The sequence below is a fragment of the Manis pentadactyla genome, chromosome 15, assembly GCF_030020395.1.
Source record: "Manis pentadactyla isolate mManPen7 chromosome 15, mManPen7.hap1, whole genome shotgun sequence".
Lineage (NCBI taxonomy): Eukaryota > Metazoa > Chordata > Mammalia > Pholidota > Manidae > Manis > Manis pentadactyla.
Window position 1 is genome coordinate 69,113,355 of NC_080033.1, and position 69,506 is coordinate 69,182,860.

Consider the following 69,506-nt stretch of genomic DNA (forward strand, 5'->3'; position numbering starts at 1 on the left):
CTCTCTCAAAGGAGCATAGCATATATATCTCTCTCTCCAAGTATTCTAGCATCTCTCCCTTTTTCTCTCTCTCTGTCTAAGAAGTCTAGCATCTCTCTCTCTCAAAGGGGAATAGCAACTCTCTGTCTCTCTATCTCTGCACTTTCTCTGAAAGGAGCCTAGAATCTCTCTCTCTTTCTCAAAGGAGAATAGAATCCCTCTCGCTCGCTCGCTCTCTCGAAGGAGCCTTGCATGTATCTCTCTCACTGTCTTGTTCACAGGAGCCTAGCATCTCTCTCTCTCTTCTCTCCCTCAGTCTCTCTCAAAGGAGCCCAGCATATGTCTGTCTATGTATCTCTATTTCTCTCATAGGAGCCTAGAATCTTTATCTCTCCATCTCTCTCTCTCAAAAGAGCCTCGCTGCTCTCTCTCTCTCCCTCTCTTTCTCTCTCTCTCACTCTCTCTCCAAGGAGCATATCGTCTATATTTCTCTCTCTCTCTCTCTCTCTCAAACGAGCCTATGATCCCTCTCTCTCTGTCCTCTCTCTCTTAAAGTAGAATAGCATACATCTCTCTTTGTATCTCTCCACTTTCTATCAAAGGATCCCAGCATCTCTCTCTTACTCGCTCTCTCCCTCTCCCTCTCTCCCTCTCTCTCTCTCTCTCAAAGGAGCATAGCATTTCTCTCTCTCTCCAAATATTCTAGCATCTCTCTCTTTTTCTCTCTCTCTGTCTAAGAAGTCTAGCATCTCTCTCTCTCTCAAAGGGGAATAGCAACTCTCTGTCGCTTCATCTCTCCACTTTCTCACAAAGGAGCCTAGAATCCCACTCTCTTTCTCAAAGGATACTAGAATCACTCTCGCTCTCTCTCTCTCTCTCACAAAGGAGCCTTGCATGTATCTCTCTCACTCTCTCGTTCACGGGAGCCTAGCCTCTCTCTCTCTCTCTTTTCTCTCCCTCAGTCTCTCTCAAGGAGCCTAGCATATCTCTCTCTGTCTCTTTCTTTCTCTTTCTCTCAAAAAGCTTAGCAGATCTCTCTCTCTAAAACGTCCCAAGCATCTCTCTCTTTGTCGCTGACTCTCTGTCTCTCTCTCTTTCTCTCTTTCTCTCTCCCTCTCCCTCAATCTCTCTCTAGAAGGAGCATATGTTCTCTCCCTCTCTATCTCTCTCTCTCAAAGAGCCTAGGATTGCTCTCTATCTCTGTCTGACTCTCTCTCCCTCAAAGGAGCCTAGCATCTCCATTTATCTGTATATCTCTCTTTCGCTCAAAGGAGCCTAGAATCTCTCTCTCTGCCTCCCTCTCTCTCTCTCTCTCATTTGAGCCTAGCATCTCCCTCTCTCTCGGTCTCTCTCAGACTCTCTCTGTCTCTGAAAGAATCCTAGAATATATCTCTCTGTCTCACTCAAAGGATTCCAGGATCTCTCTCTTTCCCTCTCTAAGAATCCTAGCATCACTTACTCTCGCTCTCAAAGAGCCTACCACCCCTCCCTCTCTGACAAAGTCGCCTAGCATCTATCTCTCTCTTTCTCTCAAAGGAGATTACCATCTCTCTCTTTCTCAGAGGAGCTAAGCATCTCTCTCTCTATGTCTCTCTCTCTCTCTGACCTGGGAGCATATATTCTCTCTCTCCCTCTCTCTCTCTCAAAGAATCCTCTGATCCCTCTCTCACTGTCTCTCTTTCTCTAAAAGGAACCCAGCATCTCTCTGTCTAACTCTCCTCTTTCTCTCAAAGGAGCCAAGCATATATCTTTCTCTCTCAAAGGAGCCTAGCATCTCTCTCTCTCTCTCTTTCGCTCAAAGGAGATTACATCTCTCTCTTTCTCAAAGGAGCTAAGCATATCACTCTATAGGTCTCTTTCTCACCTAGGAGCATATATTCTCTCTCTCCCTCTCTCTCTCTCAAAGGAGCCTCTGATCCCTCTCTCACTGTCTCTCTTTCTCTAAAAGGAACGCAGCATCTCTCTGCCTCTCTAGCTCTCCTCTTTCTCTCAAAGGTGCCTAGCATATCACTTTATCTCTCAAAGGAGCCTACAGTCTCTCTTTCAGAAAGGAGCCTCAGAGCTCTCTCTCTGTCTCTCTCAAAGGAGACAAGCATCTATCTCTCTCTCTCTCAAAGCAATCGAAGATCTCTCTTTCCCTGTCTCTCTCTAAGTAGTTTACAAACACTCTCTCTCTCTAAAAGGACACAAGCATCTCTCTCTCTCCCTCTCACTCTCTCTCTCTCTCTCTTTGTCTCTTTCTATCGCTTTCTCTCTCCCTCTCTCTCTCCAAGGAACATATATTCTCTCCCTCAATCTCTCTCTCTCTCAAAGAGCCTAGGATCCCTCTCTCTCTGTCTTTCTCTCCCTCAAAGGTGCCTAGCTTCTCCCTGTCTCTGTATCTCTCTCTTTCGCTCAAAGGAGCCTTGAATCTCTCTTTTACTGCCTCTCTCTGTCTCAAATGAGTCTAGAATCTCTCTCTATCTCTGTCTCTCTATCTCTTAATCTCTCTCAAAGAATCCTAGAATATCTCTTTCTCTCTCACTCAAAGGACTCTAGCATCTCTCTCTTTCTCTCTCTGAGATACCTAGCATCACTCACTCCCACTCTCAGAGGAGCCTACCATCCCGCTCTCTCTGACAAAGTAGCGTAGCATCTCCCTCTCTCTTTCTCTCAAAGAGATAAGCGTCTCTCTCTTCCTCAAAAGAGCCAAGCATCTGTCTATGTCTCTCTCTCTCTCTCCCAGGAGCATATATACTCTCTCTCTCTCTCAAAGGAGCCTCGGATCCCTCTCTCTCTGTCTCTCTTTCTCTCAAAGGAGCCAAGAATCTCTCTGTCTCTCTCGCTCTACTCTTTCTCTTAAACGACCCTAGCATATCTCTTTCTCTCTCAAAGGAGCCTAGTATCTCCCTCTCTCACAAAGGAGCCTCACAGCTATCTCTCTCTCTCAAAGGAGACAAGCATTTCTGTCTCCCTCTCTATCTCTCCCTCTCTATCTCCAAGGAGCATATATTCTCTCCCTGACGCTCTCTCTCAAAGAGCCAAGGATCCCTCTCTCTCTCTGTCTGACTCTCTCTACCTCAAAGGAGCCTAGCATCTCCATGTCTCTGTATATCTCTCTTTCGCTCAAAGGAGCCTAGAATCTCTCTCTCTCCCTCCCTATCTCTGTCCTATTGAGCCTAGCATCTCTCTCTATCTCTGTCTCTCTCAGTCTCTTTCTCTCTCTCAAAGAATCCTAGAATATATCTCTCTGTCTCACTCAAAGGATTCTAGCATCTCACTCCCTCTCTCTCTTAAAATCCTAGCATTACTCTCTCTCTCAAAGAGCCTACCATCCCTCCCTCTCTGACAAAGTAGCCTAGCATCTATCTCTCTCTTTCTCTCAAAGGCGATTACCATCTCTCTCTTTCTCAAAGGAGATAAGCATCTGTCTCTCTCTCTCTCTCTCTCTCTCTCACCTAGGAGCATATATTCTCTCTCTCCCTCTCTCTCTCTCAAAGGAGCTTCTGATCCCTCTCTCACTGTCTCTCTTTCTCTAAAAGGAACCCAGCATCTCTCTGTCTCTCTAGCTCTCCTCTTTCTCTGAAAGGAGCCTAGCATATCTCTTTCTCTCTCAAAGGAGCCTAGTATCTCTCCCTCTCAGAAAGGAGCAACAGAGTTCTCTCCCTCTGTCTCTCTCAGAGGAGACAAGCATCTATCTATCTCTCTCTCTCTCAAAGGAATCTAGCATCTCTCTCTTTCTCTGTCGCTCTCTAAGAAGCTTAGAAACTCTCTCTCTCACTCAAAGGAGCCCAGCATATCTCTGTCTATCTCTATTTCCCTCATAGGAGCCTAGAATCTTTATCTCTACATCTCTCTCTCTCAAAGGAGCCTCTCAGCTCTCTCTCTCTCCCTCTCTCTCTCTCTCTCTCTCTCTCCAAGGAGCATATCGTCTATATTTCTCTCTCTCTCTCAATCTAGCCTATGATCCCTCTCTCTCTGTCCTCTCTCTCTTACAGTTGAATAGCATACATCTCTCTTTGTATCTCTCCACTTTCTATCAAAGGATCCCAGTATCTTGCTCTCACTCGCTCTCTCCCTCTCTCTCTCTCTCTTTCTCTCTCTCAAAGGAGCATAGCATATATATCTCTCTCTCCAAGTATTCTAGCATCTCTCCCTTTTTCTCTCTCTCTGTCTAAGAAGTCTAGCATCTCTCTCTCTCAAAGGGGAATAGCAACTCTCTGTCTCTCTATCTCTGCACTTTCTCTGAAAGGAGCCTAGAATCTCTCTCTCTTTCTCAAAGGAGAATAGAATCCCTCTCGCTCGCTCGCTCTCTCGAAGGAGCCTTGCATGTATCTCTCTCACTGTCTTGTTCACAGGAGCCTAGCATCTCTCTCTCTCTTCTCTCCCTCAGTCTCTCTCAAAGGAGCCCAGCATATGTCTGTCTATGTATCTCTATTTCTCTCATAGGAGCCTAGAATCTTTATCTCTCCATCTCTCTCTCTCAAAAGAGCCTCGCTGCTCTCTCTCTCTCCCTCTCTTTCTCTCTCTCTCACTCTCTCTCCAAGGAGCATATCGTCTATATTTCTCTCTCTCTCTCTCTCTCAAACGAGCCTATGATCCCTCTCTCTCTGTCCTCTCTCTCTTAAAGTAGAATAGCATACATCTCTCTTTGTATCTCTCCACTTTCTATCAAAGGATCCCAGCATCTCTCTCTTACTCGCTCTCTCCCTCTCCCTCTCTCCCTCTCTCTCTCTCTCTCAAAGGAGCATAGCATTTCTCTCTCTCTCCAAATATTCTAGCATCTCTCTCTTTTTCTCTCTCTCTGTCTAAGAAGTCTAGCATCTCTCTCTCTCTCAAAGGGGAATAGCAACTCTCTGTCGCTTCATCTCTCCACTTTCTCACAAAGGAGCCTAGAATCCCACTCTCTTTCTCAAAGGATACTAGAATCACTCTCGCTCTCTCTCTCTCTCTCACAAAGGAGCCTTGCATGTATCTCTCTCACTCTCTCGTTCACGGGAGCCTAGCCTCTCTCTCTCTCTCTTTTCTCTCCCTCAGTCTCTCTCAAGGAGCCTAGCATATCTCTCTCTGTCTCTTTCTTTCTCTTTCTCTCAAAAAGCTTAGCAGATCTCTCTCTCTAAAACGTCCCAAGCATCTCTCTCTTTGTCGCTGACTCTCTGTCTCTCTCTCTTTCTCTCTTTCTCTCTCCCTCTCCCTCAATCTCTCTCTAGAAGGAGCATATGTTCTCTCCCTCTCTATCTCTCTCTCTCAAAGAGCCTAGGATTGCTCTCTATCTCTGTCTGACTCTCTCTCCCTCAAAGGAGCCTAGCATCTCCATTTATCTGTATATCTCTCTTTCGCTCAAAGGAGCCTAGAATCTCTCTCTCTTCCTCCCTCTCTCTCTCTCTCATTTGAGCCTAGCATCTCCCTCTCTCTCGGTCTCTCTCAGACTCTCTCTGTCTCTGAAAGAATCCTAGAATATATCTCTCTGTCTCACTCAAAGGATTCCAGGATCTCTCTCTTTCCCTCTCTAAGAATCCTAGCATCACTTACTCTCGCTCTCAAAGAGCCTACCACCCCTCCCTCTCTGACAAAGTCGCCTAGCATCTATCTCTCTCTTTCTCTCAAAGGAGATTACCATCTCTCTCTTTCTCAGAGGAGCTAAGCATCTCTCTCTCTATGTCTCTCTCTCTCTGACCTGGGAGCATATATTCTCTCTCTCCCTCTCTCTCTCTCAAAGAATCCTCTGATCCCTCTCTCACTGTCTCTCTTTCTCTAAAAGGAACCCAGCATCTCTCTGTCTAACTCTCCTCTTTCTCTCAAAGGAGCCAAGCATATATCTTTCTCTCTCAAAGGAGCCTAGCATCTCTCTCTCTCTCTTTCGCTCAAAGGAGATTACATCTCTCTCTTTCTCAAAGGAGCTAAGCATATCACTCTATAGGTCTCTTTCTCACCTAGGAGCATATATTCTCTCTCTCCCTCTCTCTCTCTCAAAGGAGCCTCTGATCCCTCTCTCACTGTCTCTCTTTCTCTAAAAGGAACGCAGCATCTCTCTGCCTCTCTAGCTCTCCTCTTTCTCTCAAAGGTGACTAGCATATCACTTTATCTCTCAAAGGAGCCTACAGTCTCTCTTTCAGAAAGGAGCCTCAGAGCTCTCTCTCTGTCTCTCTCAAAGGAGACAAGCATCTATCTCTCTCTCTCTCAAAGCAATCGAAGATCTCTCTCTTTCCCTGTCTCTCTCTAAGTAGTTTACAAACACTCTCTCTCTCTAAAAGGACACAAGCATCTCTCTCTCTCCCTCTCACTCTCTCTCTCTCTCTCTTTGTCTCTTTCTATCGCTTTCTCTCTCCCTCTCTCTCTCCAGGGAACATATATTCTCTCCCTCAATCTCTCTCTCTCTCAAAGAGCCTAGGATCCCTCTCTCTCTGTCTTTCTCTCCCTCAAAGGTGCCTAGCTTCTCCCTGTCTCTGTATCTCTCTCTTTCGCTCAAAGGAGCCTTGAATCTCTCTTTTACTGCCTCTCTCTGTCTCAAATGAGTCTAGAATCTCTCTCTATCTCTGTCTCTCTATCTCTTAATCTCTCTCAAAGAATCCTAGAATATCTCTTTCTCTCTCACTCAAAGGACTCTAGCATCTCTCTCTTTCTCTCTCTGAGATACCTAGCATCACTCACTCCCACTCTCAGAGGAGCCTACCATCCCGCTCTCTCTGACAAAGTAGCGTAGCATCTCCCTCTCTCTTTCTCTCAAAGAGATAAGCGTCTCTCTCTTCCTCAAAAGAGCCAAGCATCTGTCTATGTCTCTCTCTCTCTCTCCCAGGAGCATATATACTCTCTCTCTCTCTCAAAGGAGCCTCGGATCCCTCTCTCTCTGTCTCTCTTTCTCTCAAAGGAGCCAAGAATCTCTCTGTCTCTCTCGCTCTACTCTTTCTCTTAAACGACCCTAGCATATCTCTTTCTCTCTCAAAGGAGCCTAGTATCTCCCTCTCTCACAAAGGAGCCTCACAGCTATCTCTCTCTCTCTCAAAGGAGACAAGCATTTCTGTCTCCCTCTCTATCTCTCCCTCTCTATCTCCAAGGAGCATATATTCTCTCCCTGACGCTCTCTCTCAAAGAGCCAAGGATCCCTCTCTCTCTCTGTCTGACTCTCTCTACCTCAAAGGAGCCTAGCATCTCCATGTCTCTGTATATCTCTCTTTCGCTCAAAGGAGCCTAGAATCTCTCTCTCTCCCTCCCTATCTCTGTCCTATTGAGCCTAGCATCTCTCTCTATCTCTGTCTCTCTCAGTCTCTTTCTCTCTCTCAAAGAATCCTAGAATATATCTCTCTGTCTCACTCAAAGGATTCTAGCATCTCACTCCCTCTCTCTCTTAAAATCCTAGCATTACTCTCTCTCTCAAAGAGCCTACCATCCCTCCCTCTCTGACAAAGTAGCCTAGCATCTATCTCTCTCTTTCTCTCAAAGGCGATTACCATCTCTCTCTTTCTCAAAGGAGATAAGCATCTGTCTCTCTCTCTCTCTCTCTCTCTCTCACCTAGGAGCATATATTCTCTCTCTCCCTCTCTCTCTCTCAAAGGAGCTTCTGATCCCTCTCTCACTGTCTCTCTTTCTCTAAAAGGAACCCAGCATCTCTCTGTCTCTCTAGCTCTCCTCTTTCTCTGAAAGGAGCCTAGCATATCTCTTTCTCTCTCAAAGGAGCCTAGTATCTCTCCCTCTCAGAAAGGAGCAACAGAGTTCTCTCCCTCTGTCTCTCTCAGAGGAGACAAGCATCTATCTATCTCTCTCTCTCTCAAAGGAATCTAGCATCTCTCTCTTTCTCTGTCGCTCTCTAAGAAGCTTAGAAACTCTCTCTCTCACTCAAAGGAGCCCAGCATATCTCTGTCTATCTCTATTTCCCTCATAGGAGCCTAGAATCTTTATCTCTACATCTCTCTCTCTCAAAGGAGCCTCTCAGCTCTCTCTCTCTCCCTCTCTCTCTCTCTCTCTCTCTCTCCAAGGAGCATATCGTCTATATTTCTCTCTCTCTCTCAATCTAGCCTATGATCCCTCTCTCTCTGTCCTCTCTCTCTTACAGTTGAATAGCATACATCTCTCTTTGTATCTCTCCACTTTCTATCAAAGGATCCCAGTATCTTGCTCTCACTCGCTCTCTCCCTCTCTCTCTCTCTCTTTCTCTCTCTCAAAGGAGCATAGCATATATATCTCTCTCTCCAAGTATTCTAGCATCTCTCCCTTTTTCTCTCTCTCTGTCTAAGAAGTCTAGCATCTCTCTCTCTCAAAGGGGAATAGCAACTCTCTGTCTCTCTATCTCTGCACTTTCTCTGAAAGGAGCCTAGAATCTCTCTCTCTTTCTCAAAGGAGAATAGAATCCCTCTCGCTCGCTCGCTCTCTCGAAGGAGCCTTGCATGTATCTCTCTCACTGTCTTGTTCACAGGAGCCTAGCATCTCTCTCTCTCTTCTCTCCCTCAGTCTCTCTCAAAGGAGCCCAGCATATGTCTGTCTATGTATCTCTATTTCTCTCATAGGAGCCTAGAATCTTTATCTCTCCATCTCTCTCTCTCAAAAGAGCCTCGCTGCTCTCTCTCTCTCCCTCTCTTTCTCTCTCTCTCACTCTCTCTCCAAGGAGCATATCGTCTATATTTCTCTCTCTCTCTCTCTCTCAAACGAGCCTATGATCCCTCTCTCTCTGTCCTCTCTCTCTTAAAGTAGAATAGCATACATCTCTCTTTGTATCTCTCCACTTTCTATCAAAGGATCCCAGCATCTCTCTCTTACTCGCTCTCTCCCTCTCCCTCTCTCCCTCTCTCTCTCTCTCTCAAAGGAGCATAGCATTTCTCTCTCTCTCCAAATATTCTAGCATCTCTCTCTTTTTCTCTCTCTCTGTCTAAGAAGTCTAGCATCTCTCTCTCTCTCAAAGGGGAATAGCAACTCTCTGTCGCTTCATCTCTCCACTTTCTCACAAAGGAGCCTAGAATCCCACTCTCTTTCTCAAAGGATACTAGAATCACTCTCGCTCTCTCTCTCTCTCTCACAAAGGAGCCTTGCATGTATCTCTCCCACTCTCTCGTTCACGGGAGCCTAGCCTCTCTCTCTCTCTCTTTTCTCTCCCTCAGTCTCTCTCAAGGAGCCTAGCATATCTCTCTCTGTCTCTTTCTTTCTCTTTCTCTCAAAAAGCTTAGCAGATCTCTCTCTCTAAAACGTCCCAAGCATCTCTCTCTTTGTCGCTGACTCTCTGTCTCTCTCTCTTTCTCTCTTTCTCTCTCCCTCTCCCTCAATCTCTCTCTAGAAGGAGCATATGTTCTCTCCCTCTCTATCTCTCTCTCTCAAAGAGCCTAGGATTGCTCTCTATCTCTGTCTGACTCTCTCTCCCTCAAAGGAGCCTAGCATCTCCATTTATCTGTATATCTCTCTTTCGCTCAAAGGAGCCTAGAATCTCTCTCTCTGCCTCCCTCTCTCTCTCTCTCTCATTTGAGCCTAGCATCTCCCTCTCTCTCGGTCTCTCTCAGACTCTCTCTGTCTCTGAAAGAATCCTAGAATATATCTCTCTGTCTCACTCAAAGGATTCCAGGATCTCTCTCTTTCCCTCTCTAAGAATCCTAGCATCACTTACTCTCGCTCTCAAAGAGCCTACCACCCCTCCCTCTCTGACAAAGTCGCCTAGCATCTATCTCTCTCTTTCTCTCAAAGGAGATTACCATCTCTCTCTTTCTCAGAGGAGCTAAGCATCTCTCTCTCTATGTCTCTCTCTCTCTCTGACCTGGGAGCATATATTCTCTCTCTCCCTCTCTCTCTCTCAAAGAATCCTCTGATCCCTCTCTCACTGTCTCTCTTTCTCTAAAAGGAACCCAGCATCTCTCTGTCTAACTCTCCTCTTTCTCTCAAAGGAGCCAAGCATATATCTTTCTCTCTCAAAGGAGCCTAGCATCTCTCTCTCTCTCTCTTTCGCTCAAAGGAGATTACATCTCTCTCTTTCTCAAAGGAGCTAAGCATATCACTCTATAGGTCTCTTTCTCACCTAGGAGCATATATTCTCTCTCTCCCTCTCTCTCTCTCAAAGGAGCCTCTGATCCCTCTCTCACTGTCTCTCTTTCTCTAAAAGGAACGCAGCATCTCTCTGCCTCTCTAGCTCTCCTCTTTCTCTCAAAGGTGCCTAGCATATCACTTTATCTCTCAAAGGAGCCTACAGTCTCTCTTTCAGAAAGGAGCCTCAGAGCTCTCTCTCTGTCTCTCTCAAAGGAGACAAGCATCTATCTCTCTCTCTCTCAAAGCAATCGAAGATCTCTCTTTCCCTGTCTCTCTCTAAGTAGTTTACAAACACTCTCTCTCTCTAAAAGGACACAAGCATCTCTCTCTCTCCCTCTCACTCTCTCTCTCTCTCTCTTTGTCTCTTTCTATCGCTTTCTCTCTCCCTCTCTCTCTCCAAGGAACATATATTCTCTCCCTCAATCTCTCTCTCTCTCAAAGAGCCTAGGATCCCTCTCTCTCTGTCTTTCTCTCCCTCAAAGGTGCCTAGCTTCTCCCTGTCTCTGTATCTCTCTCTTTCGCTCAAAGGAGCCTTGAATCTCTCTTTTACTGCCTCTCTCTGTCTCAAATGAGTCTAGAATCTCTCTCTATCTCTGTCTCTCTATCTCTTAATCTCTCTCAAAGAATCCTAGAATATCTCTTTCTCTCTCACTCAAAGGACTCTAGCATCTCTCTCTTTCTCTCTCTGAGATACCTAGCATCACTCACTCCCACTCTCAGAGGAGCCTACCATCCCGCTCTCTCTGACAAAGTAGCGTAGCATCTCCCTCTCTCTTTCTCTCAAAGAGATAAGCGTCTCTCTCTTCCTCAAAAGAGCCAAGCATCTGTCTATGTCTCTCTCTCTCTCTCCCAGGAGCATATATACTCTCTCTCTCTCTCAAAGGAGCCTCGGATCCCTCTCTCTCTGTCTCTCTTTCTCTCAAAGGAGCCAAGAATCTCTCTGTCTCTCTCGCTCTACTCTTTCTCTTAAACGACCCTAGCATATCTCTTTCTCTCTCAAAGGAGCCTAGTATCTCCCTCTCTCACAAAGGAGCCTCACAGCTATCTCTCTCTCTCTCAAAGGAGACAAGCATTTCTGTCTCCCTCTCTATCTCTCCCTCTCTATCTCCAAGGAGCATATATTCTCTCCCTGACGCTCTCTCTCAAAGAGCCAAGGATCCCTCTCTCTCTCTGTCTGACTCTCTCTACCTCAAAGGAGCCTAGCATCTCCATGTCTCTGTATATCTCTCTTTCGCTCAAAGGAGCCTAGAATCTCTCTCTCTCCCTCCCTATCTCTGTCCTATTGAGCCTAGCATCTCTCTCTATCTCTGTCTCTCTCAGTCTCTTTCTCTCTCTCAAAGAATCCTAGAATATATCTCTCTGTCTCACTCAAAGGATTCTAGCATCTCACTCCCTCTCTCTCTTAAAATCCTAGCATTACTCTCTCTCTCAAAGAGCCTACCATCCCTCCCTCTCTGACAAAGTAGCCTAGCATCTATCTCTCTCTTTCTCTCAAAGGCGATTACCATCTCTCTCTTTCTCAAAGGAGATAAGCATCTGTCTCTCTCTCTCTCTCTCTCTCTCTCTCACCTAGGAGCATATATTCTCTCTCTCCCTCTCTCTCTCTCAAAGGAGCTTCTGATCCCTCTCTCACTGTCTCTCTTTCTCTAAAAGGAACCCAGCATCTCTCTGTCTCTCTAGCTCTCCTCTTTCTCTGAAAGGAGCCTAGCATATCTCTTTCTCTCTCAAAGGAGCCTAGTATCTCTCCCTCTCAGAAAGGAGCAACAGAGTTCTCTCCCTCTGTCTCTCTCAGAGGAGACAAGCATCTATCTATCTCTCTCTCTCTCAAAGGAATCTAGCATCTCTCTCTTTCTCTGTCGCTCTCTAAGAAGCTTAGAAACTCTCTCTCTCACTCAAAGGAGCCCAGCATATCTCTGTCTATCTCTATTTCCCTCATAGGAGCCTAGAATCTTTATCTCTACATCTCTCTCTCTCAAAGGAGCCTCTCAGCTCTCTCTCTCTCCCTCTCTCTCTCTCTCTCTCTCTCTCCAAGGAGCATATCGTCTATATTTCTCTCTCTCTCTCAATCTAGCCTATGATCCCTCTCTCTCTGTCCTCTCTCTCTTACAGTTGAATAGCATACATCTCTCTTTGTATCTCTCCACTTTCTATCAAAGGATCCCAGTATCTTGCTCTCACTCGCTCTCTCCCTCTCTCTCTCTCTCTTTCTCTCTCTCAAAGGAGCATAGCATATATATCTCTCTCTCCAAGTATTCTAGCATCTCTCCCTTTTTCTCTCTCTCTGTCTAAGAAGTCTAGCATCTCTCTCTCTCAAAGGGGAATAGCAACTCTCTGTCTCTCTATCTCTGCACTTTCTCTGAAAGGAGCCTAGAATCTCTCTCTCTTTCTCAAAGGAGAATAGAATCCCTCTCGCTCGCTCGCTCTCTCGAAGGAGCCTTGCATGTATCTCTCTCACTGTCTTGTTCACAGGAGCCTAGCATCTCTCTCTCTCTTCTCTCCCTCAGTCTCTCTCAAAGGAGCCCAGCATATGTCTGTCTATGTATCTCTATTTCTCTCATAGGAGCCTAGAATCTTTATCTCTCCATCTCTCTCTCTCAAAAGAGCCTCGCTGCTCTCTCTCTCTCCCTCTCTTTCTCTCTCTCTCACTCTCTCTCCAAGGAGCATATCGTCTATATTTCTCTCTCTCTCTCTCTCTCAAACGAGCCTATGATCCCTCTCTCTCTGTCCTCTCTCTCTTAAAGTAGAATAGCATACATCTCTCTTTGTATCTCTCCACTTTCTATCAAAGGATCCCAGCATCTCTCTCTTACTCGCTCTCTCCCTCTCCCTCTCTCCCTCTCTCTCTCTCTCTCAAAGGAGCATAGCATTTCTCTCTCTCTCCAAATATTCTAGCATCTCTCTCTTTTTCTCTCTCTCTGTCTAAGAAGTCTAGCATCTCTCTCTCTCTCAAAGGGGAATAGCAACTCTCTGTCGCTTCATCTCTCCACTTTCTCACAAAGGAGCCTAGAATCCCACTCTCTTTCTCAAAGGATACTAGAATCACTCTCGCTCTCTCTCTCTCTCTCACAAAGGAGCCTTGCATGTATCTCTCTCACTCTCTCGTTCACGGGAGCCTAGCCTCTCTCTCTCTCTCTTTTCTCTCCCTCAGTCTCTCTCAAGGAGCCTAGCATATCTCTCTCTGTCTCTTTCTTTCTCTTTCTCTCAAAAAGCTTAGCAGATCTCTCTCTCTAAAACGTCCCAAGCATCTCTCTCTTTGTCGCTGACTCTCTGTCTCTCTCTCTTTCTCTCTTTCTCTCTCCCTCTCCCTCAATCTCTCTCTAGAAGGAGCATATGTTCTCTCCCTCTCTATCTCTCTCTCTCAAAGAGCCTAGGATTGCTCTCTATCTCTGTCTGACTCTCTCTCCCTCAAAGGAGCCTAGCATCTCCATTTATCTGTATATCTCTCTTTCGCTCAAAGGAGCCTAGAATCTCTCTCTCTTCCTCCCTCTCTCTCTCTCTCATTTGAGCCTAGCATCTCCCTCTCTCTCGGTCTCTCTCAGACTCTCTCTGTCTCTGAAAGAATCCTAGAATATATCTCTCTGTCTCACTCAAAGGATTCCAGGATCTCTCTCTTTCCCTCTCTAAGAATCCTAGCATCACTTACTCTCGCTCTCAAAGAGCCTACCACCCCTCCCTCTCTGACAAAGTCGCCTAGCATCTATCTCTCTCTTTCTCTCAAAGGAGATTACCATCTCTCTCTTTCTCAGAGGAGCTAAGCATCTCTCTCTCTATGTCTCTCTCTCTCTGACCTGGGAGCATATATTCTCTCTCTCCCTCTCTCTCTCAAAGAATCCTCTGATCCCTCTCTCACTGTCTCTCTTTCTCTAAAAGGAACCCAGCATCTCTCTGTCTAACTCTCCTCTTTCTCTCAAAGGAGCCAAGCATATATCTTTCTCTCTCAAAGGAGCCTAGCATCTCTCTCTCTCTCTTTCGCTCAAAGGAGATTACATCTCTCTCTTTCTCAAAGGAGCTAAGCATATCACTCTATAGGTCTCTTTCTCACCTAGGAGCATATATTCTCTCTCTCCCTCTCTCTCTCTCAAAGGAGCCTCTGATCCCTCTCTCACTGTCTCTCTTTCTCTAAAAGGAACGCAGCATCTCTCTGCCTCTCTAGCTCTCCTCTTTCTCTCAAAGGTGACTAGCATATCACTTTATCTCTCAAAGGAGCCTACAGTCTCTCTTTCAGAAAGGAGCCTCAGAGATCTCTCTCTGTCTCTCTCAAAGGAGACAAGCATCTATCTCTCTCTCTCTCAAAGCAATCGAAGATCTCTCTCTTTCCCTGTCTCTCTCTAAGTAGTTTACAAACACTCTCTCTCTCTAAAAGGACACAAGCATCTCTCTCTCTCCCTCTCACTCTCTCTCTCTCTCTCTTTGTCTCTTTCTATCGCTTTCTCTCTCCCTCTCTCTCTCCAAGGAACATATATTCTCTCCCTCAATCTCTCTCTCTCTCAAAGAGCCTAGGATCCCTCTCTCTCTGTCTTTCTCTCCCTCAAAGGTGCCTAGCTTCTCCCTGTCTCTGTATCTCTCTCTTTCGCTCAAAGGAGCCTTGAATCTCTCTTTTACTGCCTCTCTCTGTCTCAAATGAGTCTAGAATCTCTCTCTATCTCTGTCTCTCTATCTCTTAATCTCTCTCAAAGAATCCTAGAATATCTCTTTCTCTCTCACTCAAAGGACTCTAGCATCTCTCTCTTTCTCTCTCTGAGATACCTAGCATCACTCACTCCCACTCTCAGAGGAGCCTACCATCCCGCTCTCTCTGACAAAGTAGCGTAGCATCTCCCTCTCTCTTTCTCTCAAAGAGATAAGCGTCTCTCTCTTCCTCAAAAGAGCCAAGCATCTGTCTATGTCTCTCTCTCTCTCTCCCAGGAGCATATATACTCTCTCTCTCTCTCAAAGGAGCCTCGGATCCCTCTCTCTCTGTCTCTCTTTCTCTCAAAGGAGCCAAGAATCTCTCTGTCTCTCTCGCTCTACTCTTTCTCTTAAACGACCCTAGCATATCTCTTTCTCTCTCAAAGGAGCCTAGTATCTCCCTCTCTCACAAAGGAGCCTCACAGCTATCTCTCTCTCTCTCAAAGGAGACAAGCATTTCTGTCTCCCTCTCTATCTCTCCCTCTCTATCTCCAAGGAGCATATATTCTCTCCCTGACGCTCTCTCTCAAAGAGCCAAGGATCCCTCTCTCTCTCTGTCTGACTCTCTCTACCTCAAAGGAGCCTAGCATCTCCATGTCTCTGTATATCTCTCTTTCGCTCAAAGGAGCCTAGAATCTCTCTCTCTCCCTCCCTATCTCTGTCCTATTGAGCCTAGCATCTCTCTCTATCTCTGTCTCTCTCAGTCTCTTTCTCTCTCTCAAAGAATCCTAGAATATATCTCTCTGTCTCACTCAAAGGATTCTAGCATCTCACTCCCTCTCTCTCTTAAAATCCTAGCATTACTCTCTCTCTCAAAGAGCCTACCATCCCTCCCTCTCTGACAAAGTAGCCTAGCATCTATCTCTCTCTTTCTCTCAAAGGCGATTACCATCTCTCTCTTTCTCAAAGGAGATAAGCATCTGTCTCTCTCTCTCTCTCTCTCTCTCTCACCTAGGAGCATATATTCTCTCTCTCCCTCTCTCTCTCTCAAAGGAGCTTCTGATCCCTCTCTCACTGTCTCTCTTTCTCTAAAAGGAACCCAGCATCTCTCTGTCTCTCTAGCTCTCCTCTTTCTCTGAAAGGAGCCTAGCATATCTCTTTCTCTCTCAAAGGAGCCTAGTATCTCTCCCTCTCAGAAAGGAGCAACAGAGTTCTCTCCCTCTGTCTCTCTCAGAGGAGACAAGCATCTATCTATCTCTCTCTCTCTCAAAGGAATCTAGCATCTCTCTCTTTCTCTGTCGCTCTCTAAGAAGCTTAGAAACTCTCTCTCTCACTCAAAGGAGCCCAGCATATCTCTGTCTATCTCTATTTCCCTCATAGGAGCCTAGAATCTTTATCTCTACATCTCTCTCTCTCAAAGGAGCCTCTCAGCTCTCTCTCTCTCCCTCTCTCTCTCTCTCTCTCTCTCTCCAAGGAGCATATCGTCTATATTTCTCTCTCTCTCTCAATCTAGCCTATGATCCCTCTCTCTCTGTCCTCTCTCTCTTACAGTTGAATAGCATACATCTCTCTTTGTATCTCTCCACTTTCTATCAAAGGATCCCAGTATCTTGCTCTCACTCGCTCTCTCCCTCTCTCTCTCTCTCTTTCTCTCTCTCAAAGGAGCATAGCATATATATCTCTCTCTCCAAGTATTCTAGCATCTCTCCCTTTTTCTCTCTCTCTGTCTAAGAAGTCTAGCATCTCTCTCTCTCAAAGGGGAATAGCAACTCTCTGTCTCTCTATCTCTGCACTTTCTCTGAAAGGAGCCTAGAATCTCTCTCTCTTTCTCAAAGGAGAATAGAATCCCTCTCGCTCGCTCGCTCTCTCGAAGGAGCCTTGCATGTATCTCTCTCACTGTCTTGTTCACAGGAGCCTAGCATCTCTCTCTCTCTTCTCTCCCTCAGTCTCTCTCAAAGGAGCCCAGCATATGTCTGTCTATGTATCTCTATTTCTCTCATAGGAGCCTAGAATCTTTATCTCTCCATCTCTCTCTCTCAAAAGAGCCTCGCTGCTCTCTCTCTCTCCCTCTCTTTCTCTCTCTCTCACTCTCTCTCCAAGGAGCATATCGTCTATATTTCTCTCTCTCTCTCTCTCTCAAACGAGCCTATGATCCCTCTCTCTCTGTCCTCTCTCTCTTAAAGTAGAATAGCATACATCTCTCTTTGTATCTCTCCACTTTCTATCAAAGGATCCCAGCATCTCTCTCTTACTCGCTCTCTCCCTCTCCCTCTCTCCCTCTCTCTCTCTCTCTCAAAGGAGCATAGCATTTCTCTCTCTCTCCAAATATTCTAGCATCTCTCTCTTTTTCTCTCTCTCTGTCTAAGAAGTCTAGCATCTCTCTCTCTCTCAAAGGGGAATAGCAACTCTCTGTCGCTTCATCTCTCCACTTTCTCACAAAGGAGCCTAGAATCCCACTCTCTTTCTCAAAGGATACTAGAATCACTCTCGCTCTCTCTCTCTCTCTCACAAAGGAGCCTTGCATGTATCTCTCTCACTCTCTCGTTCACGGGAGCCTAGCCTCTCTCTCTCTCTCTTTTCTCTCCCTCAGTCTCTCTCAAGGAGCCTAGCATATCTCTCTCTGTCTCTTTCTTTCTCTTTCTCTCAAAAAGCTTAGCAGATCTCTCTCTCTAAAACGTCCCAAGCATCTCTCTCTTTGTCGCTGACTCTCTGTCTCTCTCTCTTTCTCTCTTTCTCTCTCCCTCTCCCTCAATCTCTCTCTAGAAGGAGCATATGTTCTCTCCCTCTCTATCTCTCTCTCTCAAAGAGCCTAGGATTGCTCTCTATCTCTGTCTGACTCTCTCTCCCTCAAAGGAGCCTAGCATCTCCATTTATCTGTATATCTCTCTTTCGCTCAAAGGAGCCTAGAATCTCTCTCTCTGCCTCCCTCTCTCTCTCTCTCTCATTTGAGCCTAGCATCTCCCTCTCTCTCGGTCTCTCTCAGACTCTCTCTGTCTCTGAAAGAATCCTAGAATATATCTCTCTGTCTCACTCAAAGGATTCCAGGATCTCTCTCTTTCCCTCTCTAAGAATCCTAGCATCACTTACTCTCGCTCTCAAAGAGCCTACCACCCCTCCCTCTCTGACAAAGTCGCCTAGCATCTATCTCTCTCTTTCTCTCAAAGGAGATTACCATCTCTCTCTTTCTCAGAGGAGCTAAGCATCTCTCTCTCTATGTCTCTCTCTCTCTCTGACCTGGGAGCATATATTCTCTCTCTCCCTCTCTCTCTCTCAAAGAATCCTCTGATCCCTCTCTCACTGTCTCTCTTTCTCTAAAAGGAACCCAGCATCTCTCTGTCTAACTCTCCTCTTTCTCTCAAAGGAGCCAAGCATATATCTTTCTCTCTCAAAGGAGCCTAGCATCTCTCTCTCTCTCTCTTTCGCTCAAAGGAGATTACATCTCTCTCTTTCTCAAAGGAGCTAAGCATATCACTCTATAGGTCTCTTTCTCACCTAGGAGCATATATTCTCTCTCTCCCTCTCTCTCTCTCAAAGGAGCCTCTGATCCCTCTCTCACTGTCTCTCTTTCTCTAAAAGGAACGCAGCATCTCTCTGCCTCTCTAGCTCTCCTCTTTCTCTCAAAGGTGCCTAGCATATCACTTTATCTCTCAAAGGAGCCTACAGTCTCTCTTTCAGAAAGGAGCCTCAGAGCTCTCTCTCTGTCTCTCTCAAAGGAGACAAGCATCTATCTCTCTCTCTCTCAAAGCAATCGAAGATCTCTCTTTCCCTGTCTCTCTCTAAGTAGTTTACAAACACTCTCTCTCTCTAAAAGGACACAAGCATCTCTCTCTCTCCCTCTCACTCTCTCTCTCTCTCTCTTTGTCTCTTTCTATCGCTTTCTCTCTCCCTCTCTCTCTCCAAGGAACATATATTCTCTCCCTCAATCTCTCTCTCTCTCAAAGAGCCTAGGATCCCTCTCTCTCTGTCTTTCTCTCCCTCAAAGGTGCCTAGCTTCTCCCTGTCTCTGTATCTCTCTCTTTCGCTCAAAGGAGCCTTGAATCTCTCTTTTACTGCCTCTCTCTGTCTCAAATGAGTCTAGAATCTCTCTCTATCTCTGTCTCTCTATCTCTTAATCTCTCTCAAAGAATCCTAGAATATCTCTTTCTCTCTCACTCAAAGGACTCTAGCATCTCTCTCTTTCTCTCTCTGAGATACCTAGCATCACTCACTCCCACTCTCAGAGGAGCCTACCATCCCGCTCTCTCTGACAAAGTAGCGTAGCATCTCCCTCTCTCTTTCTCTCAAAGAGATAAGCGTCTCTCTCTTCCTCAAAAGAGCCAAGCATCTGTCTATGTCTCTCTCTCTCTCTCCCAGGAGCATATATACTCTCTCTCTCTCTCAAAGGAGCCTCGGATCCCTCTCTCTCTGTCTCTCTTTCTCTCAAAGGAGCCAAGAATCTCTCTGTCTCTCTCGCTCTACTCTTTCTCTTAAACGACCCTAGCATATCTCTTTCTCTCTCAAAGGAGCCTAGTATCTCCCTCTCTCACAAAGGAGCCTCACAGCTATCTCTCTCTCTCTCAAAGGAGACAAGCATTTCTGTCTCCCTCTCTATCTCTCCCTCTCTATCTCCAAGGAGCATATATTCTCTCCCTGACGCTCTCTCTCAAAGAGCCAAGGATCCCTCTCTCTCTCTGTCTGACTCTCTCTACCTCAAAGGAGCCTAGCATCTCCATGTCTCTGTATATCTCTCTTTCGCTCAAAGGAGCCTAGAATCTCTCTCTCTCCCTCCCTATCTCTGTCCTATTGAGCCTAGCATCTCTCTCTATCTCTGTCTCTCTCAGTCTCTTTCTCTCTCTCAAAGAATCCTAGAATATATCTCTCTGTCTCACTCAAAGGATTCTAGCATCTCACTCCCTCTCTCTCTTAAAATCCTAGCATTACTCTCTCTCTCAAAGAGCCTACCATCCCTCCCTCTCTGACAAAGTAGCCTAGCATCTATCTCTCTCTTTCTCTCAAAGGCGATTACCATCTCTCTCTTTCTCAAAGGAGATAAGCATCTGTCTCTCTCTCTCTCTCTCTCTCTCTCTCACCTAGGAGCATATATTCTCTCTCTCCCTCTCTCTCTCTCAAAGGAGCTTCTGATCCCTCTCTCACTGTCTCTCTTTCTCTAAAAGGAACCCAGCATCTCTCTGTCTCTCTAGCTCTCCTCTTTCTCTGAAAGGAGCCTAGCATATCTCTTTCTCTCTCAAAGGAGCCTAGTATCTCTCCCTCTCAGAAAGGAGCAACAGAGTTCTCTCCCTCTGTCTCTCTCAGAGGAGACAAGCATCTATCTATCTCTCTCTCTCTCAAAGGAATCTAGCATCTCTCTCTTTCTCTGTCGCTCTCTAAGTAGCTTAGAAACTCTCTCTCTCACTCAAAGGAGCCCAGCATATCTCTGTCTATCTCTATTTCCCTCATAGGAGCCTAGAATCTTTATCTCTACATCTCTCTCTCTCAAAGGAGCCTCTCAGCTCTCTCTCTCTCCCTCTCTCTCTCTCTCTCTCTCTCTGTCTCTCTCCAAGGAGCATATCGTCTATATTTCTCTCTCTCTCTCAATCTAGCCTATGATCCCTCTCTCTCTGTCCTCTCTCTCTTACAGTTGAATAGCATACATCTCTCTTTGTATCTCTCCACTTTCTATCAAAGGATCCCAGTATCTTGCTCTCACTCGCTCTCTCCCTCTCTCTCTCTCTTTCTCTCTCTCAAAGGAGCATAGCATATATATCTCTCTCTCCAAGTATTCTAGCATCTCTCCCTTTTTCTCTCTCTCTGTCTAAGAAGTCTAGCATCTCTCTCTCTCAAAGGGGAATAGCAACTCTCTGTCTCTCTATCTCTGCACTTTCTCTGAAAGGAGCCTAGAATCTCTCTCTCTTTCTCAAAGGAGAATAGAATCCCTCTCGCTCGCTCGCTCTCTCGAAGGAGCCTTGCATGTATCTCTCTCACTGTCTTGTACACAGGAGCCTAGCATCTCTCTCTCTCTTCTCTCCCTCAGTCTCTCTCAAAGGAGCCCAGCATATGTCTGTCTATGTATCTCTATTTCTCTCATAGGAGCCTAGAATCTTTATCTCTCCATCTCTCTCTCTCAAAAGAGCCTCGCTGCTCTCTCTCTCTCCCTCTCTTTCTCTCTCTCTCACTCTCTCTCCAAGGAGCATATCGTCTATATTTCTCTCTCTCTCTCTCTCTCTCAAACGAGCCTATGATCCCTCTCTCTCTGTCCTCTCTCTCTTAAAGTAGAATAGCATACATCTCTCTTTGTATCTCTCCACTTTCTATCAAAGGATCCCTGCATCTCTCTCTTACTCGCTCTCTCCCTCTCCCTCTCTCCCTCTCTCTCTCTCTCTCAAAGGAGCATAGCATTTCTCTCTCTCTCCAAATATTCTAGCATCTCTCTCTTTTTCTCTCTCTCTGTCTAAGAAGTCTAGCATCTCTCTCTCTCTCAAAGGGGAATAGCAACTCTCTGTCGCTTCATCTCTCCACTTTCTCACAAAGGAGCCTAGAATCCCACTCTCTTTCTCAAAGGATACTAGAATCACTCTCGCTCTCTCTCTCTCTCTCACAAAGGAGCCTTGCATGTATCTCTCTCACTCTCTCGTTCACGGGAGCCTAGCCTCTCTCTCTCTCTCTTTTCTCTCCCTCAGTCTCTCTCAAGGAGCCTAGCATATCTCTCTCTGTCTCTTCCTTTCTCTTTCTCTCAAAAAGCTTAGCAGATCTCTCTCTCTCTAAAACGTCCCAAGCATCTCTCTCTTTGTCGCTGTCTCTCTGTCTCTCTCTCTTTCTCTCTTTCTCTCTCTCTCTCCCTCAATCTCTCTCTAGAAGGAGCATATGTTCTCTCCCTCTCTATCTCTCTCTCTCAAAGAGCCTAGGATTGCTCTCTATCTCTGTCTGACTCTCTCTCCCTCAAAGGAGCCTAGCATCTCCATTTATCTGTATATCTCTCTTTCGCTCAAAGGAGCCTAGAATCTCTCTCTCTTCCTCCCTCTCTCTCTCTCTCATTTGAGCCTAGCATCTCCCTCTCTCTCGGTCTCTCTCAGACTCTCTCTGTCTCTGAAAGAATCCTAGAATATATCTCTCTGTCTCACTCAAAGGATTCCAGGATCTCTCTCTTTCCCTCTCTAAGAATCCTAGCATCACTTACTCTCGCTCTCAAAGAGCCTACCACCCCTCCCTCTCTGACAAAGTCGCCTAGCATCTATCTCTCTCTTTCTCTCAAAGGAGATTACCATCTCTCTCTTTCTCAGAGGAGCTAAGCATCTCTCTCTCTATGTCTCTCTCTCTCTGACCTGGGAGCATATATTCTCTCTCTCCCTCTCTCTCTCAAAGAATCCTCTGATCCCTCTCTCACTGTCTCTCTTTCTCTAAAAGGAACCCAGCATCTCTCTGTCTAACTCTCCTCTTTCTCTCAAAGGAGCCAAGCATATATCTTTCTCTCTCAAAGGAGCCTAGCATCTCTCTCTCTCTCTTTCGCTCAAAGGAGATTACATCTCTCTCTTTCTCAAAGGAGCTAAGCATATCACTCTATAGGTCTCTTTCTCACCTAGGAGCATATATTCTCTCTCTCCCTCTCTCTCTCTCAAAGGAGCCTCTGATCCCTCTCTCACTGTCTCTCTTTCTCTAAAAGGAACGCAGCATCTCTCTGCCTCTCTAGCTCTCCTCTTTCTCTCAAAGGTGCCTAGCATATCACTTTATCTCTCAAAGGAGCCTACAGTCTCTCTTTCAGAAAGGAGCCTCAGAGCTCTCTCTCTGTCTCTCTCAAAGGAGACAAGCATCTATCTCTCTCTCTCAAAGCAATCGAAGATCTCTCTCTTTCCCTGTCTCTCTCTAAGTAGTTTACAAACACTCTCTCTCTCTAAAAGGACACAAGCATCTCTCTCTCTCCCTCTCACTCTCTCTCTCTCTCTCTTTGTCTCTTTCTATCGCTTTCTCTCTCCCTCTCTCTCTCCAAGGAACATATATTCTCTCCCTCAATCTCTCTCTCTCTCAAAGAGCCTAGGATCCCTCTCTCTCTGTCTTTCTCTCCCTCAAAGGTGCCTAGCTTCTCCCTGTCTCTGTATCTCTCTCTTTCGCTCAAAGGAGCCTTGAATCTCTCTTTTACTGCCTCTCTCTGTCTCAAATGAGTCTAGAATCTCTCTCTATCTCTGTCTCTCTATCTCTTAATCTCTCTCAAAGAATCCTAGAATATCTCTTTCTCTCTCACTCAAAGGACTCTAGCATCTCTCTCTTTCTCTCTCTGAGATACCTAGCATCACTCACTCCCACTCTCAGAGGAGCCTACCATCCCGCTCTCTCTGACAAAGTAGCGTAGCATCTCCCTCTCTCTTTCTCTCAAAGAGATAAGCGTCTCTCTCTTCCTCAAAAGAGCCAAGCATCTGTCTATGTCTCTCTCTCTCTCTCCCAGGAGCATATATACTCTCTCTCTCTCTCAAAGGAGCCTCGGATCCCTCTCTCTCTGTCTCTCTTTCTCTCAAAGGAGCCAAGAATCTCTCTGTCTCTCTCGCTCTACTCTTTCTCTTAAACGACCCTAGCATATCTCTTTCTCTCTCAAAGGAGCCTAGTATCTCCCTCTCTCACAAAGGAGCCTCACAGCTATCTCTCTCTCTCTCAAAGGAGACAAGCATTTCTGTCTCCCTCTCTATCTCTCCCTCTCTATCTCCAAGGAGCATATATTCTCTCCCTGACGCTCTCTCTCAAAGAGCCAAGGATCCCTCTCTCTCTCTGTCTGACTCTCTCTACCTCAAAGGAGCCTAGCATCTCCATGTCTCTGTATATCTCTCTTTCGCTCAAAGGAGCCTAGAATCTCTCTCTCTCCCTCCCTATCTCTGTCCTATTGAGCCTAGCATCTCTCTCTATCTCTGTCTCTCTCAGTCTCTTTCTCTCTCTCAAAGAATCCTAGAATATATCTCTCTGTCTCACTCAAAGGATTCTAGCATCTCACTCCCTCTCTCTCTTAAAATCCTAGCATTACTCTCTCTCTCAAAGAGCCTACCATCCCTCCCTCTCTGACAAAGTAGCCTAGCATCTATCTCTCTCTTTCTCTCAAAGGCGATTACCATCTCTCTCTTTCTCAAAGGAGATAAGCATCTGTCTCTCTCTCTCTCTCTCTCTCTCTCACCTAGGAGCATATATTCTCTCTCTCCCTCTCTCTCTCTCAAAGGAGCTTCTGATCCCTCTCTCACTGTCTCTCTTTCTCTAAAAGGAACCCAGCATCTCTCTGTCTCTCTAGCTCTCCTCTTTCTCTGAAAGGAGCCTAGCATATCTCTTTCTCTCTCAAAGGAGCCTAGTATCTCTCCCTCTCAGAAAGGAGCAACAGAGTTCTCTCCCTCTGTCTCTCTCAGAGGAGACAAGCATCTATCTATCTCTCTCTCTCTCAAAGGAATCTAGCATCTCTCTCTTTCTCTGTCGCTCTCTAAGAAGCTTAGAAACTCTCTCTCTCACTCAAAGGAGCCCAGCATATCTCTGTCTATCTCTATTTCCCTCATAGGAGCCTAGAATCTTTATCTCTACATCTCTCTCTCTCAAAGGAGCCTCTCAGCTCTCTCTCTCTCCCTCTCTCTCTCTCTCTCTCTCTCTCCAAGGAGCATATCGTCTATATTTCTCTCTCTCTCTCAATCTAGCCTATGATCCCTCTCTCTCTGTCCTCTCTCTCTTACAGTTGAATAGCATACATCTCTCTTTGTATCTCTCCACTTTCTATCAAAGGATCCCAGTATCTTGCTCTCACTCGCTCTCTCCCTCTCTCTCTCTCTCTTTCTCTCTCTCAAAGGAGCATAGCATATATATCTCTCTCTCCAAGTATTCTAGCATCTCTCCCTTTTTCTCTCTCTCTGTCTAAGAAGTCTAGCATCTCTCTCTCTCAAAGGGGAATAGCAACTCTCTGTCTCTCTATCTCTGCACTTTCTCTGAAAGGAGCCTAGAATCTCTCTCTCTTTCTCAAAGGAGAATAGAATCCCTCTCGCTCGCTCGCTCTCTCGAAGGAGCCTTGCATGTATCTCTCTCACTGTCTTGTTCACAGGAGCCTAGCATCTCTCTCTCTCTTCTCTCCCTCAGTCTCTCTCAAAGGAGCCCAGCATATGTCTGTCTATGTATCTCTATTTCTCTCATAGGAGCCTAGAATCTTTATCTCTCCATCTCTCTCTCTCAAAAGAGCCTCGCTGCTCTCTCTCTCTCCCTCTCTTTCTCTCTCTCTCACTCTCTCTCCAAGGAGCATATCGTCTATATTTCTCTCTCTCTCTCTCTCTCAAACGAGCCTATGATCCCTCTCTCTCTGTCCTCTCTCTCTTAAAGTAGAATAGCATACATCTCTCTTTGTATCTCTCCACTTTCTATCAAAGGATCCCAGCATCTCTCTCTTACTCGCTCTCTCCCTCTCCCTCTCTCCCTCTCTCTCTCTCTCTCAAAGGAGCATAGCATTTCTCTCTCTCTCCAAATATTCTAGCATCTCTCTCTTTTTCTCTCTCTCTGTCTAAGAAGTCTAGCATCTCTCTCTCTCTCAAAGGGGAATAGCAACTCTCTGTCGCTTCATCTCTCCACTTTCTCACAAAGGAGCCTAGAATCCCACTCTCTTTCTCAAAGGATACTAGAATCACTCTCGCTCTCTCTCTCTCTCTCACAAAGGAGCCTTGCATGTATCTCTCTCACTCTCTCGTTCACGGGAGCCTAGCCTCTCTCTCTCTCTCTTTTCTCTCCCTCAGTCTCTCTCAAGGAGCCTAGCATATCTCTCTCTGTCTCTTTCTTTCTCTTTCTCTCAAAAAGCTTAGCAGATCTCTCTCTCTAAAACGTCCCAAGCATCTCTCTCTTTGTCGCTGACTCTCTGTCTCTCTCTCTTTCTCTCTTTCTCTCTCCCTCTCCCTCAATCTCTCTCTAGAAGGAGCATATGTTCTCTCCCTCTCTATCTCTCTCTCTCAAAGAGCCTAGGATTGCTCTCTATCTCTGTCTGACTCTCTCTCCCTCAAAGGAGCCTAGCATCTCCATTTATCTGTATATCTCTCTTTCGCTCAAAGGAGCCTAGAATCTCTCTCTCTTCCTCCCTCTCTCTCTCTCTCATTTGAGCCTAGCATCTCCCTCTCTCTCGGTCTCTCTCAGACTCTCTCTGTCTCTGAAAGAATCCTAGAATATATCTCTCTGTCTCACTCAAAGGATTCCAGGATCTCTCTCTTTCCCTCTCTAAGAATCCTAGCATCACTTACTCTCGCTCTCAAAGAGCCTACCACCCCTCCCTCTCTGACAAAGTCGCCTAGCATCTATCTCTCTCTTTCTCTCAAAGGAGATTACCATCTCTCTCTTTCTCAGAGGAGCTAAGCATCTCTCTCTCTATGTCTCTCTCTCTCTGACCTGGGAGCATATATTCTCTCTCTCCCTCTCTCTCTCAAAGAATCCTCTGATCCCTCTCTCACTGTCTCTCTTTCTCTAAAAGGAACCCAGCATCTCTCTGTCTAACTCTCCTCTTTCTCTCAAAGGAGCCAAGCATATATCTTTCTCTCTCAAAGGAGCCTAGCATCTCTCTCTCTCTCTTTCGCTCAAAGGAGATTACATCTCTCTCTTTCTCAAAGGAGCTAAGCATATCACTCTATAGGTCTCTTTCTCACCTAGGAGCATATATTCTCTCTCTCCCTCTCTCTCTCTCAAAGGAGCCTCTGATCCCTCTCTCACTGTCTCTCTTTCTCTAAAAGGAACGCAGCATCTCTCTGCCTCTCTAGCTCTCCTCTTTCTCTCAAAGGTGACTAGCATATCACTTTATCTCTCAAAGGAGCCTACAGTCTCTCTTTCAGAAAGGAGCCTCAGAGCTCTCTCTCTGTCTCTCTCAAAGGAGACAAGCATCTATCTCTCTCTCTCTCAAAGCAATCGAAGATCTCTCTCTTTCCCTGTCTCTCTCTAAGTAGTTTACAAACACTCTCTCTCTCTAAAAGGACACAAGCATCTCTCTCTCTCCCTCTCACTCTCTCTCTCTCTCTCTTTGTCTCTTTCTATCGCTTTCTCTCTCCCTCTCTCTCTCCAAGGAACATATATTCTCTCCCTCAATCTCTCTCTCTCTCAAAGAGCCTAGGATCCCTCTCTCTCTGTCTTTCTCTCCCTCAAAGGTGCCTAGCTTCTCCCTGTCTCTGTATCTCTCTCTTTCGCTCAAAGGAGCCTTGAATCTCTCTTTTACTGCCTCTCTCTGTCTCAAATGAGTCTAGAATCTCTCTCTATCTCTGTCTCTCTATCTCTTAATCTCTCTCAAAGAATCCTAGAATATCTCTTTCTCTCTCACTCAAAGGACTCTAGCATCTCTCTCTTTCTCTCTCTGAGATACCTAGCATCACTCACTCCCACTCTCAGAGGAGCCTACCATCCCGCTCTCTCTGACAAAGTAGCGTAGCATCTCCCTCTCTCTTTCTCTCAAAGAGATAAGCGTCTCTCTCTTCCTCAAAAGAGCCAAGCATCTGTCTATGTCTCTCTCTCTCTCTCCCAGGAGCATATATACTCTCTCTCTCTCTCAAAGGAGCCTCGGATCCCTCTCTCTCTGTCTCTCTTTCTCTCAAAGGAGCCAAGAATCTCTCTGTCTCTCTCGCTCTACTCTTTCTCTTAAACGACCCTAGCATATCTCTTTCTCTCTCAAAGGAGCCTAGTATCTCCCTCTCTCACAAAGGAGCCTCACAGCTATCTCTCTCTCTCTCAAAGGAGACAAGCATTTCTGTCTCCCTCTCTATCTCTCCCTCTCTATCTCCAAGGAGCATATATTCTCTCCCTGACGCTCTCTCTCAAAGAGCCAAGGATCCCTCTCTCTCTCTGTCTGACTCTCTCTACCTCAAAGGAGCCTAGCATCTCCATGTCTCTGTATATCTCTCTTTCGCTCAAAGGAGCCTAGAATCTCTCTCTCTCCCTCCCTATCTCTGTCCTATTGAGCCTAGCATCTCTCTCTATCTCTGTCTCTCTCAGTCTCTTTCTCTCTCTCAAAGAATCCTAGAATATATCTCTCTGTCTCACTCAAAGGATTCTAGCATCTCACTCCCTCTCTCTCTTAAAATCCTAGCATTACTCTCTCTCTCAAAGAGCCTACCATCCCTCCCTCTCTGACAAAGTAGCCTAGCATCTATCTCTCTCTTTCTCTCAAAGGCGATTACCATCTCTCTCTTTCTCAAAGGAGATAAGCATCTGTCTCTCTCTCTCTCTCTCTCTCTCTCACCTAGGAGCATATATTCTCTCTCTCCCTCTCTCTCTCTCAAAGGAGCTTCTGATCCCTCTCTCACTGTCTCTCTTTCTCTAAAAGGAACCCAGCATCTCTCTGTCTCTCTAGCTCTCCTCTTTCTCTGAAAGGAGCCTAGCATATCTCTTTCTCTCTCAAAGGAGCCTAGTATCTCTCCCTCTCAGAAAGGAGCAACAGAGTTCTCTCCCTCTGTCTCTCTCAGAGGAGACAAGCATCTATCTATCTCTCTCTCTCTCAAAGGAATCTAGCATCTCTCTCTTTCTCTGTCGCTCTCTAAGAAGCTTAGAAACTCTCTCTCTCACTCAAAGGAGCCCAGCATATCTCTGTCTATCTCTATTTCCCTCATAGGAGCCTAGAATCTTTATCTCTACATCTCTCTCTCTCAAAGGAGCCTCTCAGCTCTCTCTCTCTCCCTCTCTCTCTCTCTCTCTCTCTCTCCAAGGAGCATATCGTCTATATTTCTCTCTCTCTCTCAATCTAGCCTATGATCCCTCTCTCTCTGTCCTCTCTCTCTTACAGTTGAATAGCATACATCTCTCTTTGTATCTCTCCACTTTCTATCAAAGGATCCCAGTATCTTGCTCTCACTCGCTCTCTCCCTCTCTCTCTCTCTCTTTCTCTCTCTCAAAGGAGCATAGCATATATATCTCTCTCTCCAAGTATTCTAGCATCTCTCCCTTTTTCTCTCTCTCTGTCTAAGAAGTCTAGCATCTCTCTCTCTCAAAGGGGAATAGCAACTCTCTGTCTCTCTATCTCTGCACTTTCTCTGAAAGGAGCCTAGAATCTCTCTCTCTTTCTCAAAGGAGAATAGAATCCCTCTCGCTCGCTCGCTCTCTCGAAGGAGCCTTGCATGTATCTCTCTCACTGTCTTGTTCACAGGAGCCTAGCATCTCTCTCTCTCTTCTCTCCCTCAGTCTCTCTCAAAGGAGCCCAGCATATGTCTGTCTATGTATCTCTATTTCTCTCATAGGAGCCTAGAATCTTTATCTCTCCATCTCTCTCTCTCAAAAGAGCCTCGCTGCTCTCTCTCTCTCCCTCTCTTTCTCTCTCTCTCACTCTCTCTCCAAGGAGCATATCGTCTATATTTCTCTCTCTCTCTCTCTCTCAAACGAGCCTATGATCCCTCTCTCTCTGTCCTCTCTCTCTTAAAGTAGAATAGCATACATCTCTCTTTGTATCTCTCCACTTTCTATCAAAGGATCCCAGCATCTCTCTCTTACTCGCTCTCTCCCTCTCCCTCTCTCCCTCTCTCTCTCTCTCTCAAAGGAGCATAGCATTTCTCTCTCTCTCCAAATATTCTAGCATCTCTCTCTTTTTCTCTCTCTCTGTCTAAGAAGTCTAGCATCTCTCTCTCTCTCAAAGGGGAATAGCAACTCTCTGTCGCTTCATCTCTCCACTTTCTCACAAAGGAGCCTAGAATCCCACTCTCTTTCTCAAAGGATACTAGAATCACTCTCGCTCTCTCTCTCTCTCTCACAAAGGAGCCTTGCATGTATCTCTCTCACTCTCTCGTTCACGGGAGCCTAGCCTCTCTCTCTCTCTCTTTTCTCTCCCTCAGTCTCTCTCAAGGAGCCTAGCATATCTCTCTCTGTCTCTTTCTTTCTCTTTCTCTCAAAAAGCTTAGCAGATCTCTCTCTCTAAAACGTCCCAAGCATCTCTCTCTTTGTCGCTGACTCTCTGTCTCTCTCTCTTTCTCTCTTTCTCTCTCCCTCTCCCTCAATCTCTCTCTAGAAGGAGCATATGTTCTCTCCCTCTCTATCTCTCTCTCTCAAAGAGCCTAGGATTGCTCTCTATCTCTGTCTGACTCTCTCTCCCTCAAAGGAGCCTAGCATCTCCATTTATCTGTATATCTCTCTTTCGCTCAAAGGAGCCTAGAATCTCTCTCTCTTCCTCCCTCTCTCTCTCTCTCATTTGAGCCTAGCATCTCCCTCTCTCTCGGTCTCTCTCAGACTCTCTCTGTCTCTGAAAGAATCCTAGAATATATCTCTCTGTCTCACTCAAAGGATTCCAGGATCTCTCTCTTTCCCTCTCTAAGAATCCTAGCATCACTTACTCTCGCTCTCAAAGAGCCTACCACCCCTCCCTCTCTGACAAAGTCGCCTAGCATCTATCTCTCTCTTTCTCTCAAAGGAGATTACCATCTCTCTCTTTCTCAGAGGAGCTAAGCATCTCTCTCTCTATGTCTCTCTCTCTCTCTGACCTGGGAGCATATATTCTCTCTCTCCCTCTCTCTCTCTCAAAGAATCCTCTGATCCCTCTCTCACTGTCTCTCTTTCTCTAAAAGGAACCCAGCATCTCTCTGTCTAACTCTCCTCTTTCTCTCAAAGGAGCCAAGCATATATCTTTCTCTCTCAAAGGAGCCTAGCATCTCTCTCTCTCTCTTTCGCTCAAAGGAGATTACATCTCTCTCTTTCTCAAAGGAGCTAAGCATATCACTCTATAGGTCTCTTTCTCACCTAGGAGCATATATTCTCTCTCTCCCTCTCTCTCTCTCAAAGGAGCCTCTGATCCCTCTCTCACTGTCTCTCTTTCTCTAAAAGGAACGCAGCATCTCTCTGCCTCTCTAGCTCTCCTCTTTCTCTCAAAGGTGCCTAGCATATCACTTTATCTCTCAAAGGAGCCTACAGTCTCTCTTTCAGAAAGGAGCCTCAGAGCTCTCTCTCTGTCTCTCTCAAAGGAGACAAGCATCTATCTCTCTCTCTCTCAAAGCAATCGAAGATCTCTCTTTCCCTGTCTCTCTCTAAGTAGTTTACAAACACTCTCTCTCTCTAAAAGGACACAAGCATCTCTCTCTCTCCCTCTCTCTCTCTCTCTCTCTCTCTTTGTCTCTTTCTATCGCTTTCTCTCTCCCTCTCTCTCTCCAAGGAACATATATTCTCTCCCTCAATCTCTCTCTCTCTCAAAGAGCCTAGGATCCCTCTCTCTCTGTCTTTCTCTCCCTCAAAGGTGCCTAGCTTCTCCCTGTCTCTGTATCTCTCTCTTTCGCTCAAAGGAGCCTTGAATCTCTCTTTTACTGCCTCTCTCTGTCTCAAATGAGTCTAGAATCTCTCTCTATCTCTGTCTCTCTATCTCTTAATCTCTCTCAAAGAATCCTAGAATATCTCTTTCTCTCTCACTCAAAGGACTCTAGCATCTCTCTCTTTCTCTCTCTGAGATACCTAGCATCACTCACTCCCACTCTCAGAGGAGCCTACCATCCCGCTCTCTCTGACAAAGTAGCGTAGCATCTCCCTCTCTCTTTCTCTCAAAGAGATAAGCGTCTCTCTCTTCCTCAAAAGAGCCAAGCATCTGTCTATGTCTCTCTCTCTCTCTCCCAGGAGCATATATACTCTCTCTCTCTCTCAAAGGAGCCTCGGATCCCTCTCTCTCTGTCTCTCTTTCTCTCAAAGGAGCCAAGAATCTCTCTGTCTCTCTCGCTCTACTCTTTCTCTTAAACGACCCTAGCATATCTCTTTCTCTCTCAAAGGAGCCTAGTATCTCCCTCTCTCACAAAGGAGCCTCACAGCTATCTCTCTCTCTCTCAAAGGAGACAAGCATTTCTGTCTCCCTCTCTATCTCTCCCTCTCTATCTCCAAGGAGCATATATTCTCTCCCTGACGCTCTCTCTCAAAGAGCCAAGGATCCCTCTCTCTCTCTGTCTGACTCTCTCTACCTCAAAGGAGCCTAGCATCTCCATGTCTCTGTATATCTCTCTTTCGCTCAAAGGAGCCTAGAATCTCTCTCTCTCCCTCCCTATCTCTGTCCTATTGAGCCTAGCATCTCTCTCTATCTCTGTCTCTCTCAGTCTCTTTCTCTCTCTCAAAGAATCCTAGAATATATCTCTCTGTCTCACTCAAAGGATTCTAGCATCTCACTCCCTCTCTCTCTTAAAATCCTAGCATTACTCTCTCTCTCAAAGAGCCTACCATCCCTCCCTCTCTGACAAAGTAGCCTAGCATCTATATCTCTCTTTCTCTCAAAGGCGATTACCATCTCTCTCTTTCTCAAAGGAGATAAGCATCTGTCTCTCTCTCTCTCTCTCTCTCTCTCTCACCTAGGAGCATATATTCTCTCTCTCCCTCTCTCTCTCTCAAAGGAGCTTCTGATCCCTCTCTCACTGTCTCTCTTTCTCTAAAAGGAACCCAGCATCTCTCTGTCTCTCTAGCTCTCCTCTTTCTCTGAAAGGAGCCTAGCATATCTCTTTCTCTCTCAAAGGAGCCTAGTATCTCTCCCTCTCAGAAAGGAGCAACAGAGTTCTCTCCCTCTGTCTCTCTCAGAGGAGACAAGCATCTATCTATCTCTCTCTCTCTCAAAGGAATCTAGCATCTCTCTCTTTCTCTGTCGCTCTCTAAGAAGCTTAGAAACTCTCTCTCTCACTCAAAGGAGCCCAGCATATCTCTGTCTATCTCTATTTCCCTCATAGGAGCCTAGAATCTTTATCTCTACATCTCTCTCTCTCAAAGGAGCCTCTCAGCTCTCTCTCTCTCCCTCTCTCTCTCTCTCTCTCTCTCTCCAAGGAGCATATCGTCTATATTTCTCTCTCTCTCTCAATCTAGCCTATGATCCCTCTCTCTCTGTCCTCTCTCTCTTACAGTTGAATAGCATACATCTCTCTTTGTATCTCTCCACTTTCTATCAAAGGATCCCAGTATCTTGCTCTCACTCGCTCTCTCCCTCTCTCTCTCTCTCTTTCTCTCTCTCAAAGGAGCATAGCATATATATCTCTCTCTCCAAGTATTCTAGCATCTCTCCCTTTTTCTCTCTCTCTGTCTAAGAAGTCTAGCATCTCTCTCTCTCAAAGGGGAATAGCAACTCTCTGTCTCTCTATCTCTGCACTTTCTCTGAAAGGAGCCTAGAATCTCTCTCTCTTTCTCAAAGGAGAATAGAATCCCTCTCGCTCGCTCGCTCTCTCGAAGGAGCCTTGCATGTATCTCTCTCACTGTCTTGTTCACAGGAGCCTAGCATCTCTCTCTCTCTTCTCTCCCTCAGTCTCTCTCAAAGGAGCCCAGCATATGTCTGTCTATGTATCTCTATTTCTCTCATAGGAGCCTAGAATCTTTATCTCTCCATCTCTCTCTCTCAAAAGAGCCTCGCTGCTCTCTCTCTCTCCCTCTCTTTCTCTCTCTCTCACTCTCTCTCCAAGGAGCATATCGTCTATATTTCTCTCTCTCTCTCTCTCTCAAACGAGCCTATGATCCCTCTCTCTCTGTCCTCTCTCTCTTAAAGTAGAATAGCATACATCTCTCTTTGTATCTCTCCACTTTCTATCAAAGGATCCCAGCATCTCTCTCTTACTCGCTCTCTCCCTCTCCCTCTCTCCCTCTCTCTCTCTCTCTCAAAGGAGCATAGCATTTCTCTCTCTCTCCAAATATTCTAGCATCTCTCTCTTTTTCTCTCTCTCTGTCTAAGAAGTCTAGCATCTCTCTCTCTCTCAAAGGGGAATAGCAACTCTCTGTCGCTTCATCTCTCCACTTTCTCACAAAGGAGCCTAGAATCCCACTCTCTTTCTCAAAGGATACTAGAATCACTCTCGCTCTCTCTCTCTCTCTCACAAAGGAGCCTTGCATGTATCTCTCTCACTCTCTCGTTCACGGGAGCCTAGCCTCTCTCTCTCTCTCTTTTCTCTCCCTCAGTCTCTCTCAAGGAGCCTAGCATATCTCTCTCTGTCTCTTTCTTTCTCTTTCTCTCAAAAAGCTTAGCAGATCTCTCTCTCTAAAACGTCCCAAGCATCTCTCTCTTTGTCGCTGACTCTCTGTCTCTCTCTCTTTCTCTCTTTCTCTCTCCCTCTCCCTCAATCTCTCTCTAGAAGGAGCATATGTTCTCTCCCTCTCTATCTCTCTCTCTCAAAGAGCCTAGGATTGCTCTCTATCTCTGTCTGACTCTCTCTCCCTCAAAGGAGCCTAGCATCTCCATTTATCTGTATATCTCTCTTTCGCTCAAAGGAGCCTAGAATCTCTCTCTCTGCCTCCCTCTCTCTCTCTCTCTCATTTGAGCCTAGCATCTCCCTCTCTCTCGGTCTCTCTCAGACTCTCTCTGTCTCTGAAAGAATCCTAGAATATATCTCTCTGTCTCACTCAAAGGATTCCAGGATCTCTCTCTTTCCCTCTCTAAGAATCCTAGCATCACTTACTCTCGCTCTCAAAGAGCCTACCACCCCTCCCTCTCTGACAAAGTCGCCTAGCATCTATCTCTCTCTTTCTCTCAAAGGAGATTACCATCTCTCTCTTTCTCAGAGGAGCTAAGCATCTCTCTCTCTATGTCTCTCTCTCTCTCTGACCTGGGAGCATATATTCTCTCTCTCCCTCTCTCTCTCTCAAAGAATCCTCTGATCCCTCTCTCACTGTCTCTCTTTCTCTAAAAGGAACCCAGCATCTCTCTGTCTAACTCTCCTCTTTCTCTCAAAGGAGCCAAGCATATATCTTTCTCTCTCAAAGGAGCCTAGCATCTCTCTCTCTCTCTTTCGCTCAAAGGAGATTACATCTCTCTCTTTCTCAAAGGAGCTAAGCATATCACTCTATAGGTCTCTTTCTCACCTAGGAGCATATATTCTCTCTCTCCCTCTCTCTCTCTCAAAGGAGCCTCTGATCCCTCTCTCACTGTCTCTCTTTCTCTAAAAGGAACGCAGCATCTCTCTGCCTCTCTAGCTCTCCTCTTTCTCTCAAAGGTGCCTAGCATATCACTTTATCTCTCAAAGGAGCCTACAGTCTCTCTTTCAGAAAGGAGCCTCAGAGCTCTCTCTCTGTCTCTCTCAAAGGAGACAAGCATCTATCTCTCTCTCTCTCAAAGCAATCGAAGATCTCTCTTTCCCTGTCTCTCTCTAAGTAGTTTACAAACACTCTCTCTCTCTAAAAGGACACAAGCATCTCTCTCTCTCCCTCTCTCTCTCTCTCTCTCTCTCTCTTTGTCTCTTTCTATCGCTTTCTCTCTCCCTCTCTCTCTCCAAGGAACATATATTCTCTCCCTCAATCTCTCTCTCTCTCAAAGAGCCTAGGATCCCTCTCTCTCTGTCTTTCTCTCCCTCAAAGGTGCCTAGCTTCTCCCTGTCTCTGTATCTCTCTCTTTCGCTCAAAGGAGCCTTGAATCTCTCTTTTACTGCCTCTCTCTGTCTCAAATGAGTCTAGAATCTCTCTCTATCTCTGTCTCTCTATCTCTTAATCTCTCTCAAAGAATCCTAGAATATCTCTTTCTCTCTCACTCAAAGGACTCTAGCATCTCTCTCTTTCTCTCTCTGAGATACCTAGCATCACTCACTCCCACTCTCAGAGGAGCCTACCATCCCGCTCTCTCTGACAAAGTAGCGTAGCATCTCCCTCTCTCTTTCTCTCAAAGAGATAAGCGTCTCTCTCTTCCTCAAAAGAGCCAAGCATCTGTCTATGTCTCTCTCTCTCTCTCCCAGGAGCATATATACTCTCTCTCTCTCTCAAAGGAGCCTCGGATCCCTCTCTCTCTGTCTCTCTTTCTCTCAAAGGAGCCAAGAATCTCTCTGTCTCTCTCGCTCTACTCTTTCTCTTAAACGACCCTAGCATATCTCTTTCTCTCTCAAAGGAGCCTAGTATCTCCCTCTCTCACAAAGGAGCCTCACAGCTATCTCTCTCTCTCTCAAAGGAGACAAGCATTTCTGTCTCCCTCTCTATCTCTCCCTCTCTATCTCCAAGGAGCATATATTCTCTCCCTGACGCTCTCTCTCAAAGAGCCAAGGATCCCTCTCTCTCTCTGTCTGACTCTCTCTACCTCAAAGGAGCCTAGCATCTCCATGTCTCTGTATATCTCTCTTTCGCTCAAAGGAGCCTAGAATCTCTCTCTCTCCCTCCCTATCTCTGTCCTATTGAGCCTAGCATCTCTCTCTATCTCTGTCTCTCTCAGTCTCTTTCTCTCTCTCAAAGAATCCTAGAATATATCTCTCTGTCTCACTCAAAGGATTCTAGCATCTCACTCCCTCTCTCTCTTAAAATCCTAGCATTACTCTCTCTCTCAAAGAGCCTACCATCCCTCCCTCTCTGACAAAGTAGCCTAGCATCTATCTCTCTCTTTCTCTCAAAGGCGATTACCATCTCTCTCTTTCTCAAAGGAGATAAGCATCTGTCTCTCTCTCTCTCTCTCTCTCTCTCTCACCTAGGAGCATATATTCTCTCTCTCCCTCTCTCTCTCTCAAAGGAGCTTCTGATCCCTCTCTCACTGTCTCTCTTTCTCTAAAAGGAACCCAGCATCTCTCTGTCTCTCTAGCTCTCCTCTTTCTCTGAAAGGAGCCTAGCATATCTCTTTCTCTCTCAAAGGAGCCTAGTATCTCTCCCTCTCAGAAAGGAGCAACAGAGTTCTCTCCCTCTGTCTCTCTCAGAGGAGACAAGCATCTATCTATCTCTCTCTCTCTCAAAGGAATCTAGCATCTCTCTCTTTCTCTGTCGCTCTCTAAGAAGCTTAGAAACTCTCTCTCTCACTCAAAGGAGCCCAGCATATCTCTGTCTATCTCTATTTCCCTCATAGGAGCCTAGAATCTTTATCTCTACATCTCTCTCTCTCAAAGGAGCCTCTCAGCTCTCTCTCTCTCCCTCTCTCTCTCTCTCTCTCTCTCTCCAAGGAGCATATCGTCTATATTTCTCTCTCTCTCTCAATCTAGCCTATGATCCCTCTCTCTCTGTCCTCTCTCTCTTACAGTTGAATAGCATACATCTCTCTTTGTATCTCTCCACTTTCTATCAAAGGATCCCAGTATCTTGCTCTCACTCGCTCTCTCCCTCTCTCTCTCTCTCTTTCTCTCTCTCAAAGGAGCATAGCATATATATCTCTCTCTCCAAGTATTCTAGCATCTCTCCCTTTTTCTCTCTCTCTGTCTAAGAAGTCTAGCATCTCTCTCTCTCAAAGGGGAATAGCAACTCTCTGTCTCTCTATCTCTGCACTTTCTCTGAAAGGAGCCTAGAATCTCTCTCTCTTTCTCAAAGGAGAATAGAATCCCTCTCGCTCGCTCGCTCTCTCGAAGGAGCCTTGCATGTATCTCTCTCACTGTCTTGTTCACAGGAGCCTAGCATCTCTCTCTCTCTTCTCTCCCTCAGTCTCTCTCAAAGGAGCCCAGCATATGTCTGTCTATGTATCTCTATTTCTCTCATAGGAGCCTAGAATCTTTATCTCTCCATCTCTCTCTCTCAAAAGAGCCTCGCTGCTCTCTCTCTCTCCCTCTCTTTCTCTCTCTCTCACTCTCTCTCCAAGGAGCATATCGTCTATATTTCTCTCTCTCTCTCTCTCTCAAACGAGCCTATGATCCCTCTCTCTCTGTCCTCTCTCTCTTAAAGTAGAATAGCATACATCTCTCTTTGTATCTCTCCACTTTCTATCAAAGGATCCCAGCATCTCTCTCTTACTCGCTCTCTCCCTCTCCCTCTCTCCCTCTCTCTCTCTCTCTCAAAGGAGCATAGCATTTCTCTCTCTCTCCAAATATTCTAGCATCTCTCTCTTTTTCTCTCTCTCTGTCTAAGAAGTCTAGCATCTCTCTCTCTCTCAAAGGGGAATAGCAACTCTCTGTCGCTTCATCTCTCCACTTTCTCACAAAGGAGCCTAGAATCCCACTCTCTTTCTCAAAGGATACTAGAATCACTCTCGCTCTCTCTCTCTCTCTCACAAAGGAGCCTTGCATGTATCTCTCTCACTCTCTCGTTCACGGGAGCCTAGCCTCTCTCTCTCTCTCTTTTCTCTCCCTCAGTCTCTCTCAAGGAGCCTAGCATATCTCTCTCTGTCTCTTTCTTTCTCTTTCTCTCAAAAAGCTTAGCAGATCTCTCTCTCTAAAACGTCCCAAGCATCTCTCTCTTTGTCGCTGACTCTCTGTCTCTCTCTCTTTCTCTCTTTCTCTCTCCCTCTCCCTCAATCTCTCTCTAGAAGGAGCATATGTTCTCTCCCTCTCTATCTCTCTCTCTCAAAGAGCCTAGGATTGCTCTCTATCTCTGTCTGACTCTCTCTCCCTCAAAGGAGCCTAGCATCTCCATTTATCTGTATATCTCTCTTTCGCTCAAAGGAGCCTAGAATCTCTCTCTCTGCCTCCCTCTCTCTCTCTCTCTCATTTGAGCCTAGCATCTCCCTCTCTCTCGGTCTCTCTCAGACTCTCTCTGTCTCTGAAAGAATCCTAGAATATATCTCTCTGTCTCACTCAAAGGATTCCAGGATCTCTCTCTTTCCCTCTCTAAGAATCCTAGCATCACTTACTCTCGCTCTCAAAGAGCCTACCACCCCTCCCTCTCTGACAAAGTCGCCTAGCATCTATCTCTCTCTTTCTCTCAAAGGAGATTACCATCTCTCTCTTTCTCAGAGGAGCTAAGCATCTCTCTCTCTATGTCTCTCTCTCTCTGACCTGGGAGCATATATTCTCTCTCTCCCTCTCTCTCTCAAAGAATCCTCTGATCCCTCTCTCACTGTCTCTCTTTCTCTAAAAGGAACCCAGCATCTCTCTGTCTAACTCTCCTCTTTCTCTCAAAGGAGCCAAGCATATATCTTTCTCTCTCAAAGGAGCCTAGCATCTCTCTCTCTCTCTTTCGCTCAAAGGAGATTACATCTCTCTCTTTCTCAAAGGAGCTAAGCATATCACTCTATAGGTCTCTTTCTCACCTAGGAGCATATATTCTCTCTCTCCCTCTCTCTCTCTCAAAGGAGCCTCTGATCCCTCTCTCACTGTCTCTCTTTCTCTAAAAGGAACGCAGCATCTCTCTGCCTCTCTAGCTCTCCTCTTTCTCTCAAAGGTGCCTAGCATATCACTTTATCTCTCAAAGGAGCCTACAGTCTCTCTTTCAGAAAGGAGCCTCAGAGCTCTCTCTCTGTCTCTCTCAAAGGAGACAAGCATCTATCTCTCTCTCTCTCAAAGCAATCGAAGATCTCTCTCTTTCCCTGTCTCTCTCTAAGTAGTTTACAAACACTCTCTCTCTCTAAAAGGACACAAGCATCTCTCTCTCTCCCTCTCACTCTCTCTCTCTCTCTCTTTGTCTCTTTCTATCGCTTTCTCTCTCCCTCTCTCTCTCCAAGGAACATATATTCTCTCCCTCAATCTCTCTCTCTCTCAAAGAGCCTAGGATCCCTCTCTCTCTGTCTTTCTCTCCCTCAAAGGTGCCTAGCTTCTCCCTGTCTCTGTATCTCTCTCTTTCGCTCAAAGGAGCCTTGAATCTCTCTTTTACTGCCTCTCTCTGTCTCAAATGAGTCTAGAATCTCTCTCTATCTCTGTCTCTCTATCTCTTAATCTCTCTCAAAGAATCCTAGAATATCTCTTTCTCTCTCACTCAAAGGACTCTAGCATCTCTCTCTTTCTCTCTCTGAGATACCTAGCATCACTCACTCCCACTCTCAGAGGAGCCTACCATCCCGCTCTCTCTGACAAAGTAGCGTAGCATCTCCCTCTCTCTTTCTCTCAAAGAGATAAGCGTCTCTCTCTTCCTCAAAAGAGCCAAGCATCTGTCTATGTCTCTCTCTCTCTCTCCCAGGAGCATATATACTCTCTCTCTCTCTCAAAGGAGCCTCGGATCCCTCTCTCTCTGTCTCTCTTTCTCTCAAAGGAGCCAAGAATCTCTCTGTCTCTCTCGCTCTACTCTTTCTCTTAAACGACCCTAGCATATCTCTTTCTCTCTCAAAGGAGCCTAGTATCTCCCTCTCTCACAAAGGAGCCTCACAGCTATCTCTCTCTCTCTCAAAGGAGACAAGCATTTCTGTCTCCCTCTCTATCTCTCCCTCTCTATCTCCAAGGAGCATATATTCTCTCCCTGACGCTCTCTCTCAAAGAGCCAAGGATCCCTCTCTCTCTCTGTCTGACTCTCTCTACCTCAAAGGAGCCTAGCATCTCCATGTCTCTGTATATCTCTCTTTCGCTCAAAGGAGCCTAGAATCTCTCTCTCTCCCTCCCTATCTCTGTCCTATTGAGCCTAGCATCTCTCTCTATCTCTGTCTCTCTCAGTCTCTTTCTCTCTCTCAAAGAATCCTAGAATATATCTCTCTGTCTCACTCAAAGGATTCTAGCATCTCACTCCCTCTCTCTCTTAAAATCCTAGCATTACTCTCTCTCTCAAAGAGCCTACCATCCCTCCCTCTCTGACAAAGTAGCCTAGCATCTATCTCTCTCTTTCTCTCAAAGGCGATTACCATCTCTCTCTTTCTCAAAGGAGATAAGCATCTGTCTCTCTCTCTCTCTCTCTCTCTCTCACCTAGGAGCATATATTCTCTCTCTCCCTCTCTCTCTCTCAAAGGAGCTTCTGATCCCTCTCTCACTGTCTCTCTTTCTCTAAAAGGAACCCAGCATCTCTCTGTCTCTCTAGCTCTCCTCTTTCTCTGAAAGGAGCCTAGCATATCTCTTTCTCTCTCAAAGGAGCCTAGTATCTCTCCCTCTCAGAAAGGAGCAACAGAGTTCTCTCCCTCTGTCTCTCTCAGAGGAGACAAGCATCTATCTATCTCTCTCTCTCTCAAAGGAATCTAGCATCTCTCTCTTTCTCTGTCGCTCTCTAAGAAGCTTAGAAACTCTCTCTCTCACTCAAAGGAGCCCAGCATATCTCTGTCTATCTCTATTTCCCTCATAGGAGCCTAGAATCTTTATCTCTACATCTCTCTCTCTCAAAGGAGCCTCTCAGCTCTCTCTCTCTCCCTCTCTCTCTCTCTCTCTCTCTCTCCAAGGAGCATATCGTCTATATTTCTCTCTCTCTCTCAATCTAGCCTATGATCCCTCTCTCTCTGTCCTCTCTCTCTTACAGTTGAATAGCATACATCTCTCTTTGTATCTCTCCACTTTCTATCAAAGGATCCCAGTATCTTGCTCTCACTCGCTCTCTCCCTCTCTCTCTCTCTCTTTCTCTCTCTCAAAGGAGCATAGCATATATATCTCTCTCTCCAAGTATTCTAGCATCTCTCCCTTTTTCTCTCTCTCTGTCTAAGAAGTCTAGCATCTCTCTCTCTCAAAGGGGAATAGCAACTCTCTGTCTCTCTATCTCTGCACTTTCTCTGAAAGGAGCCTAGAATCTCTCTCTCTTTCTCAAAGGAGAATAGAATCCCTCTCGCTCGCTCGCTCTCTCGAAGGAGCCTTGCATGTATCTCTCTCACTGTCTTGTTCACAGGAGCCTAGCATCTCTCTCTCTCTTCTCTCCCTCAGTCTCTCTCAAAGGAGCCCAGCATATGTCTGTCTATGTATCTCTATTTCTCTCATAGGAGCCTAGAATCTTTATCTCTCCATCTCTCTCTCTCAAAAGAGCCTCGCTGCTCTCTCTCTCTCCCTCTCTTTCTCTCTCTCTCACTCTCTCTCCAAGGAGCATATCGTCTATATTTCTCTCTCTCTCTCTCTCTCAAACGAGCCTATGATCCCTCTCTCTCTGTCCTCTCTCTCTTAAAGTAGAATAGCATACATCTCTCTTTGTATCTCTCCACTTTCTATCAAAGGATCCCAGCATCTCTCTCTTACTCGCTCTCTCCCTCTCCCTCTCTCCCTCTCTCTCTCTCTCTCAAAGGAGCATAGCATTTCTCTCTCTCTCCAAATATTCTAGCATCTCTCTCTTTTTCTCTCTCTCTGTCTAAGAAGTCTAGCATCTCTCTCTCTCTCAAAGGGGAATAGCAACTCTCTGTCGCTTCATCTCTCCACTTTCTCACAAAGGAGCCTAGAATCCCATTCTCTTTCTCAAAGGATACTAGAATCACTCTCGCTCTCTCTCTCTCTCACAAAGGAGCCTTGCATGTATCTCTCTCACTCTCTCGTTCACGGGAGCCTAGCCTCTCTCTCTCTCTCTTTTCTCTCCCTCAGTCTCTCTCAAGAAGCCTAGCATATCTCTCTCTGTCTCTTCCTTTCTCTTTCTCTCAAAAAGCTTAGCAGATCTCTCTCTCTCTAAAACGTCCCAAGCATCTCTCTCTATGTCGCTGTCTCTCTGTCTCTCTCTCTTTCTCTCTTTCTCTCTCTCTCTCCCTCAATCTCTCTCTAGAAGGAGCATATGTTCTCTCCCTCTCTATCTCTCTCTCTCAAAGAGCCTAGGATTGCTCTCTATCTCTGTCTGACTCTCTCTCCCTCAAAGGAGCCTAGCATCTCCATTTATCTGTATATCTCTCTTTCGCTCAAAGGAGCCTAGAATCTCTCTCTCTTCCTCCCTCTCTCTCTCTCTCATTTGAGCCTAGCATCTCCCTCTCTCTCGGTCTCTCTCAGACTCTCTCTGTCTCTGAAAGAATCCTAGAATATATCTCTCTGTCTCACTCAAAGGATTCCAGGATCTCTCTCTTTCCCTCTCTAAGAATCCTAGCATCACTTACTCTCGCTCTCAAAGAGCCTACCACCCCTCCCTCTCTGACAAAGTCGCCTAGCATCTATCTCTCTCTTTCTCTCAAAGGAGATTACCATCTCTCTCTTTCTCAGAGGAGCTAAGCATCTCTCTCTCTATGTCTCTCTCTCTCTGACCTGGGAGCATATATTCTCTCTCTCCCTCTCTCTCTCAAAGAATCCTCTGATCCCTCTCTCACTGTCTCTCTTTCTCTAAAAGGAACCCAGCATCTCTCTGTCTAACTCTCCTCTTTCTCTCAAAGGAGCCAAGCATATATCTTTCTCTCTCAAAGGAGCCTAGCATCTCTCTCTCTCTCTTTCGCTCAAAGGAGATTACATCTCTCTCTTTCTCAAAGGAGCTAAGCATATCACTCTATAGGTCTCTTTCTCACCTAGGAGCATATATTCTCTCTCTCCCTCTCTCTCTCTCAAAGGAGCCTCTGATCCCTCTCTCACTGTCTCTCTTTCTCTAAAAGGAACGCAGCATCTCTCTGCCTCTCTAGCTCTCCTCTTTCTCTCAAAGGTGCCTAGCATATCACTTTATCTCTCAAAGGAGCCTACAGTCTCTCTTTCAGAAAGGAGCCTCAGAGCTCTCTCTCTGTCTCTCTCAAAGGAGACAAGCATCTATCTCTCTCTCTCTCAAAGCAATCGAAGATCTCTCTCTTTCCCTGTCTCTCTCTAAGTAGTTTACAAACACTCTCTCTCTCTAAAAGGACACAAGCATCTCTCTCTCTCCCTCTCACTCTCTCTCTCTCTCTCTTTGTCTCTTTCTATCGCTTTCTCTCTCCCTCTCTCTCTCCAAGGAACATATATTCTCTCCCTCAATCTCTCTCTCTCTCAAAGAGCCTAGGATCCCTCTCTCTCTGTCTTTCTCTCCCTCAAAGGTGCCTAGCTTCTCCCTGTCTCTGTATCTCTCTCTTTCGCTCAAAGGAGCCTTGAATCTCTCTTTTACTGCCTCTCTCTGTCTCAAATGAGTCTAGAATCTCTCTCTATCTCTGTCTCTCTATCTCTTAATCTCTCTCAAAGAATCCTAGAATATCTCTTTCTCTCTCACTCAAAGGACTCTAGCATCTCTCTCTTTCTCTCTCTGAGATACCTAGCATCACTCACTCCCACTCTCAGAGGAGCCTACCATCCCGCTCTCTCTGACAAAGTAGCGTAGCATCTCCCTCTCTCTTTCTCTCAAAGAGATAAGCGTCTCTCTCTTCCTCAAAAGAGCCAAGCATCTGTCTATGTCTCTCTCTCTCTCTCCCAGGAGCATATATACTCTCTCTCTCTCTCAAAGGAGCCTCGGATCCCTCTCTCTCTGTCTCTCTTTCTCTCAAAGGAGCCAAGAATCTCTCTGTCTCTCTCGCTCTACTCTTTCTCTTAAACGACCCTAGCATATCTCTTTCTCTCTCAAAGGAGCCTAGTATCTCCCTCTCTCACAAAGGAGCCTCACAGCTATCTCTCTCTCTCTCAAAGGAGACAAGCATTTCTGTCTCCCTCTCTATCTCTCCCTCTCTATCTCCAAGGAGCATATATTCTCTCCCTGACGCTCTCTCTCAAAGAGCCAAGGATCCCTCTCTCTCTCTGTCTGACTCTCTCTACCTCAAAGGAGCCTAGCATCTCCATGTCTCTGTATATCTCTCTTTCGCTCAAAGGAGCCTAGAATCTCTCTCTCTCCCTCCCTATCTCTGTCCTATTGAGCCTAGCATCTCTCTCTATCTCTGTCTCTCTCAGTCTCTTTCTCTCTCTCAAAGAATCCTAGAATATATCTCTCTGTCTCACTCAAAGGATTCTAGCATCTCACTCCCTCTCTCTCTTAAAATCCTAGCATTACTCTCTCTCTCAAAGAGCCTACCATCCCTCCCTCTCTGACAAAGTAGCCTAGCATCTATCTCTCTCTTTCTCTCAAAGGCGATTACCATCTCTCTCTTTCTCAAAGGAGATAAGCATCTGTCTCTCTCTCTCTCTCTCTCTCTCTCACCTAGGAGCATATATTCTCTCTCTCCCTCTCTCTCTCTCAAAGGAGCTTCTGATCCCTCTCTCACTGTCTCTCTTTCTCTAAAAGGAACCCAGCATCTCTCTGTCTCTCTAGCTCTCCTCTTTCTCTGAAAGGAGCCTAGCATATCTCTTTCTCTCTCAAAGGAGCCTAGTATCTCTCCCTCTCAGAAAGGAGCAACAGAGTTCTCTCCCTCTGTCTCTCTCAGAGGAGACAAGCATCTATCTATCTCTCTCTCTCTCAAAGGAATCTAGCATCTCTCTCTTTCTCTGTCGCTCTCTAAGAAGCTTAGAAACTCTCTCTCTCACTCAAAGGAGCCCAGCATATCTCTGTCTATCTCTATTTCCCTCATAGGAGCCTAGAATCTTTATCTCTACATCTCTCTCTCTCAAAGGAGCCTCTCAGCTCTCTCTCTCTCCCTCTCTCTCTCTCTCTCTCTCTCTCCAAGGAGCATATCGTCTATATTTCTCTCTCTCTCTCAATCTAGCCTATGATCCCTCTCTCTCTGTCCTCTCTCTCTTACAGTTGAATAGCATACATCTCTCTTTGTATCTCTCCACTTTCTATCAAAGGATCCCAGTATCTTGCTCTCACTCGCTCTCTCCCTCTCTCTCTCTCTCTTTCTCTCTCTCAAAGGAGCATAGCATATATATCTCTCTCTCCAAGTATTCTAGCATCTCTCCCTTTTTCTCTCTCTCTGTCTAAGAAGTCTAGCATCTCTCTCTCTCAAAGGGGAATAGCAACTCTCTGTCTCTCTATCTCTGCACTTTCTCTGAAAGGAGCCTAGAATCTCTCTCTCTTTCTCAAAGGAGAATAGAATCCCTCTCGCTCGCTCGCTCTCTCGAAGGAGCCTTGCATGTATCTCTCTCACTGTCTTGTTCACAGGAGCCTAGCATCTCTCTCTCTCTTCTCTCCCTCAGTCTCTCTCAAAGGAGCCCAGCATATGTCTGTCTATGTATCTCTATTTCTCTCATAGGAGCCTAGAATCTTTATCTCTCCATCTCTCTCTCTCAAAAGAGCCTCGCTGCTCTCTCTCTCTCCCTCTCTTTCTCTCTCTCTCACTCTCTCTCCAAGGAGCATATCGTCTATATTTCTCTCTCTCTCTCTCTCTCAAACGAGCCTATGATCCCTCTCTCTCTGTCCTCTCTCTCTTAAAGTAGAATAGCATACATCTCTCTTTGTATCTCTCCACTTTCTATCAAAGGATCCCAGCATCTCTCTCTTACTCGCTCTCTCCCTCTCCCTCTCTCCCTCTCTCTCTCTCTCTCAAAGGAGCATAGCATTTCTCTCTCTCTCCAAATATTCTAGCATCTCTCTCTTTTTCTCTCTCTCTGTCTAAGAAGTCTAGCATCTCTCTCTCTCTCAAAGGGGAATAGCAACTCTCTGTCGCTTCATCTCTCCACTTTCTCACAAAGGAGCCTAGAATCCCACTCTCTTTCTCAAAGGATACTAGAATCACTCTCGCTCTCTCTCTCTCTCTCACAAAGGAGCCTTGCATGTATCTCTCTCACTCTCTCGTTCACGGGAGCCTAGCCTCTCTCTCTCTCTCTTTTCTCTCCCTCAGTCTCTCTCAAGGAGCCTAGCATATCTCTCTCTGTCTCTTTCTTTCTCTTTCTCTCAAAAAGCTTAGCAGATCTCTCTCTCTAAAACGTCCCAAGCATCTCTCTCTTTGTCGCTGACTCTCTGTCTCTCTCTCTTTCTCTCTTTCTCTCTCCCTCTCCCTCAATCTCTCTCTAGAAGGAGCATATGTTCTCTCCCTCTCTATCTCTCTCTCTCAAAGAGCCTAGGATTGCTCTCTATCTCTGTCTGACTCTCTCTCCCTCAAAGGAGCCTAGCATCTCCATTTATCTGTATATCTCTCTTTCGCTCAAAGGAGCCTAGAATCTCTCTCTCTGCCTCCCTCTCTCTCTCTCTCTCATTTGAGCCTAGCATCTCCCTCTCTCTCGGTCTCTCTCAGACTCTCTCTGTCTCTGAAAGAATCCTAGAATATATCTCTCTGTCTCACTCAAAGGATTCCAGGATCTCTCTCTTTCCCTCTCTAAGAATCCTAGCATCACTTACTCTCGCTCTCAAAGAGCCTACCACCCCTCCCTCTCTGACAAAGTCGCCTAGCATCTATCTCTCTCTTTCTCTCAAAGGAGATTACCATCTCTCTCTTTCTCAGAGGAGCTAAGCATCTCTCTCTCTATGTCTCTCTCTCTCTCTGACCTGGGAGCATATATTCTCTCTCTCCCTCTCTCTCTCTCAAAGAATCCTCTGATCCCTCTCTCACTGTCTCTCTTTCTCTAAAAGGAACCCAGCATCTCTCTGTCTAACTCTCCTCTTTCTCTCAAAGGAGCCAAGCATATATCTTTCTCTCTCAAAGGAGCCTAGCATCTCTCTCTCTCTCTTTCGCTCAAAGGAGATTACATCTCTCTCTTTCTCAAAGGAGCTAAGCATATCACTCTATAGGTCTCTTTCTCACCTAGGAGCATATATTCTCTCTCTCCCTCTCTCTCTCTCAAAGGAGCCTCTGATCCCTCTCTCACTGTCTCTCTTTCTCTAAAAGGAACGCAGCATCTCTCTGCCTCTCTAGCTCTCCTCTTTCTCTCAAAGGTGCCTAGCATATCACTTTATCTCTCAAAGGAGCCTACAGTCTCTCTTTCAGAAAGGAGCCTCAGAGCTCTCTCTCTGTCTCTCTCAAAGGAGACAAGCATCTATCTCTCTCTCTCTCAAAGCAATCGAAGATCTCTCTTTCCCTGTCTCTCTCTAAGTAGTTTACAAACACTCTCTCTCTCTAAAAGGACACAAGCATCTCTCTCTCTCCCTCTCTCTCTCTCTCTCTCTCTCTTTGTCTCTTTCTATCGCTTTCTCTCTCCCTCTCTCTCTCCAAGGAACATATATTCTCTCCCTCAATCTCTCTCTCTCTCAAAGAGCCTAGGATCCCTCTCTCTCTGTCTTTCTCTCCCTCAAAGGTGCCTAGCTTCTCCCTGTCTCTGTATCTCTCTCTTTCGCTCAAAGGAGCCTTGAATCTCTCTTTTACTGCCTCTCTCTGTCTCAAATGAGTCTAGAATCTCTCTCTATCTCTGTCTCTCTATCTCTTAATCTCTCTCAAAGAATCCTAGAATATCTCTTTCTCTCTCACTCAAAGGACTCTAGCATCTCTCTCTTTCTCTCTCTGAGATACCTAGCATCACTCACTCCCACTCTCAGAGGAGCCTACCATCCCGCTCTCTCTGACAAAGTAGCGTAGCATCTCCCTCTCTCTTTCTCTCAAAGAGATAAGCGTCTCTCTCTTCCTCAAAAGAGCCAAGCATCTGTCTATGTCTCTCTCTCTCTCTCCCAGGAGCATATATACTCTCTCTCTCTCTCAAAGGAGCCTCGGATCCCTCTCTCTCTGTCTCTCTTTCTCTCAAAGGAGCCAAGAATCTCTCTGTCTCTCTCGCTCTACTCTTTCTCTTAAACGACCCTAGCATATCTCTTTCTCTCTCAAAGGAGCCTAGTATCTCCCTCTCTCACAAAGGAGCCTCACAGCTATCTCTCTCTCTCTCAAAGGAGACAAGCATTTCTGTCTCCCTCTCTATCTCTCCCTCTCTATCTCCAAGGAGCATATATTCTCTCCCTGACGCTCTCTCTCAAAGAGCCAAGGATCCCTCTCTCTCTCTGTCTGACTCTCTCTACCTCAAAGGAGCCTAGCATCTCCATGTCTCTGTATATCTCTCTTTCGCTCAAAGGAGCCTAGAATCTCTCTCTCTCCCTCCCTATCTCTGTCCTATTGAGCCTAGCATCTCTCTCTATCTCTGTCTCTCTCAGTCTCTTTCTCTCTCTCAAAGAATCCTAGAATATATCTCTCTGTCTCACTCAAAGGATTCTAGCATCTCACTCCCTCTCTCTCTTAAAATCCTAGCATTACTCTCTCTCTCAAAGAGCCTACCATCCCTCCCTCTCTGACAAAGTAGCCTAGCATCTATCTCTCTCTTTCTCTCAAAGGCGATTACCATCTCTCTCTTTCTCAAAGGAGATAAGCATCTGTCTCTCTCTCTCTCTCTCTCTCTCTCACCTAGGAGCATATATTCTCTCTCTCCCTCTCTCTCTCTCAAAGGAGCTTCTGATCCCTCTCTCACTGTCTCTCTTTCTCTAAAAGGAACCCAGCATCTCTCTGTCTCTCTAGCTCTCCTCTTTCTCTGAAAGGAGCCTAGCATATCTCTTTCTCTCTCAAAGGAGCCTAGTATCTCTCCCTCTCAGAAAGGAGCAACAGAGTTCTCTCCCTCTGTCTCTCTCAGAGGAGACAAGCATCTATCTATCTCTCTCTCTCTCAAAGGAATCTAGCATCTCTCTCTTTCTCTGTCGCTCTCTAAGAAGCTTAGAAACTCTCTCTCTCACTCAAAGGATCCCAGCATATCTCTGTCTATCTCTATTTCCCTCATAGGAGCCTAGAATCTTTATCTCTACATCTCTCTCTCTCAAAGGAGCCTCTCAGCTCTCTCTCTCTCCCTCTCTCTCTCTCTCTCTCTCTCTCCAAGGAGCATATCGTCTATATTTCTCTCTCTCTCTCAATCTAGCCTATGATCCCTCTCTCTCTGTCCTCTCTCTCTTACAGTTGAATAGCATACATCTCTCTTTGTATCTCTCCACTTTCTATCAAAGGATCCCAGTATCTTGCTCTCACTCGCTCTCTCCCTCTCTCTCTCTCTTTCTCTCTCTCAAAGGAGCATAGCATATATATCTCTCTCTCCAAGTATTCTAGCATCTCTCCCTTTTTCTCTCTCTCTGTCTAAGAAGTCTAGCATCTCTCTCTCTCAAAGGGGAATAGCAACTCTCTGTCTCTCTATCTCTGCACTTTCTCTGAAAGGAGCCTAGAATCTCTCTCTCTTTCTCAAAGGAGAATAGAATCCCTCTCGCTCGCTCGCTCTCTCGAAGGAGCCTTGCATGTATCTCTCTCACTGTCTTGTTCACAGGAGCCTAGCATCTCTCTCTCTCTTCTCTCCCTCAGTCTCTCTCAAAGGAGCCCAGCATATGTCTGTCTATGTATCTCTATTTCTCTCATAGGAGCCTAGAATCTTTATCTCTCCATCTCTCTCTCTCAAAAGAGCCTCGCTGCTCTCTCTCTCTCCCTCTCTTTCTCTCTCTCTCACTCTCTCTCCAAGGAGCATATCGTCTATATTTCTCTCTCTCTCTCTCTCTCAAACGAGCCTATGATCCCTCTCTCTCTGTCCTCTCTCTCTTAAAGTAGAATAGCATACATCTCTCTTTGTATCTCTCCACTTTCTATCAAAGGATCCCAGCATCTCTCTCTTACTCGCTCTCTCCCTCTCCCTCTCTCCCTCTCTCTCTCTCTCTCAAAGGAGCATAGCATTTCTCTCTCTCTCCAAATATTCTAGCATCTCTCTCTTTTTCTCTCTCTCTGTCTAAGAAGTCTAGCATCTCTCTCTCTCTCAAAGGGGAATAGCAACTCTCTGTCGCTTCATCTCTCCACTTTCTCACAAAGGAGCCTAGAATCCCACTCTCTTTCTCAAAGGATACTAGAATCACTCTCGCTCTCTCTCTCTCTCTCACAAAGGAGCCTTGCATGTATCTCTCTCACTCTCTCGTTCACGGGAGCCTAGCCTCTCTCTCTCTCTCTTTTCTCTCCCTCAGTCTCTCTCAAGGAGCCTAGCATATCTCTCTCTGTCTCTTTCTTTCTCTTTCTCTCAAAAAGCTTAGCAGATCTCTCTCTCTAAAACGTCCCAAGCATCTCTCTCTTTGTCGCTGACTCTCTGTCTCTCTCTCTTTCTCTCTTTCTCTCTCCCTCTCCCTCAATCTCTCTCTAGAAGGAGCATATGTTCTCTCCCTCTCTATCTCTCTCTCTCAAAGAGCCTAGGATTGCTCTCTATCTCTGTCTGACTCTCTCTCCCTCAAAGGAGCCTAGCATCTCCATTTATCTGTATATCTCTCTTTCGCTCAAAGGAGCCTAGAATCTCTCTCTCTTCCTCCCTCTCTCTCTCTCTCATTTGAGCCTAGCATCTCCCTCTCTCTCGGTCTCTCTCAGACTCTCTCTGTCTCTGAAAGAATCCTAGAATATATCTCTCTGTCTCACTCAAAGGATTCCAGGATCTCTCTCTTTCCCTCTCTAAGAATCCTAGCATCACTTACTCTCGCTCTCAAAGAGCCTACCACCCCTCCCTCTCTGACAAAGTCGCCTAGCATCTATCTCTCTCTTTCTCTCAAAGGAGATTACCATCTCTCTCTTTCTCAGAGGAGCTAAGCATCTCTCTCTCTATGTCTCTCTCTCTCTGACCTGGGAGCATATATTCTCTCTCTCCCTCTCTCTCTCAAAGAATCCTCTGATCCCTCTCTCACTGTCTCTCTTTCTCTAAAAGGAACCCAGCATCTCTCTGTCTAACTCTCCTCTTTCTCTCAAAGGAGCCAAGCATATATCTTTCTCTCTCAAAGGAGCCTAGCATCTCTCTCTCTCTCTTTCGCTCAAAGGAGATTACATCTCTCTCTTTCTCAAAGGAGCTAAGCATATCACTCTATAGGTCTCTTTCTCACCTAGGAGCATATATTCTCTCTCTCCCTCTCTCTCTCTCAAAGGAGCCTCTGATCCCTCTCTCACTGTCTCTCTTTCTCTAAAAGGAACGCAGCATCTCTCTGCCTCTCTAGCTCTCCTCTTTCTCTCAAAGGTGCCTAGCATATCACTTTATCTCTCAAAGGAGCCTACAGTCTCTCTTTCAGAAAGGAGCCTCAGAGCTCTCTCTCTGTCTCTCTCAAAGGAGACAAGCATCTATCTCTCTCTCTCAAAGCAATCGAAGATCTCTCTCTTTCCCTGTCTCTCTCTAAGTAGTTTACAAACACTCTCTCTCTCTAAAAGGACACAAGCATCTCTCTCTCTCCCTCTCTCTCTCTCTCTCTCTCTCTTTGTCTCTTTCTATCGCTTTCTCTCTCCCTCTCTCTCTCCAAGGAACATATATTCTCTCCCTCAATCTCTCTCTCTCTCAAAGAGCCTAGGATCCCTCTCTCTCTGTCTTTCTCTCCCTCAAAGGTGCCTAGCTTCTCCCTGTCTCTGTATCTCTCTCTTTCGCTCAAAGGAGCCTTGAATCTCTCTTTTACTGCCTCTCTCTGTCTCAAATGAGTCTAGAATCTCTCTCTATCTCTGTCTCTCTATCTCTTAATCTCTCTCAAAGAATCCTAGAATATCTCTTTCTCTCTCACTCAAAGGACTCTAGCATCTCTCTCTTTCTCTCTCTGAGATACCTAGCATCACTCACTCCCACTCTCAGAGGAGCCTACCATCCCGCTCTCTCTGACAAAGTAGCGTAGCATCTCCCTCTCTCTTTCTCTCAAAGAGATAAGCGTCTCTCTCTTCCTCAAAAGAGCCAAGCATCTGTCTATGTCTCTCTCTCTCTCTCCCAGGAGCATATATACTCTCTCTCTCTCTCAAAGGAGCCTCGGATCCCTCTCTCTCTGTCTCTCTTTCTCTCAAAGGAGCCAAGAATCTCTCTGTCTCTCTCGCTCTACTCTTTCTCTTAAACGACCCTAGCATATCTCTTTCTCTCTCAAAGGAGCCTAGTATCTCCCTCTCTCACAAAGGAGCCTCACAGCTATCTCTCTCTCTCTCAAAGGAGACAAGCATTTCTGTCTCCCTCTCTATCTCTCCCTCTCTATCTCCAAGGAGCATATATTCTCTCCCTGACGCTCTCTCTCAAAGAGCCAAGGATCCCTCTCTCTCTCTGTCTGACTCTCTCTACCTCAAAGGAGCCTAGCATCTCCATGTCTCTGTATATCTCTCTTTCGCTCAAAGGAGCCTAGAATCTCTCTCTCTCCCTCCCTATCTCTGTCCTATTGAGCCTAGCATCTCTCTCTATCTCTGTCTCTCTCAGTCTCTTTCTCTCTCTCAAAGAATCCTAGAATATATCTCTCTGTCTCACTCAAAGGATTCTAGCATCTCACTCCCTCTCTCTCTTAAAATCCTAGCATTACTCTCTCTCTCAAAGAGCCTACCATCCCTCCCTCTCTGACAAAGTAGCCTAGCATCTATCTCTCTCTTTCTCTCAAAGGCGATTACCATCTCTCTCTTTCTCAAAGGAGATAAGCATCTGTCTCTCTCTCTCTCTCTCTCTCTCTCACCTAGGAGCATATATTCTCTCTCTCCCTCTCTCTCTCTCAAAGGAGCTTCTGATCCCTCTCTCACTGTCTCTCTTTCTCTAAAAGGAACCCAGCATCTCTCTGTCTCTCTAGCTCTCCTCTTTCTCTGAAAGGAGCCTAGCATATCTCTTTCTCTCTCAAAGGAGCCTAGTATCTCTCCCTCTCAGAAAGGAGCAACAGAGTTCTCTCCCTCTGTCTCTCTCAGAGGAGACAAGCATCTATCTATCTCTCTCTCTCTCAAAGGAATCTAGCATCTCTCTCTTTCTCTGTCGCTCTCTAAGAAGCTTAGAAACTCTCTCTCTCACTCAAAGGAGCCCAGCATATCTCTGTCTATCTCTATTTCCCTCATAGGAGCCTAGAATCTTTATCTCTACATCTCTCTCTCTCAAAGGAGCCTCTCAGCTCTCTCTCTCTCCCTCTCTCTCCCTCTCTCTCTCTCTCCAAGGAGCATATCGTCTATATTTCTCTCTCTCTCTCAATCTAGCCTATGATCCCTCTCTCTCTGTCCTCTCTCTCTTACAGTTGAATAGCATACATCTCTCTTTGTATCTCTCCACTTTCTATCAAAGGATCCCTGCATCTCTCTCTTACTCGCTCTCTCCCTCTCCCTCTCTCTCTCTCTCTCAAAGGAGCATAGCATTTCTCTCTCTCTCCAAATATTCTAGCATCTCTCTCTTTTTCTCTCTCTCTGTCTAAGAAGTCTAGCATCTCTCTCTCTCTCAAAGGGGAATAGCAACTCTCTGTCGCTTCATCTCTCCACTTTCTCACAAAGGAGCCTAGAATCCCACTCTCTTTCTCAAAGGATACTAGAATCACTCTCGCTCTCTCTCTCTCTCACAAAGGAGCCTTGCATGTATCTCTCTCACTCTCTCGTTCACGGGAGCCTAGCCTCTCTCTCTCTCTCTTTTCTCTCCCTCAGTCTCTCTCAAGGAGCCTAGCATATCTCTCTCTGTCTCTTCCTTTCTCTTTCTCTCAAAAAGCTTAGCAGATCTCTCTCTCTCTAAAACGTCCCAAGCATCTCTCTCTTTGTCGCTGTCTCTCTGTCTCTCTCTCTTTCTCTCTCTCTCTCCCTCAATCTCTCTCTAGAAGGAGCATATGTTCTCTCCCTCTCTATCTCTCTCTCTCAAAGAGCCTAGGATTGCTCTCTATCTCTGTCTGACTCTCTCTCCCTCAAAGGAGCCTAGCATCTCCATTTATCTGTATATCTCTCTTTCGCTCAAAGGAGCCTAGAATCTCTCTCTCTTCCTCCCTCTCTCTCTCTCTCATTTGAGCCTAGCATCTCCCTCTCTCTCGGTCTCTCTCAGACTCTCTCTGTCTCTGAAAGAATCCTAGAATATATCTCTCTGTCTCACTCAAAGGATTCCAGGATCTCTCTCTTTCCCTCTCTAAGAATCCTAGCATCACTTACTCTCGCTCTCAAAGAGCCTACCACCCCTCCCTCTCTGACAAAGTCGCCTAGCATCTATCTCTCTCTTTCTCTCAAAGGAGATTACCATCTCTCTCTTTCTCAGAGGAGCTAAGCATCTCTCTCTCTATGTCTCTCTCTCTCTGACCTGGGAGCATATATTCTCTCTCTCCCTCTCTCTCTCAAAGAATCCTCTGATCCCTCTCTCACTGTCTCTCTTTCTCTAAAAGGAACCCAGCATCTCTCTGTCTAACTCTCCTCTTTCTCTCAAAGGAGCCAAGCATATATCTTTCTCTCTCAAAGGAGCCTAGCATCTCTCTCTCTCTCTTTCGCTCAAAGGAGATTACATCTCTCTCTTTCTCAAAGGAGCTAAGCATATCACTCTATAGGTCTCTTTCTCACCTAGGAGCATATATTCTCTCTCTCCCTCTCTCTCTCTCAAAGGAGCCTCTGATCCCTCTCTCACTGTCTCTCTTTCTCTAAAAGGAACGCAGCATCTCTCTGCCTCTCTAGCTCTCCTCTTTCTCTCAAAGGTGCCTAGCATATCACTTTATCTCTCAAAGGAGCCTACAGTCTCTCTTTCAGAAAGGAGCCTCAGAGCTCTCTCTCTGTCTCTCTCAAAGGAGACAAGCATCTATCTCTCTCTCTCAAAGCAATCGAAGATCTCTCTCTTTCCCTGTCTCTCTCTAAGTAGTTTACAAACACTCTCTCTCTCTAAAAGGACACAAGCATCTCTCTCTCTCCCTCTCACTCTCTCTCTCTCTCTCTTTGTCTCTTTCTATCGCTTTCTCTCTCCCTCTCTCTCTCCAAGGAACATATATTCTCTCCCTCAATCTCTCTCTCTCTCAAAGAGCCTAGGATCCCTCTCTCTCTGTCTTTCTCTCCCTCAAAGGTGCCTAGCTTCTCCCTGTCTCTGTATCTCTCTCTTTCGCTCAAAGGAGCCTTGAATCTCTCTTTTACTGCCTCTCTCTGTCTCAAATGAGTCTAGAATCTCTCTCTATCTCTGTCTCTCTATCTCTTAATCTCTCTCAAAGAATCCTAGAATATCTCTTTCTCTCTCACTCAAAGGACTCTAGCATCTCTCTCTTTCTCTCTCTGAGATACCTAGCATCACTCACTCCCACTCTCAGAGGAGCCTACCATCCCGCTCTCTCTGACAAAGTAGCGTAGCATCTCCCTCTCTCTTTCTCTCAAAGAGATAAGCGTCTCTCTCTTCCTCAAAAGAGCCAAGCATCTGTCTATGTCTCTCTCTCTCTCTCCCAGGAGCATATATACTCTCTCTCTCTCTCAAAGGAGCCTCGGATCCCTCTCTCTCTGTCTCTCTTTCTCTCAAAGGAGCCAAGAATCTCTCTGTCTCTCTCGCTCTACTCTTTCTCTTAAACGACCCTAGCATATCTCTTTCTCTCTCAAAGGAGCCTAGTATCTCCCTCTCTCACAAAGGAGCCTCACAGCTATCTCTCTCTCTCTCAAAGGAGACAAGCATTTCTGTCTCCCTCTCTATCTCTCCCTCTCTATCTCCAAGGAGCATATATTCTCTCCCTGACGCTCTCTCTCAAAGAGCCAAGGATCCCTCTCTCTCTCTGTCTGACTCTCTCTACCTCAAAGGAGCCTAGCATCTCCATGTCTCTGTATATCTCTCTTTCGCTCAAAGGAGCCTAGAATCTCTCTCTCTCCCTCCCTATCTCTGTCCTATTGAGCCTAGCATCTCTCTCTATCTCTGTCTCTCTCAGTCTCTTTCTCTCTCTCAAAGAATCCTAGAATATATCTCTCTGTCTCACTCAAAGGATTCTAGCATCTCACTCCCTCTCTCTCTTAAAATCCTAGCATTACTCTCTCTCTCAAAGAGCCTACCATCCCTCCCTCTCTGACAAAGTAGCCTAGCATCTATCTCTCTCTTTCTCTCAAAGGCGATTACCATCTCTCTCTTTCTCAAAGGAGATAAGCATCTGTCTCTCTCTCTCTCTCTCTCTCTCTCACCTAGGAGCATATATTCTCTCTCTCCCTCTCTCTCTCTCAAAGGAGCTTCTGATCCCTCTCTCACTGTCTCTCTTTCTCTAAAAGGAACCCAGCATCTCTCTGTCTCTCTAGCTCTCCTCTTTCTCTGAAAGGAGCCTAGCATATCTCTTTCTCTCTCAAAGGAGCCTAGTATCTCTCCCTCTCAGAAAGGAGCAACAGAGTTCTCTCCCTCTGTCTCTCTCAGAGGAGACAAGCATCTATCTATCTCTCTCTCTCTCAAAGGAATCTAGCATCTCTCTCTTTCTCTGTCGCTCTCTAAGAAGCTTAGAAACTCTCTCTCTCACTCAAAGGAGCCCAGCATATCTCTGTCTATCTCTATTTCCCTCATAGGAGCTTAGAATCTTTATCTCTACATCTCTCTCTCTCAAAGGAGCCTCTCAGCTCTCTCTCTCTCCCTCTCTCTCCCTCTCTCTCTCTCTCCAAGGAGCATATCGTCTATATTTCTCTCTCTCTCTCAATCTAGCCTATGATCCCTCTCTCTCTGTCCTCTCTCTCTTACAGTTGAATAGCATACATCTCTCTTTGTATCTCTCCACTTTCTATCAAAGGATCCCAGTATCTTGCTCTCACTCGCTCTCTCCCTCTCTCTCTCTCTCTTTCTCTCTCTCAAAGGAGCATAGCATATATATCTCTCTCTCCAAGTATTCTAGCATCTCTCACTTTTTCTCTCTCTCTGTCTAAGAAGTCTAGCATCTCTCTCTCTCAAAGGGGAATAGCAACTCTCTGTCTCTCTATCTCTGCACTTTCTCTGAAAGGAGCCTAGAATCTCTCTCTCTTTCTCAAAGGAGAATAGAATCCCTCTCGCTCGCTCGCTCTCTCGAAGGAGCCTTGCATGTATCTCTCTCACTGTCTTGTTCACAGGAGCCTAGCATCTCTCTCTCTCTTCTCTCCCTCAGTCTCTCTCAAAGGAGCCCAGCATATGTCTGTCTATGTATCTCTATTTCTCTCATAGGAGCCTAGAATCTTTATCTCTCCATCTCTCTCTCTCAAAAGAGCCTCGCTGCTCTCTCTCTCTCCCTCTCTTTCTCTCTCTCTCACTCTCTCTCCAAGGAGCATATCGTCTATATTTCTCTCTCTCTCTCTCTCTCAAACGAGCCTATGATCCCTCTCTCTCTGTCCTCTCTCTCTTAAAGTAGAATAGCATACATCTCTCTTTGTATCTCTCCACTTTCTATCAAAGGATCCCAGCATCTCTCTCTTACTCGCTCTCTCCCTCTCCCTCTCTCCCTCTCTCTCTCTCTCTCAAAGGAGCATAGCATTTCTCTCTCTCTCCAAATATTCTAGCATCTCTCTCTTTTTCTCTCTCTCTGTCTAAGAAGTCTAGCATCTCTCTCTCTCTCAAAGGGGAATAGCAACTCTCTGTCGCTTCATCTCTCCACTTTCTCACAAAGGAGCCTAGAATCCCACTCTCTTTCTCAAAGGATACTAGAATCACTCTCGCTCTCTCTCTCTCTCTCACAAAGGAGCCTTGCATGTATCTCTCTCACTCTCTCGTTCACGGGAGCCTAGCCTCTCTCTCTCTCTCTTTTCTCTCCCTCAGTCTCTCTCAAGGAGCCTAGCATATCTCTCTCTGTCTCTTTCTTTCTCTTTCTCTCAAAAAGCTTAGCAGATCTCTCTCTCTAAAACGTCCCAAGCATCTCTCTCTTTGTCGCTGACTCTCTGTCTCTCTCTCTTTCTCTCTTTCTCTCTCCCTCTCCCTCAATCTCTCTCTAGAAGGAGCATATGTTCTCTCCCTCTCTATCTCTCTCTCTCAAAGAGCCTAGGATTGCTCTCTATCTCTGTCTGACTCTCTCTCCCTCAAAGGAGCCTAGCATCTCCATTTATCTGTATATCTCTCTTTCGCTCAAAGGAGCCTAGAATCTCTCTCTCTGCCTCCCTCTCTCTCTCTCTCTCATTTGAGCCTAGCATCTCCCTCTCTCTCGGTCTCTCTCAGACTCTCTCTGTCTCTGAAAGAATCCTAGAATATATCTCTCTGTCTCACTCAAAGGATTCCAGGATCTCTCTCTTTCCCTCTCTAAGAATCCTAGCATCACTTACTCTCGCTCTCAAAGAGCCTACCACCCCTCCCTCTCTGACAAAGTCGCCTAGCATCTATCTCTCTCTTTCTCTCAAAGGAGATTACCATCTCTCTCTTTCTCAGAGGAGCTAAGCATCTCTCTCTCTATGTCTCTCTCTCTCTCTGACCTGGGAGCATATATTCTCTCTCTCCCTCTCTCTCTCTCAAAGAATCCTCTGATCCCTCTCTCACTGTCTCTCTTTCTCTAAAAGGAACCCAGCATCTCTCTGTCTAACTCTCCTCTTTCTCTCAAAGGAGCCAAGCATATATCTTTCTCTCTCAAAGGAGCCTAGCATCTCTCTCTCTCTCTTTCGCTCAAAGGAGATTACATCTCTCTCTTTCTCAAAGGAGCTAAGCATATCACTCTATAGGTCTCTTTCTCACCTAGGAGCATATATTCTCTCTCTCCCTCTCTCTCTCTCAAAGGAGCCTCTGATCCCTCTCTCACTGTCTCTCTTTCTCTAAAAGGAACGCAGCATCTCTCTGCCTCTCTAGCTCTCCTCTTTCTCTCAAAGGTGCCTAGCATATCACTTTATCTCTCAAAGGAGCCTACAGTCTCTCTTTCAGAAAGGAGCCTCAGAGCTCTCTCTCTGTCTCTCTCAAAGGAGACAAGCATCTATCTCTCTCTCTCTCAAAGCAATCGAAGATCTCTCTCTTTCCCTGTCTCTCTCTAAGTAGTTTACAAACACTCTCTCTCTCTAAAAGGACACAAGCATCTCTCTCTCTCCCTCTCACTCTCTCTCTCTCTCTCTTTGTCTCTTTCTATCGCTTTCTCTCTCCCTCTCTCTCTCCAAGGAACATATATTCTCTCCCTCAATCTCTCTCTCTCTCAAAGAGCCTAGGATCCCTCTCTCTCTGTCTTTCTCTCCCTCAAAGGTGCCTAGCTTCTCCCTGTCTCTGTATCTCTCTCTTTCGCTCAAAGGAGCCTTGAATCTCTCTTTTACTGCCTCTCTCTGTCTCAAATGAGTCTAGAATCTCTCTCTATCTCTGTCTCTCTATCTCTTAATCTCTCTCAAAGAATCCTAGAATATCTCTTTCTCTCTCACTCAAAGGACTCTAGCATCTCTCTCTTTCTCTCTCTGAGATACCTAGCATCACTCACTCCCACTCTCAGAGGAGCCTACCATCCCGCTCTCTCTGACAAAGTAGCGTAGCATCTCCCTCTCTCTTTCTCTCAAAGAGATAAGCGTCTCTCTCTTCCTCAAAAGAGCCAAGCATCTGTCTATGTCTCTCTCTCTCTCTCCCAGGAGCATATATACTCTCTCTCTCTCTCAAAGGAGCCTCGGATCCCTCTCTCTCTGTCTCTCTTTCTCTCAAAGGAGCCAAGAATCTCTCTGTCTCTCTCGCTCTACTCTTTCTCTTAAACGACCCTAGCATATCTCTTTCTCTCTCAAAGGAGCCTAGTATCTCCCTCTCTCACAAAGGAGCCTCACAGCTATCTCTCTCTCTCTCAAAGGAGACAAGCATTTCTGTCTCCCTCTCTATCTCTCCCTCTCTATCTCCAAGGAGCATATATTCTCTCCCTGACGCTCTCTCTCAAAGAGCCAAGGATCCCTCTCTCTCTCTGTCTGACTCTCTCTACCTCAAAGGAGCCTAGCATCTCCATGTCTCTGTATATCTCTCTTTCGCTCAAAGGAGCCTAGAATCTCTCTCTCTCCCTCCCTATCTCTGTCCTATTGAGCCTAGCATCTCTCTCTATCTCTGTCTCTCTCAGTCTCTTTCTCTCTCTCAAAGAATCCTAGAATATATCTCTCTGTCTCACTCAAAGGATTCTAGCATCTCACTCCCTCTCTCTCTTAAAATCCTAGCATTACTCTCTCTCTCAAAGAGCCTACCATCCCTCCCTCTCTGACAAAGTAGCCTAGCATCTATCTCTCTCTTTCTCTCAAAGGCGATTACCATCTCTCTCTTTCTCAAAGGAGATAAGCATCTGTCTCTCTCTCTCTCTCTCTCTCTCTCACCTAGGAGCATATATTCTCTCTCTCCCTCTCTCTCTCTCAAAGGAGCTTCTGATCCCTCTCTCACTGTCTCTCTTTCTCTAAAAGGAACCCAGCATCTCTCTGTCTCTCTAGCTCTCCTCTTTCTCTGAAAGGAGCCTAGCATATCTCTTTCTCTCTCAAAGGAGCCTAGTATCTCTCCCTCTCAGAAAGGAGCAACAGAGTTCTCTCCCTCTGTCTCTCTCAGAGGAGACAAGCATCTATCTATCTCTCTCTCTCTCAAAGGAATCTAGCATCTCTCTCTTTCTCTGTCGCTCTCTAAGAAGCTTAGAAACTCTCTCTCTCACTCAAAGGAGCCCAGCATATCTCTGTCTATCTCTATTTCCCTCATAGGAGCCTAGAATCTTTATCTCTACATCTCTCTCTCTCAAAGGAGCCTCTCAGCTCTCTCTCTCTCCCTCTCTCTCTCTCTCTCTCTCTCTCCAAGGAGCATATCGTCTATATTTCTCTCTCTCTCTCAATCTAGCCTATGATCCCTCTCTCTCTGTCCTCTCTCTCTTACAGTTGAATAGCATACATCTCTCTTTGTATCTCTCCACTTTCTATCAAAGGATCCCAGTATCTTGCTCTCACTCGCTCTCTCCCTCTCTCTCTCTCTCTTTCTCTCTCTCAAAGGAGCATAGCATATATATCTCTCTCTCCAAGTATTCTAGCATCTCTCCCTTTTTCTCTCTCTCTGTCTAAGAAGTCTAGCATCTCTCTCTCTCAAAGGGGAATAGCAACTCTCTGTCTCTCTATCTCTGCACTTTCTCTGAAAGGAGCCTAGAATCTCTCTCTCTTTCTCAAAGGAGAATAGAATCCCTCTCGCTCGCTCGCTCTCTCGAAGGAGCCTTGCATGTATCTCTCTCACTGTCTTGTTCACAGGAGCCTAGCATCTCTCTCTCTCTTCTCTCCCTCAGTCTCTCTCAAAGGAGCCCAGCATATGTCTGTCTATGTATCTCTATTTCTCTCATAGGAGCCTAGAATCTTTATCTCTCCATCTCTCTCTCTCAAAAGAGCCTCGCTGCTCTCTCTCTCTCCCTCTCTTTCTCTCTCTCTCACTCTCTCTCCAAGGAGCATATCGTCTATATTTCTCTCTCTCTCTCTCTCTCAAACGAGCCTATGATCCCTCTCTCTCTGTCCTCTCTCTCTTAAAGTAGAATAGCATACATCTCTCTTTGTATCTCTCCACTTTCTATCAAAGGATCCCAGCATCTCTCTCTTACTCGCTCTCTCCCTCTCCCTCTCTCCCTCTCTCTCTCTCTCTCAAAGGAGCATAGCATTTCTCTCTCTCTCCAAATATTCTAGCATCTCTCTCTTTTTCTCTCTCTCTGTCTAAGAAGTCTAGCATCTCTCTCTCTCTCAAAGGGGAATAGCAACTCTCTGTCGCTTCATCTCTCCACTTTCTCACAAAGGAGCCTAGAATCCCACTCTCTTTCTCAAAGGATACTAGAATCACTCTCGCTCTCTCTCTCTCTCTCACAAAGGAGCCTTGCATGTATCTCTCTCACTCTCTCGTTCACGGGAGCCTAGCCTCTCTCTCTCTCTCTTTTCTCTCCCTCAGTCTCTCTCAAGGAGCCTAGCATATCTCTCTCTGTCTCTTTCTTTCTCTTTCTCTCAAAAAGCTTAGCAGATCTCTCTCTCTAAAACGTCCCAAGCATCTCTCTCTTTGTCGCTGACTCTCTGTCTCTCTCTCTTTCTCTCTTTCTCTCTCCCTCTCCCTCAATCTCTCTCTAGAAGGAGCATATGTTCTCTCCCTCTCTATCTCTCTCTCTCAAAGAGCCTAGGATTGCTCTCTATCTCTGTCTGACTCTCTCTCCCTCAAAGGAGCCTAGCATCTCCATTTATCTGTATATCTCTCTTTCGCTCAAAGGAGCCTAGAATCTCTCTCTCTTCCTCCCTCTCTCTCTCTCTCATTTGAGCCTAGCATCTCCCTCTCTCTCGGTCTCTCTCAGACTCTCTCTGTCTCTGAAAGAATCCTAGAATATATCTCTCTGTCTCACTCAAAGGATTCCAGGATCTCTCTCTTTCCCTCTCTAAGAATCCTAGCATCACTTACTCTCGCTCTCAAAGAGCCTACCACCCCTCCCTCTCTGACAAAGTCGCCTAGCATCTATCTCTCTCTTTCTCTCAAAGGAGATTACCATCTCTCTCTTTCTCAGAGGAGCTAAGCATCTCTCTCTCTATGTCTCTCTCTCTCTGACCTGGGAGCATATATTCTCTCTCTCCCTCTCTCTCTCTCAAAGAATCCTCTGATCCCTCTCTCACTGTCTCTCTTTCTCTAAAAGGAACCCAGCATCTCTCTGTCTAACTCTCCTCTTTCTCTCAAAGGAGCCAAGCATATATCTTTCTCTCTCAAAGGAGCCTAGCATCTCTCTCTCTCTCTTTCGCTCAAAGGAGATTACATCTCTCTCTTTCTCAAAGGAGCTAAGCATATCACTCTATAGGTCTCTTTCTCACCTAGGAGCATATATTCTCTCTCTCCCTCTCTCTCTCTCAAAGGAGCCTCTGATCCCTCTCTCACTGTCTCTCTTTCTCTAAAAGGAACGCAGCATCTCTCTGCCTCTCTAGCTCTCCTCTTTCTCTCAAAGGTGCCTAGCATATCACTTTATCTCTCAAAGGAGCCTACAGTCTCTCTTTCAGAAAGGAGCCTCAGAGCTCTCTCTCTGTCTCTCTCAAAGGAGACAAGCATCTATCTCTCTCTCTCTCAAAGCAATCGAAGATCTCTCTCTTTCCCTGTCTCTCTCTAAGTAGTTTACAAACACTCTCTCTCTCTAAAAGGACACAAGCATCTCTCTCTCTCCCTCTCACTCTCTCTCTCTCTCTTTGTCTCTTTCTATCGCTTTCTCTCTCCCTCTCTCTCTCCAGGGAACATATATTCTCTCCCTCAATCTCTCTCTCTCTCAAAGAGCCTAGGATCCCTCTCTCTCTGTCTTTCTCTCCCTCAAAGGTGCCTAGCTTCTCCCTGTCTCTGTATCTCTCTCTTTCGCTCAAAGGAGCCTTGAATCTCTCTTTTACTGCCTCTCTCTGTCTCAAATGAGTCTAGAATCTCTCTCTATCTCTGTCTCTCTATCTCTTAATCTCTCTCAAAGAATCCTAGAATATCTCTTTCTCTCTCACTCAAAGGACTCTAGCATCTCTCTCTTTCTCTCTCTGAGATACCTAGCATCACTCACTCCCACTCTCAGAGGAGCCTACCATCCCGCTCTCTCTGACAAAGTAGCGTAGCATCTCCCTCTCTCTTTCTCTCAAAGAGATAAGCGTCTCTCTCTTCCTCAAAAGAGCCAAGCATCTGTCTATGTCTCTCTCTCTCTCTCCCAGGAGCATATATACTCTCTCTCTCTCTCAAAGGAGCCTCGGATCCCTCTCTCTCTGTCTCTCTTTCTCTCAAAGGAGCCAAGAATCTCTCTGTCTCTCTCGCTCTACTCTTTCTCTTAAACGACCCTAGCATATCTCTTTCTCTCTCAAAGGAGCCTAGTATCTCCCTCTCTCACAAAGGAGCCTCACAGCTATCTCTCTCTCTCTCAAAGGAGACAAGCATTTCTGTCTCCCTCTCTATCTCTCCCTCTCTATCTCCAAGGAGCATATATTCTCTCCCTGACGCTCTCTCTCAAAGAGCCAAGGATCCCTCTCTCTCTCTGTCTGACTCTCTCTACCTCAAAGGAGCCTAGCATCTCCATGTCTCTGTATATCTCTCTTTCGCTCAAAGGAGCCTAGAATCTCTCTCTCTCCCTCCCTATCTCTGTCCTATTGAGCCTAGCATCTCTCTCTATCTCTGTCTCTCTCAGTCTCTTTCTCTCTCTCAAAGAATCCTAGAATATATCTCTCTGTCTCACTCAAAGGATTCTAGCATCTCACTCCCTCTCTCTCTTAAAATCCTAGCATTACTCTCTCTCTCAAAGAGCCTACCATCCCTCCCTCTCTGACAAAGTAGCCTAGCATCTATCTCTCTCTTTCTCTCAAAGGCGATTACCATCTCTCTCTTTCTCAAAGGAGATAAGCATCTGTCTCTCTCTCTCTCTCTCTCTCTCTCTCACCTAGGAGCATATATTCTCTCTCTCCCTCTCTCTCTCTCAAAGGAGCTTCTGATCCCTCTCTCACTGTCTCTCTTTCTCTAAAAGGAACCCAGCATCTCTCTGTCTCTCTAGCTCTCCTCTTTCTCTGAAAGGAGCCTAGCATATCTCTTTCTCTCTCAAAGGAGCCTAGTATCTCTCCCTCTCAGAAAGGAGCAACAGAGTTCTCTCCCTCTGTCTCTCTCAGAGGAGACAAGCATCTATCTATCTCTCTCTCTCTCAAAGGAATCTAGCATCTCTCTCTTTCTCTGTCGCTCTCTAAGAAGCTTAGAAACTCTCTCTCTCACTCAAAGGAGCCCAGCATATCTCTGTCTATCTCTATTTCCCTCATAGGAGCCTAGAATCTTTATCTCTACATCTCTCTCTCTCAAAGGAGCCTCTCAGCTCTCTCTCTCTCCCTCTCTCTCCCTCTCTCTCTCTCTCCAAGGAGCATATCGTCTATATTTCTCTCTCTCTCTCAATCTAGCCTATGATCCCTCTCTCTCTGTCCTCTCTCTCTTACAGTTGAATAGCATACATCTCTCTTTGTATCTCTCCACTTTCTATCAAAGGATCCCAGTATCTTGCTCTCACTCGCTCTCTCCCTCTCTCTCTCTCTCTTTCTCTCTCTCAAAGGAGCATAGCATATATATCTCTCTCTCCAAGTATTCTAGCATCTCTCCCTTTTTCTCTCTCTCTGTCTAAGAAGTCTAGCATCTCTCTCTCTCAAAGGGGAATAGCAACTCTCTGTCTCTCTATCTCTGCACTTTCTCTGAAAGGAGCCTAGAATCTCTCTCTCTTTCTCAAAGGAGAATAGAATCCCTCTCGCTCGCTCGCTCTCTCGAAGGAGCCTTGCATGTATCTCTCTCACTGTCTTGTTCACAGGAGCCTAGCATCTCTCTCTCTCTTCTCTCCCTCAGTCTCTCTCAAAGGAGCCCAGCATATGTCTGTCTATGTATCTCTATTTCTCTCATAGGAGCCTAGAATCTTTATCTCTCCATCTCTCTCTCTCAAAAGAGCCTCGCTGCTCTCTCTCTCTCCCTCTCTTTCTCTCTCTCTCACTCTCTCTCCAAGGAGCATATCGTCTATATTTCTCTCTCTCTCTCTCTCTCAAACGAGCCTATGATCCCTCTCTCTCTGTCCTCTCTCTCTTAAAGTAGAATAGCATACATCTCTCTTTGTATCTCTCCACTTTCTATCAAAGGATCCCAGCATCTCTCTCTTACTCGCTCTCTCCCTCTCCCTCTCTCCCTCTCTCTCTCTCTCTCAAAGGAGCATAGCATTTCTCTCTCTCTCCAAATATTCTAGCATCTCTCTCTTTTTCTCTCTCTCTGTCTAAGAAGTCTAGCATCTCTCTCTCTCTCAAAGGGGAATAGCAACTCTCTGTCGCTTCATCTCTCCACTTTCTCACAAAGGAGCCTAGAATCCCACTCTCTTTCTCAAAGGATACTAGAATCACTCTCGCTCTCTCTCTCTCTCTCACAAAGGAGCCTTGCATGTATCTCTCTCACTCTCTCGTTCACGGGAGCCTAGCCTCTCTCTCTCTCTCTTTTCTCTCCCTCAGTCTCTCTCAAGGAGCCTAGCATATCTCTCTCTGTCTCTTTCTTTCTCTTTCTCTCAAAAAGCTTAGCAGATCTCTCTCTCTAAAACGTCCCAAGCATCTCTCTCTTTGTCGCTGACTCTCTGTCTCTCTCTCTTTCTCTCTTTCTCTCTCCCTCTCCCTCAATCTCTCTCTAGAAGGAGCATATGTTCTCTCCCTCTCTATCTCTCTCTCTCAAAGAGCCTAGGATTGCTCTCTATCTCTGTCTGACTCTCTCTCCCTCAAAGGAGCCTAGCATCTCCATTTATCTGTATATCTCTCTTTCGCTCAAAGGAGCCTAGAATCTCTCTCTCTTCCTCCCTCTCTCTCTCTCTCATTTGAGCCTAGCATCTCCCTCTCTCTCGGTCTCTCTCAGACTCTCTCTGTCTCTGAAAGAATCCTAGAATATATCTCTCTGTCTCACTCAAAGGATTCCAGGATCTCTCTCTTTCCCTCTCTAAGAATCCTAGCATCACTTACTCTCGCTCTCAAAGAGCCTACCACCCCTCCCTCTCTGACAAAGTCGCCTAGCATCTATCTCTCTCTTTCTCTCAAAGGAGATTACCATCTCTCTCTTTCTCAGAGGAGCTAAGCATCTCTCTCTCTATGTCTCTCTCTCTCTGACCTGGGAGCATATATTCTCTCTCTCCCTCTCTCTCTCAAAGAATCCTCTGATCCCTCTCTCACTGTCTCTCTTTCTCTAAAAGGAACCCAGCATCTCTCTGTCTAACTCTCCTCTTTCTCTCAAAGGAGCCAAGCATATATCTTTCTCTCTCAAAGGAGCCTAGCATCTCTCTCTCTCTCTTTCGCTCAAAGGAGATTACATCTCTCTCTTTCTCAAAGGAGCTAAGCATATCACTCTATAGGTCTCTTTCTCACCTAGGAGCATATATTCTCTCTCTCCCTCTCTCTCTCTCAAAGGAGCCTCTGATCCCTCTCTCACTGTCTCTCTTTCTCTAAAAGGAACGCAGCATCTCTCTGCCTCTCTAGCTCTCCTCTTTCTCTCAAAGGTGACTAGCATATCACTTTATCTCTCAAAGGAGCCTACAGTCTCTCTTTCAGAAAGGAGCCTCAGAGCTCTCTCTCTGTCTCTCTCAAAGGAGACAAGCATCTATCTCTCTCTCTCTCAAAGCAATCGAAGATCTCTCTCTTTCCCTGTCTCTCTCTAAGTAGTTTACAAACACTCTCTCTCTCTAAAAGGACACAAGCATCTCTCTCTCTCCCTCTCACTCTCTCTCTCTCTCTCTTTGTCTCTTTCTATCGCTTTCTCTCTCCCTCTCTCTCTCCAAGGAACATATATTCTCTCCCTCAATCTCTCTCTCTCTCAAAGAGCCTAGGATCCCTCTCTCTCTGTCTTTCTCTCCCTCAAAGGTGCCTAGCTTCTCCCTGTCTCTGTATCTCTCTCTTTCGCTCAAAGGAGCCTTGAATCTCTCTTTTACTGCCTCTCTCTGTCTCAAATGAGTCTAGAATCTCTCTCTATCTCTGTCTCTCTATCTCTTAATCTCTCTCAAAGAATCCTAGAATATCTCTTTCTCTCTCACTCAAAGGACTCTAGCATCTCTCTCTTTCTCTCTCTGAGATACCTAGCATCACTCACTCCCACTCTCAGAGGAGCCTACCATCCCGCTCTCTCTGACAAAGTAGCGTAGCATCTCCCTCTCTCTTTCTCTCAAAGAGATAAGCGTCTCTCTCTTCCTCAAAAGAGCCAAGCATCTGTCTATGTCTCTCTCTCTCTCTCCCAGGAGCATATATACTCTCTCTCTCTCTCAAAGGAGCCTCGGATCCCTCTCTCTCTGTCTCTCTTTCTCTCAAAGGAGCCAAGAATCTCTCTGTCTCTCTCGCTCTACTCTTTCTCTTAAACGACCCTAGCATATCTCTTTCTCTCTCAAAGGAGCCTAGTATCTCCCTCTCTCACAAAGGAGCCTCACAGCTATCTCTCTCTCTCTCAAAGGAGACAAGCATTTCTGTCTCCCTCTCTATCTCTCCCTCTCTATCTCCAAGGAGCATATATTCTCTCCCTGACGCTCTCTCTCAAAGAGCCAAGGATCCCTCTCTCTCTCTGTCTGACTCTCTCTATCTCAAAGGAGCCTAGCATCTCCATGTCTCTGTATATCTCTCTTTCGCTCAAAGGAGCCTAGAATCTCTCTCTCTCCCTCCCTATCTCTGTCCTATTGAGCCTAGCATCTCTCTCTATCTCTGTCTCTCTCAGTCTCTTTCTCTCTCTCAAAGAATCCTAGAATATATCTCTCTGTCTCACTCAAAGGATTCTAGCATCTCACTCCCTCTCTCTCTTAAAATCCTAGCATTACTCTCTCTCTCAAAGAGCCTACCATCCCTCCCTCTCTGACAAAGTAGCCTAGCATCTATCTCTCTCTTTCTCTCAAAGGCGATTACCATCTCTCTCTTTCTCAAAGGAGATAAGCATCTGTCTCTCTCTCTCTCTCTCTCTCTCTCTCACCTAGGAGCATATATTCTCTCTCTCCCTCTCTCTCTCTCAAAGGAGCTTCTGATCCCTCTCTCACTGTCTCTCTTTCTCTAAAAGGAACCCAGCATCTCTCTGTCTCTCTAGCTCTCCTCTTTCTCTGAAAGGAGCCTAGCATATCTCTTTCTCTCTCAAAGGAGCCTAGTATCTCTCCCTCTCAGAAAGGAGCAACAGAGTTCTCTCCCTCTGTCTCTCTCAGAGGAGACAAGCATCTATCTATCTCTCTCTCTCTCAAAGGAATCTAGCATCTCTCTCTTTCTCTGTCGCTCTCTAAGAAGCTTAGAAACTCTCTCTCTCACTCAAAGGAGCCCAGCATATCTCTGTCTATCTCTATTTCCCTCATAGGAGCCTAGAATCTTTATCTCTACATCTCTCTCTCTCAAAGGAGCCTCTCAGCTCTCTCTCTCTCCCTCTCTCTCTCTCTCTCTCTCTCTCCAAGGAGCATATCGTCTATATTTCTCTCTCTCTCTCAATCTAGCCTATGATCCCTCTCTCTCTGTCCTCTCTCTCTTACAGTTGAATAGCATACATCTCTCTTTGTATCTCTCCACTTTCTATCAAAGGATCCCAGTATCTTGCTCTCACTCGCTCTCTCCCTCTCTCTCTCTCTCTTTCTCTCTCTCAAAGGAGCATAGCATATATATCTCTCTCTCCAAGTATTCTAGCATCTCTCACTTTTTCTCTCTCTCTGTCTAAGAAGTCTAGCATCTCTCTCTCTCAAAGGGGAATAGCAACTCTCTGTCTCTCTATCTCTGCACTTTCTCTGAAAGGAGCCTAGAATCTCTCTCTCTTTCTCAAAGGAGAATAGAATCCCTCTCGCTCGCTCGCTCTCTCGAAGGAGCCTTGCATGTATCTCTCTCACTGTCTTGTTCACAGGAGCCTAGCATCTCTCTCTCTCTTCTCTCCCTCAGTCTCTCTCAAAGGAGCCCAGCATATGTCTGTCTATGTATCTCTATTTCTCTCATAGGAGCCTAGAATCTTTATCTCTCCATCTCTCTCTCTCAAAAGAGCCTCGCTGCTCTCTCTCTCTCCCTCTCTTTCTCTCTCTCTCACTCTCTCTCCAAGGAGCATATCGTCTATATTTCTCTCTCTCTCTCTCTCTCAAACGAGCCTATGATCCCTCTCTCTCTGTCCTCTCTCTCTTAAAGTAGAATAGCATACATCTCTCTTTGTATCTCTCCACTTTCTATCAAAGGATCCCAGCATCTCTCTCTTACTCGCTCTCTCCCTCTCCCTCTCTCCCTCTCTCTCTCTCTCTCAAAGGAGCATAGCATTTCTCTCTCTCTCCAAATATTCTAGCATCTCTCTCTTTTTCTCTCTCTCTGTCTAAGAAGTCTAGCATCTCTCTCTCTCTCAAAGGGGAATAGCAACTCTCTGTCGCTTCATCTCTCCACTTTCTCACAAAGGAGCCTAGAATCCCACTCTCTTTCTCAAAGGATACTAGAATCACTCTCGCTCTCTCTCTCTCTCTCACAAAGGAGCCTTGCATGTATCTCTCTCACTCTCTCGTTCACGGGAGCCTAGCCTCTCTCTCTCTCTCTTTTCTCTCCCTCAGTCTCTCTCAAGGAGCCTAGCATATCTCTCTCTGTCTCTTTCTTTCTCTTTCTCTCAAAAAGCTTAGCAGATCTCTCTCTCTAAAACGTCCCAAGCATCTCTCTCTTTGTCGCTGACTCTCTGTCTCTCTCTCTTTCTCTCTTTCTCTCTCCCTCTCCCTCAATCTCTCTCTAGAAGGAGCATATGTTCTCTCCCTCTCTATCTCTCTCTCTCAAAGAGCCTAGGATTGCTCTCTATCTCTGTCTGACTCTCTCTCCCTCAAAGGAGCCTAGCATCTCCATTTATCTGTATATCTCTCTTTCGCTCAAAGGA